We start from the raw sequence: 72,089 nt of genomic DNA on the forward strand, positions 1-72,089 counted from the left end.
CATTAGGCAGACTTGTTCTTTTGTCTAATGGTTCTTAACTCTTGCTTCTCTCATTCAAATCCATTCATGCTTAAGTGCAAATTCTTTTTTTAACTGGGGTAGGACTGGTGTCTGACTCCTGCCATGGCCATATGCAGGCTTTGGGCTGCTTTCTTCTTGATATCCCAAATCAGCTCAGGTAAAAACACTTTCACAATAGATAGATGCAGTCAAAAGTTATATCTGGAAAAGTTCTCGAATGCTCGAATTTTGTTATGCAAAATAGAATTCTGGTTTTTGTTTGTGTTTTTTTTCACCACAGGGGCAGGAGGTCCAGTTTAATAAAAGGATGAGTTTGGCTGCTGAACAGTCGCAGTTTCCAGCAATTTCAGGCTTTCCTGTTCAGCTGGCAGTCAATGCCTCAGCAGCAATCAACATGAAAATCAAAGGGAATGCAGATTTCAAACAACAGTCCAATTTCTTTCTAAATGGATATATCAAGCCAAGGTAATAAATGCTGCAAATGTGTCCCTTTCACATATTCCTGATGTAAAGTAGCAATTCCTGAAGTGAAAGTTTTGTGTGAATGCCTATTAATTAATTAGGAGATTTCTGAAGAACAAAAGCAGTCATCAGCCTTCTGCTGAATGGTTGCCATGGTGTAAGGGCAGCAGTGCTTTGCTGTCCTTCCTGTCTGATTTTGAACTCTCTTGCTGGGTTATTCCAGTACTGGTTTAAGCTGACTATTCCACTCTATCCCTAAATCAAACTCCTTTAGGAGTCTGCTTGCATGCAGATGCTTTACCTGTTACAAGTGGATTTTTCTCAGGATCAAACATGCTGTTACAGGTTATGGATGTACAAACCAGTGAATGATTTAACGCTGTTTCCTTTCCTGCCTATTGTAGCTTTTGTACGTGCTGAATACATTGCTAAACTTCACTAAGGGCTGTACAGACAGAGAGAAACTTGCCCTGTGATACTCAGTTCTCATCGCTTTCCCTTTCTTAGTATTTCATGCTGAAGTCTGGGTTCAAATCCCTTCCTTAGGAGATACAGTAAAACTTACTTTAATTCATGTTAGAGAGTGTGTGTTGGTGTATGTGCAATCTTTTCAGTTATTTCCTGAAACAAAATAGTTCAATTTATCAAAATATATTTTAATCATAGAATATACTGTGTTACAGCATCAAGAGCTGTGTATTTATTGAAATGGTTTAAATTAAGTGCTTTAAAAAGAAACTGCATTTCATAGAAGGATATGTACATAAATCTTTCAACAGTGCATTTGTCCAGCTTTCTGTCCAAATGGGAACTGTGGGGACTCTGGGACAAGCTGGTCTAAAGTGGTTAACAGGAATGAGGACATCTACTAGTCTTGATGGGGGAATCCAGGTGAAGAAAGGGAAAGAGTTCAAAGTTTTCTTGAACACTCCAGAAGAATCTATGGACATAATTAATTTCAGGTAAGATTAAGCAAGGGAATCTTCTAAACCAGTTACTGTTAACTTTCTTGAATCAGAGCTTAACTAAACGGTAGATTGATAGAGCAGAAATAGATTTTGTCAGAAAACCAGCTGTTTCAGTCTGACTCATAGTCCAAATCTGCCATTCAGAAGAAAAGGAAGGGGAGATTATTCTTTGAATTTTCTATTATTTTACCATTAAAACATACATTCATATCAAAGCCTTATAACAAAAGATGGAAATGAATTTTTTGTATTACCCTGTTTTTTCCTACTGAACATCAGTGCTGTTTCTGGAACTTTAGTATCCAAAGAATCTAGATCAGGATATTAAAATGGTCGAGGAAAAGCTTAGCTTTGCTTCCAGAGATGGTATTTATCAAAACACTGGAGTAATTTGGAATATAGTAATAATAAAGCATGCCCAAACATTTCTGCTTGGTTTTTAGTTAGGTTCCTTAATGTTAGGTAAAGGTTGCATTGTAACATACAACCTCAACAACTGTCAGGTGTTAAGCAGATTAATTGCTTGTATTAATACAATCTAGGCTTTTTAGTTCATTTTATTCTGCTGGTTTTCTCTTTCATTTGGACTTTTAGTTCTGATAGAAGTCCAAGAGAAGACACATTGTAAATGACATGTCAGCATGTCTTGGACATGACAGTGGATGAAGTATTTACAGTTTGTGGATTGCTGCTTCTTCGTGTTTCTCTTGATTTGGGACATCATGGTGCCATAGGATATGCAGTTCAGAAAAGCACTGAAGGTCTCAGGACTTCACATTTAAACCATTCATTCCCTTTGGGCTCTGGGAAACTTACAGATGTAGTTCTGGTTCAGTCAGCTAGGATGGATGACAGACCATACTGAAAGTCAAAATAGTCACAAACCTGTACTGTGCGCTGTTTGAACAAAAGCCTGACTGAAGAGTCTGTTAGATGTTGCATTAACTCTCTTGCTCCCATCAAGTGCAGAGACCATGATTTTTGTATCAGCAGTTTAATGAAGTCCTGGAAGAATGTCAAGACTGGAACAAAACTGATGTCCCTACATAGCCTAACGGGAGAAAAAGTATCTAGAAGCCAGGAAGTGAGTGGAGTTGCTATAAGCTAACTATACCAAATTGCTCAGAACAGAGAAATCTAATACTGACTGTAAGGAACGGCAGATGAATCTCAAGATAGTGACAGATTAAACATGAAAACTGTGGATAAAAGTCAGTGATAATTAGTAGAAATGTAGACTGACTGTTGCAGAACTTCATCTTGTTTTTCACATCTGGGAGAAGATGGCTTATAACTGAGAATTTTGTTTAAATATTACTATAACTTTAGCATAATTGATTTTAAGTTATTGTTCAAAATTTTTGTTTGTAGCTCTAAACTGTACTTCAGAGTGGTGAATGATACAGAAGATATAGATGTCTTCCAAGACCACACAGAAACCAGATCTTGCACTAGGGAGGACGGTGAGTTCAGCTATTATGTTTGTCTTAGAAATGCATTCTGAAATATCTGTGACAGATCATTTTTATTCAGTAGAGTTTCTTTTTTCACATATTATTTCTAAAACGTCTACGGTGCAATGTTAATTTTCATGTTTTCTTTGTTTGCTGTTCTAATTAAATGTTCAACTGTTGTCTTCCACCAGTGTCTGAGATTATTGGCTGGCAGCTGTGTTCTGAAATGTCCTATCCTGACCCAGACAGTGGTTTGGTTTTCCCCCTTAGTGCACCTTTGAGAGTGGCTGTGACATTAGCTAAACAAGACAGAGGCCTGCAGCAGTACGTGGTGGAAGCTGCCTATAACTACATTGCTCAGGTACCACTGGCACACTGGACTTTGGCTTTTTAGTTGGTTATTCTGGTGACAGAGTGCTGAATCTCAGTACTGCATATTCAACCCTCTGGATTCCAAGGTCTACGTTATTATTAATTTCATTCCCAATATAGGGGGAAGATATGTTGAACAAAAATTACTGATGCTGATAGTAGGTATATACTCTTTTTGACTATGAAACAGCACACACAATCTGTTGTCTCAGTGTGAGAGATTGTTTTGTAAATGGTGTGCCAATGAATAATGTGCTTATCTTTTCTTTCTTTCAGGAGAATTCATGGATCCCAAGTGAAGCTGTCTTTCACTTCTTCATTGGGACTCCAAAGTCAGCGTTGAAAAGAGATGTTGGTGTTGACCTAAGTTTTAGTGTCCCACAGAGGAAATTCAGAATCCAATTTATACAACCTAAGAAAAAAATTGAGATTGATGGTAGGTTTTTCAACTAAGAGCCTGATTGTCAGCCAATATCAGTTAGGAGAACTTTGTTACAATTAACTGAGAAGTATCAGTGTATTTCAGTCACTAATCTAATGCTGAAACTACATTATGATGTGATAGCTGTTCAGTTTACTACTTTAGGTAACACCCATTCCCAATGCGGTTTGCATCTTGGTTAAGACTATATTTTGCACAGTTAGAGGTTCGGTACCTGGTTCATAAAATCATGTTAGAGAAGAAAGCTGTTACCAGGATTGATGAAATGAAGCTAAAGGACATGGATTGTTCTGACAACTTTTACATATGCTGAACTTGCCTTGCTGTTTCAGTTTGCTGTGTTCTGTTAGTTATGATATGAAGTTATGTGTTGCTAAATCAATTAAGTACTGACTATGATATTGCCATGCATTATAATAAAAAATAACATTTTAATCACAGTTTAATATAGAACACAAAGTCTAGTTGAGAAAATACAAACTGATAAATTCATGGTAATAATATAGACAACATATTTCAGCTTCTTTGGCATGCTGGTCAAGTGATGTTTTGTGCTGATGTATTCTACCATATCACATATTTAGAATTTTCCACTCCATTTTTATTTTTTTTGATCCTGGTTATTTCCAAATGGATTGCAAGGAAGATTTACCTACACTGTGCAAAGCTTTGTGGGCACAGTGTTCTGAGCTCCTGAAATGTCTTCACAGCACAACCCAGTTTACAAATTTTAGCACAGGCCTAAAGGAAGTATATAAATCAGTTCCAGAACTAAGCTGTTTTTGTTGGAGACCGCTTCATTGCCTCTTCTCAATTGTTCTCCTTAGAGAATCCTTTCAAAGTTACTAGTTTATTCAGAGGACACTTTGCAATATACCTTTGCAAATTCTGATCCTAACTTTTTATCTTTGAGCTAATGTTTATTATATTTTTACTATCTCTATATCTATTGTTCATAACAAGAATGAGTATCATTTCAAGTACAGTTTTATGAAGCATCACTGAACAGTAAAGAAAAAGTAAAGAGTTTTCTTTTTTTCCAAGGGAAAATTGAGTTTTCTAAAAGTTCACGAGTTGGACACCTGGAGCTGATAGTGGATGATCAAGATGTGTATTACATTAAGGTATGTTTGTATTCAATGAGCTCTCATTCTAGGGCGAATAGTTACATAAAAGCACAGAAAAGAAAGGCAATGAAAATACAACTCTTGAAAAACAGTTTTGTGAGCAATCCTTCAGAGAAGTTACCAGTTCTCCTTATTACATATTTTTGAGATAGACTCAGTGCTAAATTTTAACCTAAATCTCTGTGAGACTGCCAATATTTTCAGTAACACCGTATTAATTTCTGGCCTGGTATTGCAATGTTTGTAGTGATTCCAGTCCTAAAACCAGCAGAAGCTGAAGGAAGTAGCATCTTGCACCAGTTAAGTGTAACTGGAAAAACAAATTCATCCTTCCTCCCCATTATTTATGAATGGGGTGTGGAAGGTTTGTTGTTACATGTATAGAAAAACATACATTTTCTTCTTCCTCTCATCTCGTTCCTGAAACACCCAAGTCTATACTACCGCTTTCTCAAAACTTAATCAACTTGTCTTGTTGAGGGTCTTGGAGTTGGCTTTTTGATTTATTTGTTTATTCTAGGGAATGACAGATTTTCAGATGCTGAATGGAGAGCAGAGATACATGACTCAGCTGGAGGTAAAGCTGATAAAGCAAAGCAGTCCTATCATTCTGTCAGGAAACATCACTAAACAGCTTGGCAAGAAGATAGCTTTTTCAGCATCTCTGAATAATTTGTTGAAGGATGCTGCATTTATTTCAGGTTAGAGGACAGTAAGTATTTGCCATATAAATGCAAGTTCTGGAGCACTTACTTGTTAGGATTGACTGGTTTTGGACACCTAGTCCTAAAACTCCTTTCAAATCCATAAAGACTGCATTTTAAAATTATTATTCTTCATAAATTAATATGAATATATACGTTTCAGAATAAAAGAAATTTTTTTAGAAGTCTGTTTTGAATTACTGAAAAGGATGGAGAAAATAAGATATAAGGAATTACTTAACAAAAACATACCAAAACAATAACAGCTGTTTTTCACTTTTGTTAGTACAAAACAATGCAGAGACACATATTTGTAGCTAAATGTCTCTTAAGACCTGTTGTTCTGAACATCTTGAAGACTTTTTTTCTCACAAATAAGCTAAGAGGAAAATACAAGAGAAAGTATCAGAAAGAGAGCCTTAATATTTGTATAACATCAATACATTAAAATTAATACAGTGGAATAAACCCGTAATTTATTTTATCTCATTTTTGACTGAAGTGTCATAGTGTTACACAGTACTTTCAAATAGAACTGACTTTTAAGGAATGCAGAAGATCAGTTTGTCTTTTGGAAGAGGATCTTTTGGTGAAATTTTCATCATTAGCTTTCACGTGGATTGCCAGTGCCTACATCAAAGCCAGTTCTGGTCTGATTTCAGACTCCTAGCACCTGAGAACTTGGCTGCACCAGTTTTACTGCTGCAAAGCCACAGCCTTGCTCTGACTTTATGTAGAGGTAACCACCCACGTGTTCACACATTAGGCCTTAATTAATTAAAAGGTCTGTATGTCAAATTTATTTCCTTTGAGAAGCAGCTTTGGCTGGATTCATTTCAGTAAGCTTGAAGCAGGTTGTGGGAAGTGTGGTCTGCAGGCTGTCTGTGGAGATGGAGAGAGTCTGAGCATCCAGCTCTGTGTCTTTTTATCTGTTCACTACACAGGGAGTTCATCATGGTGGGAGAGTATGTAGTATTCCTTTGACTAGCTGAAGTAACTTCAAGTTCTACCACTGCATAACCACTTCTATTCTTTCTGTAGCTTTTCTGGAGAAAAAGGTTGATGATAAGCTGAGACAATACTCGCTGGAAGGGGAGACTCACCTTCCAGGTGTTCTTGGAGTTCATGCTGTCGCTCTTCTCCAGCAGCGTGAGGGCTTGTGGGCTCATGGTCTGCAGATAAAATATGGACTCCTAGGTACACTGAAAAACAGGGAAAGTAAAAGTATTCTGTATTACTCATTTTTCCTACAAGATTTGCCTCTGTGTTTAGAACACAATAGAAAGATTTCAGTTCATTTTTAAACTGTGATCTGTAACCTGGGACAAGTTTCTCTTCTCAGTTGGATAAACTTTACTCTTTGAGTCTGCATATCAAAACAATTCGTTTTTAAAATGGGCTTTTCACAAGCATGTCCAACATTTGATTAAAAATCAGTTTTTCAGTGAGAATTGCCCCTCATTAATTTGTGTTTTCAGATGTTTGCATACATACACTTAATAACAATCAAAACACTTAAACAGTGTCTTATGATGCCTGGCTATAGCTATGTAATTGTGAAATAAGAGACTTAGAGCATAGTTACACTTTGGTATAAACCCAGTTTGACATCTATTCCACACGAAGTGGTCAGCAAATACTTCCTTGGAGAAGTACTGGATTTTTTGTTTTAAAAAGTTATCCTCCTCATTAGTTGGAACTTCAAATTCCTTGTTTTAATTTCCTTCTCAGTCTCCAGAAGGGCTGGAAGTTCATTATTATTTTTTGTTTCAAATGAAATACCGTGTAATGTCATGATGTTGGGAGTAGGCAGTAACAGAAAATCATCAAATATTGTGAGATATACCAAGAAAGCTGCAAAGGTTGATCAGGATTAGTTCGTAGTGCTTTTACTTCAACCAGGTAAAATTCTGTTTAAGTAATGAAGTTTGTGCTTTCCTTTGCATTTGTAGGATAAATCAACAAGTATATAGCTGTAAAAATAGACAAATCTAACTTTGATATTTTGCAAAACATTAGTCTTGAAGCCAGTGTCAGATTTATACTATTAACATTTTGGAAGATTACTTCTGATTTATTTGAATAGGTAACTTTGTGATTTAACTTGAACAGGAGAGGCAAAAACCCCTTGCCACAAGTGCACTACGCAGCAGAAGGTTCAGGTGGAGACGAGTGCACAGGGCTTGTACAGACTGGAGCTGGGGCATGAGTTGCACTGTGTGCAGGCTCCCACCTACAGCCACAAGGTGGGTATGGCCCCAGGCACTCCCTGTGCTGGGTGCCCATGCCACTTGTACTCGGGGCTGTCAACATAGAAAGCAGAGTTCACAGCAAAAAGGTGATGCTCTCTTCTTTAGGTTCACCTGGAACATGAAGCGAGTGCATCTTGGATTTCCTCCCAGATGGAAGTGAACTATGGGAAACACTGGGATGAAATAAACAACAAGAAGAAACTGCTGATCAGCCAAGCCTTTAAGAACAGTTCCAGTTCATCTGTAGTCAGCTATTTCATGGAGGTAATAGTGATGGTTGAAAAGTAAGACCTCCACTTCAAATATTTAACAGACAAACTAAGAAGAAATTTTGATTTTTTTTTTTATTATGGCCTTTTTTTTTGTAAATATGGTATGTACTAATAATATAAGGCAGGTACCCAGACTTAATAATTTTGAGTTAGGTGAGGTCTTAGCCCAGAGACACTGAGATTGTGGACATTTGCTAGAAGAAAAATTTTGCAAATACTGGAAAAGTTTGAGTGTAATTTGGTCTGAGGTTTTTGCGCTGCTAACTCATATAAAATGATTGTAGAGATTTACAAAAGCTGCTTTGCTTGACACAATATGGAAGGAGGTTGCAGATTATAATAACTCATATTACAACATATTACAGAATATTACAGCATTTTTCTTTTTGAATCTCCTGTTGTTGTAACAAATGCATCTTAAAGAAACCTCAGTCTGTAATTGGTGAGCACGCATGAAAATCTATACAGTGAATGGCAAATGTGCAAAAGCAGAAGCTGTGACCTTCCTGCTACTGTGTGTGTATTGACTTAGACACCCCTAAAAATGGAATCTTGTTTTTATTTAAATTTGCTTCACTTCTTTTCCAGTTTACCATGCAAGTCCTGGAAAAACAGGTGAATTATAGAACCCAGCTGCAGCACTTGCACACCTCTCAGGTGTATTTGCAGAGCAGCACCAACTTTGAGGTGCAGTATAATGACCATGTACCATTTGTGGCTGGGCTGCAGTGGAAGGATGCATCCAGAAATGGCCTGAAGAAGTGGGAAGGTGAAGTACCACAAACCATTTCCAGTCTGTGATTAGAAAAGCAGGTATTGGAAGCTGCTGCCAGGTTTTTCTGAGCAGTTTTGCTTGACTGCAACAGAATGATAAAAATTTTTGTTGGAAGAGAGAGACCCTGGAGGTTGTCCAGCCCAGCTTTCTGCTCCAATCAGGACTGTTTCTAGCAGTAGGTCACATCTGTTGTGGATTTATCTAGGTAAGTTTTTGAAATCTCCAAGCCTAGCTGGCTGGTCTCTTCCAGCAGTTCCATTTACACTAGTGAAGGACATTAATTTCATTATATACCTCCCAGAGATTTTAGCAATTGGAAGAGAAAAGGTTGATAGTAGCATTTTAGCTTCATTCTGAAACCCCAGGAACTCTGTTGTGGAGTTAGAATCCAGGTAGCTTGAAATCTCACGTTTCTGTCAGCTTTAATGTATGTCCTTTGCAGGTGGGTTGAATATAGACAGCCCATGGCTCTATCTGTACACAGCTCACAAACTGCATCAGCCTCAGCATTCTGCTTATTTATTGACATCTGAGCTGACAACTGGAAAAGCTCTCTCCATTAAAGACCTTGTACTGGAACTATTCTATAAAGATCAAGGCAATGAGAAGGAAGGAAAGGTTCACATTTACACACCAGCTACCACATACCTGCAGGTTGGTGACATGGTGCTTCACAGAGTGTATGGCTTTGGGGACAGGGCTCTGTGCCATCACTATGCCCTGAGTCTATGGTTTCTAAGCTTCCTTGTAATTTATTTTAGACTGTGTTATGCAGTAGAGGTTTAAAACTAATTTCATCGTGGTTGCTGTGCATTAAGCAATATGGTAGACTTCTGTCATTATGCAATTGTCTAAATCTTTGACTTATGTTTATGATTAAGGTGTTCTTTTATCAGCTTTTCCTCCTTAGGTCACTACTGCTTCAGGCACAGCATGGAGGAATGTGAGAAACATTCTTGAATGAGAAAAAAGGGGTCATCAACTATTTTCTTCTCAACTATTTAGGTCTTTGTCTCTCCTTGTTTAGAGGAGATAAAATGAACTTTGAGCTCTGTATGGCAATTTTGAATATTTTTATAATGGAAAAGGTGGCACACATTTCTAATAGTTCTTGTAAATGATCATTCTGTCACCTCTGTGCTGTGCTGCTGCACAATGGAATGCTGTCTGTCCTAGCTCAGCCTGACTAATGTCTTTGTTTTTCAGGCATCCACATATAATCATCTTGGGAGGAATGTTCTGCATAGCTATAGTGAAATGATATCTCTGTGGAATCAGCTTGTGAAGAATGAAATTCATTTGGAAAATAATGAACGAGCCAAACTTCTCTGCTTTAAGATTAAAAGTACAAAACAGGAATTTAACTTCACAGCCAGCTATCAGAGTCTGCCAATGGTGAGAAAAAAAAAAACAAAAGCAATTTTTTTGACTCAGCACTCTCTTCCTGAAAGATGTTATTGCTAGTGTTGAAACTTAAACCCTTCCAGTCCTGCATCTATTTCTGTCTGTTTTGACAGGCTGCAGTGTAAAACTAGGTTCAAAAAGAAAACAAAAACTTGTGTGGCATAGTTTGGAGTACTTCTCACCTATTTTGGAGGCCAACTACAGACAGTCAGGGAGGAGAGGGTGAACAGAGACTGTGTGACTAGAAAGGGAGGTGGAGATGTGATTACTCACAATTTGATGCAGATATATGACAGGTGTGGAAGATTCTGCTGTCTTGGAGAATCAGAATCTCTTGCCTGCTAGTGAGCATGGTAACAGCCCAGGTTTATATGCTGTTTTAATCTCTACATCCCTTCCAGTCTTAAAATAATTTTTCCTTTGCTTGATGTCTGCAGCAGAGGAAGGGTAATCAGCAGTTTCTCCTTGAAAGAGGTACTTTGATCAGTTACTTTGGTCCATTCATACCTTGCAGGAAGTCTTAAAAAGTGTTTTTCTAAACATAGCATTCCATACTTTGAAAATCCAGTTAGGTTTTTCACGTACCAGAGCTTGCTTATGTTGTAAATAGGCGACACTCAAGTGATACATTAGGGGACATTTGTCTTCTGCTGGAGTCAGTTTTCTACTGATGTCACTTTTAATCCCCTGAGAAATTAATGGAGATCTGGACTGAAACTGTAGCAGAAATGGTTTGATCTGTGAAATGACAGCCTTGCTGCATCCTGTTGAACAATATGGTTTCCATATTGATGTTCCTGAATATGAATGCAGTAAATCTGATGCAATTGTCCTTTCCTGTTCTGGTCTCATGATCTGAGTGCAGCCTAAGACGACAAACTTTTCTGTGGAGATTGTATGGAGAGATTATAAAAGTCTGCCTGTCATACTGCAGTGTGAAGGTCAGATAAAAGAGCTGAAGAAGGAGAAGATGCTCTATCAAAAACGTGCAACCCTCCGTTTCAGGTTTAGTATTCTTATTTCTATCTTTTAAGAATGTTTTGGCCTAATTTAATGAGCATCTTGATGCTCTTAGGAAATGTTCTGGGCTTTACAAAGTGAGAGTGCCACATGCACAAAGTCTGTGCTTTGTCTTGTCTGGCTCTCTGAACTTCCTCAAGCACAGCATCTTCCTGGGCTGGTTATTTGCATCCATTAGCTTTTGGTCTCTTTGTTGAAATGACAGTGAACAAAGTTGTCAAAGGCAACAAGCCATGTGTGCTGTGACATATTTGTTGGCAACTCAGTCATATAGCCTCCTTGCATGAAAACAGCAGGATTTATGGTGTATCCAAACTTGGAAGTGGTGAGAAGTTCCAAAATCCAGATCTGATCCTCTGTGCCATCCATGTGCCTTCTTCCTGGTCCTTAGGCATTAGATAGCCGTTCTAAAGCCAAAGGTATCCTCTTAAAACATTTAACAAATGGTCTTGTTTAGATTTTGGAATATGTTTCCATTTTCTGATGAGAAGGAGTGCACTGCTTCTACATATTGGCTGTCCCTGAAATTTCTCTCTTCATTAACCATTACTAAAAAAGGCCTGAAGGCCTTTTTAAAAATATATGCTCAGACTAGAGACATCTGGATCACCTCTGGGGAAATCTCAGCTTTCTTAATGCATAGCAGGATCAACAGGAGTGCACAGGCTGCCTTAGGAGCCACTGTGCAACTCAGAGAAAACTAAAACACTGTGAGGTGTCTTTTCTGTAAAAAATTATGTAAATGAAGAGCTGTATCAGATATTCTAACATGTATAAAGGCAGTCCAGTGTCTGAGTTTATAAAAGTTTGTGCATGTTTCCAAGAGGTCTAAGTAAATGTGCAGAAACATCTAATAAAGTCCATAAAACATTGCACTGAAGTAGTAAACCACTCTGAGAGCTGTGTAGTGCTGAACATCTGTTGCACTGGATCCTTGGTATGTAGATTTTTGTTTGTACAAAAAGCATAAAATGTGGATGGGTGAGATTTTCGAACCTGCCAGGTTTGGGCACTATCCGTATTTGAACTGAAGTCTTGGTCATGCAGGTATAGAAGGTGTATGTGCTGGTTATACATGTCAGAATTTTAGAGCAGCACCTCCCCTGCCCTTCCAGGCCTTTAGCAAATTAAGGATGGAAACTCTATCAAAAATTCTGGTAAGTGTGTGGAGTTTTTTTGAAGTTGTAATTATTCTTTGTAGTTTCTTAAACATCCTGGTCCTATGTGTTTTACTTCTGTACCTGACACCCTGGTCGTAAATGATACATTTGGAGTTCAAGCTGATCTTTGCATGATTTCTTTTTGTAGTTGTCTATTAAGATCTTTTACACTATGTTTCTTTCTTGTTTTTTTTCCAGGCATCCTTTTAAAGTGCCCTTTCTGCAGAGCTTCCTTCTGCAGGAGACATTTACTGTTGACAAAAAGCAAAAGCACTATTTCATGGAAACAAAAGTTTTGATAAATGGGGTGGAGGAAACAGTTCAGACTCTTATACTTGGTTACCAACCTGAAAACCCTTATGTGAGTTATCCAAGAACTTCCTTTAATCTGACATATCAAAACAGCCTGCAAATGAGTGATTTACTGCATATATCTTATGTTCCTTGCATTTCCTCTCAAACTTCTGTTTAGATTTGTGCTGGCTTAACTCATCCTTATAACTACAAGATGTTCCCCAAAGATGTTGAAATGTGCATTTTAACTCTAAGTCATCAAAATGTGAGTAAATTTCCCATTAAATTCAATTAGGAGATGTTAATTACCTGTTTATTTACACTTTACTGTCTTTTCAGACCTATCTTGCTATAGGTCTTTAGTTCCTCACCATGTAGCTGCTGCAACCAAAATGTTCAGAGGTTGATTATGTCCTTGGACCTCCTTAATTTTGTATAATAATATGTTGTGTAGTAATCTATGATAGGAATACTCTATCCATTATTTTTTTAGAATATTATTATGCATGAATGTTATTAATAATAACCAGTACTGGGATAGAATGGACTCAGGGTTCTCACCCTTATGTAGCTGTATCTATTCATCTTTCTTACCAAATGTAGCTATTTTTTCTGCTTTTCTTGTTTTTCATTCTGAGCCAAAACATAAAATCTTGCAACTCTTTCATTTCTCATGATGTGTAGGGATGACTTCTGTGATCTTTCATAACGCACAGGGTTAATACTCAATGCAGTTTGCTTACTCCCATTCTTAACACACAGGTGAAGCATGAGCTTGAGACTATCTTAAAGGTGAATAAGGAAGATGTTCTCAGTTTTCTAGGGAGGTATCAGGACAAATCCAGTGAGGCAGATTTTAGACATCTTTTACACATGGATGTGACACACTCATTCCAGGTATTGGTGGTTTTAATTTTTGGCATTTTATTTTTTATGTCTTGGTGACTGTTTTACTGTGTTGTCTTTAGAACTGTAATTGATGCTAGTAAGTGTCCTAATCCAATCGAGTCCTGGTCCTGACAAGGAACTGTAGGTATCTCAGCAGGTCCAATAATGGATCAATAACTTGTATCAATAATACCTTATAAGACATACATTGACCTTTTGTTTTCATGCTTTTTTTTACTGCATTTGATTTATTTTTCAGTATCTTGGGATAAAATTGGTAAAATTTTATACACATATTTGTTTATACTCATTCTCCACTTCATGCTAGAAGTTCAGACATTAAATCACATGAGGCAATTGGTGGGAATGCAATGTTCTGTTCTGATACTTTACTTTGTCAAATAGCTTGAATTTCCACAAGCAATGGGCCTAAGTGGGGAGCTGTTTTCCAGGCAGACTAAACTGGAACACTTTGACTGTGGTGTAAGTGTAAAAGCCATCATCAACAAGAACATGTCTTCACAGGTCAGTCCCCTGGTAATTACAGTCTTGTTGCTTGAACTTGAAGATTTTGCAATTCATACACTCAATGACTGTAGTGGAGAGGCATAAATTGTTAGGGAAACAGTTAACTCAGAGTTTGTTCTGGCTAGATAGCTGCGTGTGGTTGGTATAGTTGGCTTATGTTTTGGCTGAAATTCAGAAAACTCTCAAAATCGAGTTAAATTGTACTTAAAATTCAATGTAGCTCACATTTTTTTGTTGAAAGCTCTAGCATGGTGACAGGATAAAGACAGGGAGATCACTTACCCACTAACTTCGCAGACAAAACAGACTCAACTTGGGCAATATTAATTTAATTTATTGCCAAATCAAATTAGAGTTAGATGATGAGAAACAAAGATGAGAATTAAAAACTCCTTTCCCCCTTTACTCCCCTCTCTGCTTTTGTCCAGTCCCAGCTTGTTGTCTGCAGTCTCATTGCTCAAACTGATGTTTCAGAATTGTGTATTGTAATCTGAGGTCCTTAATGTTCTGCTCTCCTTTTTCTCTGTGTGCAGGCCCAGGCAGTCCTGAAGAGTTATGGTGAAAACAGTGTCAATGGCTCTCTTCACCTTCATTCCAATGGACGGGACATGCTGATGCTGGAGGTTGATGTGAACAATGAAAACAGGAGGAATGCCAGAATTGTTGAGCTGAGGGCTTTTCTCCATCAGACAGTCTTGACAAACCCAGAATCAGTACAGTTCCGGCTCATGGGCAAAATATTTCCATCAAGGTAGAGAAATCAGAATGTTGGTTAATTGAGGAACTGAGGAGTGTTCTGTGATACAAATTTAAATGTAACTGCTTTCATATGGCTGCAGCAAGGCCACTGAGTAAATGCCAGTTCATGTGTTATCCCTGTCATTGAAATACTACTTCTCCTTATGCTTTCTAAGTTGGTGTAAGTTGTGTTTATGTGTTCTAGTTGCTCTCCTAGGACTTTGTACAGAGAACTTTGAATGAACAGATGGTAGAAGCTATGCCAGTGGAAAAGGGCACTTCCCAGTGTTTATTATAAGGTTTTTAAAATATTGTAGAAAGCTTTGAGGTGGCAGAGGTGGGAAATAGAAATTTGGCCCTCCCAAGTTTCAGCTGATTTTTCAAATTTTACAAATAGGAAGTGTATAGGGAAGAATTTTGTGTCTGCAGAGGTCCTAGTGTTTACTAATTGGATGAGATAAGGAAAATGAGGAAATAAGAGTTAAAGAAATCAGAAGTTACTACAATTTAGATGAAGCACATTAGATTTACTAGTAACACTAAAAATAAGATAAAATATTCCAAGAAGGATATTTCATGTGGTTCTGCAGCTTGCTTACGGTTCTGGGCATCCAGTACTGCACTAATTTGTTTAAATACCAGGGTAAGCTGTTCAAGAGTAATTTATTGCAGTTCACTTCACAGGAAGGAAAACAGAACACTTAAAATTTTTGGAACGAATATTTGTTTAGGATTTGTTTTACAGGGAGAATACAGAATAAAATAAACTGTTGAATGTTTCTGGGGAACAGCTAAAAGGATGCACTCTGTACAGACTTCAGTTGCTGACTGATGGAATGAATCTTAATTCCCTGAACTATTAGTTTTGTTCTTCCCATGGAGTGGATTTTCACTCAGGTTTTACTCATCATCAGTGTTTCAGAGGGTTCCAGTTTCTAGGAGGGAAATCTAACACTATGAAAACTGGAGTAATTGCCTCACTTTTAGGTATTTTGTGTAGTATACTTGAGTCTAGAAAGTCAGATAGTTCAGTGGATAGTTTGTTGAAGGCAATATGAAAACTGTGTCTCAGTCTTAAAACACTGAAAATTGAGCTTTTTGTTGTTCCAGCAGGTTTCCCCAGAAAGCTGTGACGTGTTTCTCTAACACTGTTCAATTCAGGACCAAGATACAAAGAAATATTGTTGGTTCATTTACCAAACTCAAATGATGGTGGCACTTAGAATTATTTTTTTAAGCTGAATTCTTAATGTTGGTTTTAAATCAGCACCAAAGCGATATTTCATATTGTGACAGAGAGGGACTAATTTCCAACTCAAACTCTGTCCAACTCTTTCTTTTATTAGGAACCATAACAAAAGCATTTAAGAAATTTAAAGAAAAATTAGTCTGCCAGTCTTTGAAGCTTTACTGAGGAGTTTTAGAAACATCTTGTGAACAGCATGTGCTGACTGCAAGGCATCCGATTGCCTGACTCACAACACTGGAACAAGTGCCCAGAAAGTCTGTGGAGTCTCCATACTCGGAGATACTCCAAACTTGACCACACACACTCCTGAGCACCCTACTCTCATTGATCCTGCTTTGAGTAAGGAGGGGTGTCTTGACAATCCTGAATCAACCATAATAGTATCTTACTAGCAATTTTTGTCCGTCTTTTTAGACTTCTGTTGTCTTCTGAGTTGAATCTTAACGAAAATAAGCTTCACATGGATTTCATGGGAGCCAGGGAGCGAAAAGTTGGTTTTGTTTTGTCCCTAAATGGAAGAGTCCAACACACTTTTACTGGATTACAGGCCATACCTCATCTTCTTTCTCTGGATGGATTACTGAAGTGCAAAAACAACATTCATGATGGTACTCTGTTCCTTTGTGTTTTGTTCTAATCTGCAGCTACCTAAGGAAGCTCCTTAATTTTCGTGTAATCCTTCCTGAGCTGCAGAATGTATTCAGCTCTGGTGCCCCAACAGAAGAATAATGTGTGCCTGTTAGGGCAAGTCCAGAGCAGACCACAGAGCTGATCAGAGGGCTGGAGCACCTCTGCTCTGGAGCTGGGCTGGGAGGGCTGGGGTTGTCAGCCTGGAGAAGAGAAGGCTCCTGGGAGACCTTAGCGCCCCTTCCAGTGCCTAACGAGGCTCCAAGAGAGCTGGAGAGGGACCTTGGACAAGGGCCTGGAGTGAAAGGACAACAAGGAATGGCTTCAGACTGACAGAGGGCAGGGTGAGATAGGATACTAGGAAGAAATTCTTCATTATGAGGGTGATCGGAAAATGGAACAGGTTGCCCTGAGAAGCTGTGGCTGCTCCATCCCTGGAATTGTTCAAGGCCAGGTTGAATGGGGCTTTGAACAACCTGGTCTGGTGGAAGGTGTCCCTGTCCATAGCAGAGGGTCGGAACAAGATGGGCTTTAAGGCCTCTTCCAGCCCAAACTATTCTGTGATTCTGTATAATGCAGAGGAGAGTATTTAGCATGCAAAATGAACCTTGGGTCATAGGGTTGAGGGTACTTTTCAGTGAACAAACACAGTTTAGAATTTTTCATATTTTCATGGATTGAAGGAAATAGTGGGTGGCCTCCTTCCTCTTCTGAAATGTGGGAACTGACTTGAAACCCTTACTACTTTGAATGGCTCCATGGGTGCAGCAGGTCACTGCTGAGCTCTGGAGGGATTGTTTCGCCTGCAATTACACTAGTAATAGGTCACAGTCCCTCTGTAAATTTTCCTTCATAGGGAGTGCAGTATAGTCCATGGTCTAAGGGCACAAGCAGCTTAGTGAATAAAAAGGAACAGCTGCTAGAAATACTATTATGTAATTTGTTTTAAACACAGACACTCGCTAGTAGAGAAACCCTCAATGTGAAACTGATTTGCTCTCTTGATTAGGCAAAATTATCTATTATAACAAATGGAAATTCTTCTGCTTCCTCCCAATATTAAATTGATGGTTAATTTATATATTACTTCTAAAACTCTGGTTATTTTTGTCCCAAGAATCTCTCTCCACAGTAATAATTTCTGCCTGTTTCAGGTAACATCAATCTGATGGTCAACAAAAGACTGTATGGACTCCATGTCAGGAACAGGAACGTGTTTGGGAATACCACCGTACACAATATCACTGTTGCCATGTTTCAGAATGGCAGTCAGGCAATCCCAGTGGAGGCAAGACTGAAAGGACACCTGGAACTGAGTAAAGAGAAGAAAAGGGGGCTAGCTAGCTTCCAGGTGGATGAGAAGGCTCTTTCTGTAGATTTTTTCAATGTCTTGGATCGTGGGCACAGCAGAGTCAGAGGGACTTTCACACATAATATCAACTTTTTAAAAAATGCAGGTAGGAAGAAAACTCTGACTTGAAGGTGTGGTGTAACAAGGTGAATTTATCTAAATGACTGCTGAGCAGTGGAAATAGATGAGTTGTGTTTGCTCACACCAGAACAAAATGTGATCCAGTCTTAGCAGCATTCTTTTTAATGTTGTTGAGAAAATACAGTAAAATGGACACAAATAATTCAAAAGAGCTTTGAAATACTTCAGAGTAAATTGTTTCTCTTTTGTATATCTGTGCTCCTGCACAGGATCTAAATTGACCAGTTCCTCTAAGTATAGTTTTATGCCAAGTGTTGTTTCCTAAGCAAAGCAGTGGGTTTTCATGAACTGGAATTATTAGTAATTTTGCATGGGATCTTTTGGACAGAATAAATCTGTTCTGAATCTTTTGGACAGCTGATTTCTGGAGTTGGACACAATACCAATTGGTAGATATCCTTTATTAAGAAAAGGAAAATCCTTGATTTCCAAAGTGAATGCCACATTTTAATTTAGCAGTTCCATTTCAATACAATTTCCACCTGGTAGATCATGTCCTTCTATAAATATTAGTAAAGTGATCACATTTTTTTATAAAGGTGTGTCTTTTCTTACAAAAAACTACAGAAGGCTTCTTTTGATCTGTAATACATATTCTCTGTATTGGATAATGACAACCCGGAAGTGCTGTGTTGATTTTCCTTCCCTCCCTCCCTGTCAATAGGGTTGCCATTGGAAGGCACCCTTACTGCCACATGTGAGCATGGCACAGGAAATCACACCACTGCCATAGCCCTGCAGAGTGGCAGTGAAAGGATTGCTGCTGTGTTTGGACTGGCCACAGAACCTCCAAAATCCCAGCTATCTGTGAGCTTAGAGCACAACATCTCAAAGATAAAGAAACATGGGATTCCTTTTTTTGTAGAAGCTGCTGCCTATTATGAGGTAAGAAGAGTTCTGCCTGTGAAAATTTCATTTCTGGGATGACAATTTGTGTATATATAATAACTCTAGGCTTTTCCTGTGCACTGTGTGTATTTGTTTTAAAAGCTGCTCCGTTTTTGAGATGTACTAAATTACTGTGTGAAAGAAAGGTGTTGTCTGGCTCCTTGTCATACTGTTGACCTGTCATCTGAGCTCTTGGAGCTGAATCTAGACTAAATGAGATACTACATTCAGTTCTCATTTATCTTTCCCTTATAAATGGGATGTGGACCAGCAGGCCTAAGGTGTGCAGCCATCAGGTATCAGCCTCAGGACTGCGTTGCATCTGGTACTGGATTTAACTGGTCCTGATGTCATCCTTTGGATGGCTGCTAAAGAGGAGAAGGGTGGTTAGCACGGCTTTGCCTTTGAAACTTCCTACCCACTGAAGCACTATGGACCATGATTCCTGGTATGGTGTTGCTTTGCCAGTGCTCTCTCTATCTGCATTTCTGCTATAGATCTGTGAACAACATTACAGTTCTTTGGCATTGCAGATTATCTTTCCATGAAAGAATCCTTTGCTATCTCAGACATCAAGTCACTTGCTAATATTTGGCTGGGTTCAACCACTATGGTAGGGTGAGACACACAGTTGTGCAGAGAAAGAATTCTAAACTTCCTTTTAGAAAGAATTCTAAAATTCCTTTGCCTTGCTTTTTAGTAGTGTTACTGCTTTAACTGTTTGTGCCTGAGGGCTCAAATCCTTCAGGGTACTGAATGTTCTCAATCTGTTTTGGAGCCAGAAGAATTAGTGGTGCATTGCATTTAGAAGGTCTGGCATAACACTAAAATCTCTATTAGAAATGAGGCTGCCTTGATGAATTTGCACTTTTATTTTACCAGTGCTGGTGCCCTGACACAAGCTGTGATGTTTAAGCACAGTGAAACAGACTCTGCCTTTCCCATTTGTTGCTGGGATGTTGTTGTTTGTTTCTTTCCATGATTTGATTTCTTCTGTGCACAGAATTTCTCCAGAAAGATTGCTGCAGGGATAACAACCACTGTGGAGACAGAGCAGCTCAAAATTGAAATAGAGAAGAAAACCACTGGCATTGCTATGGAAATTTCTCTTTCACTTCACCATGATATGAGAGGACTGATGGACATTGTTCCACGTGTACTGGAGGTTTGCAGAAATCCTGCCGAATGTTGTAATATATTTAATGCACTAAACACTAAACTGTTTATCTTTTTGAAACTGAACTTTAACCTTTAATCTTAAATCTGTGTTTTGGAACCTTCATCCATTTGATCCTTAAAGCAGCCCTGTAACTTGCTCCTTTGAATTTTAGTCCTACCTGCTTTTCTTCATGCTCTGAATGTGTTTTGTTGACAACATCAACAGGTTGCTTGCAGTGGAGAATCTGCTAACAAACAACTTTCTGGCCTTTGCAATGGTGTAATTGCATTTCATCATTTTGAGGTACTGGCTTAATTTGTAAACTTTGCTCTCAATAACACAATGTCTTAGCTACCATGAAGGGAATCTAAGTATTAAAGTGTAGACATTTAGAAATGAACTTGAACTACCTGGAAGTTTTGTGTGCACTTTCAAATATTTTCACTCCCTTAATTGTTGGTTTGGGTTTTCTTCCTGTTATTTCTAATACGGAACTCTAAAGGCTTTAGGCCATTTCTCCATTTGCTTCTGCATTTATAATTATGTAGGATGAATACAAAATGGTGTAGGAGAACAGTTCTCTTCTATTAATATGAGCTTTTAAAAACAGTATGTGACCTGACAGGAAAGCAAACTTGACAACAGTTTTCTGTAATTTTTCAGACTCCAGCAAGAGTTTCACTGAATGGGTCAATATTTACCAGCAACTTTACTGTCATCTTCTTTGGACATGTTTCTTTTCATGACCTGTTTGCCTGCCTGCAACTCTGTGCCACCACTAACACCCAGCCTCATTTAGAAATCGACTTCCAGCATTCTTTGCCTTCACTTCATTCTTTGGGAATTGCCAGAGAGAACCAACTGAAGATGTCAGCCATGATAAGTGACAAGTACAGGGGCATCCTTGGTATTGTCCTTGGGCCTTGCACTTTGGAAGTTGATGGAGAAGTGAGCCTGGCAAGCAATGAGACAGGATGGATACTTGCTCTTAGAAACAAGTGCATCAGTCTAGAGGTAAGCCCAGTTTGTTTTCTGCATGCCCTTCCAGTCTGTGTATTTCACATCACTGACTCACAGAAAGCTGTCTCCTGACACATTTATGGACAGGCCAATTTTGGTCATTAAAATTGTTCTGGCAGAACAATGAGTCAGAGCACTTGCAGGGGGAAGTGTATTTGAAGATGATAATTTGGAGTAATACAATGGTAGATGTTACTGTTGCCATAAAAATGTTGCTTAATAATAGTTTTTTAATTTAAATAAACTTTTTTCTTAAAATCTAGTGAAAAGCATGTCCTTTTGTTTTGTAATTGTGGAGGTTAAGATTTGTTTCTTCTATATTATTTATGAAAAGGTTATTGTAGGATTTATTCTTCTTCCCCACCCCCTGCCCCTTCCTCCCCATTTTTTTTTTCCAGGTTTTTCACAGAGAAATTTCTGATTTCTCTATGAAACAAGCTGTCTTGTATGGTCCTTCCCAAAAGCAGATTGTTTCAGAAAGAAGAAATGCTTTCTCATGAATTAGAAACAAATTAGGAAGACAGTTGCTTTACCTTGTGTGTTTCAAACAGTGTAATCTTTTCTGTTGCAGAGGATGGGATTGCCTCGTGCTGCAGTCTTGGGGGGCTCATTTCGACAGAACATCTGCAACGTGGGTTTGTTAATGAACCTGCAGTGTGATGGCAGAGCAGTGGATGTGCAGATAGACACCTCCTGCAAGCATGAATATACACTCCAAGGGATGCTCAAGCATTCACTTCCCTGGCTCAGCCAGCTTGGGCTGCCTTTTGAAAACTCTGTCTTGTTCTCTGCAGCCACAGACTCCACCACAGAGGGCATTTTCCTGCTGCAGGCTGGCAGATGCACACTGAGGGCTAGAGGGGATTTCTCTATTCAGAATAAAGCTGACTGGACACTGGAAACAGAAACAGACTGTCAACTTCTGCAGGTAGTTCTGGGAAACTTTTAAAGAGAGTTTTGGGATCAAATGAAGGCCATGTGGCTTTTAGCTCAAATAACAGTGCTGGAGTGTTGGAAAGGCACTGTAAAGGCACACCTGTCTCAAAGCATTAGGCAGAGGCAGTGTGTCATGTCCTGCTCACAGGTGCTCTCTGGAGATTAGCTCAGCCTTTGCCTGTTGCCTTCACAGGCCAACACTGCCCTCTAAGGCTGAACAGCAATATTAGCCTGAACTCTGGCAAAAACAAATTCCCTGGTCTGTGTAGATTATATTAAGATAGAATTTCCTTGATTTTTCCAGTTAGCCCCACTGACTACATTAGAAAGAATTACTATGGGAAAATTAGGGTTTTTTTCTAGATGTTCATAGGCATTTATATTTTGCTTTCAAACATAAAAATAAAAATGACAGGAAAGTTGTAGTGAAGAGGGACTGAAAACCCCTTAAACTATTAAAAATAGTAGAATTTTCAGTGTTTTTAGAAATCCTTTGAAAGAATGAGAAGAAACATTTCATTTGGAATATTGCACAAGACAAGCTAGAAGTTTAATGATTAAAAAAACCAAACCTTGTACAACCAGATGCAAGAATGTCTATTAGGCCTATGATTTTTTTGTATGTTAATTTGTTTGAAAACTGAGATTGGTGTAGTCTGAATGAAGCATAGAATGTTCACTAAACTTTGCCAATCTGAAGAAACAGGTATTTTGTATTTTTGTAAATGTAAAACTTTGTAAAGATACAGAAGTTGTGAATTCTGCAGGACAGTCCTTAAATCTTCCATCAGGTCCTATTCAGGAAAAATCACCACCTTTCTTGTAGAGAGGGGGAAAAATGGCAGCATGGAGATTGTAGGTTTTGTCTCTGATATTGTATAATGCAATACACACTTGTCTTAAAGTGTTTGTTTACTTGTCAAGGATTTTTTGTTTAATTCTTGATAGGATCTCAGTTTCCCAACTCAGTCACGGCTCACAGGATCCATTCAGAAAGACAAGTGCCAGGCAGAGCTTCTCTCTGTCCTGGAAACAGAAGGCAAAAGTGCCCATCTTGAAGTGAGAGCCGAGTGCAAGCCAAGGATTACTCTGAAAGTTCAATTCAGGCATGATGTCCCCCAGCTGAAGGAAATCCCAAGGGAAAATGAGCTGTCCATCACTGCATGGAAACACTCAAAATATCTTATTGGAATTGGGATGAAATTGGGAGCCTGTGAGATTCAAATGAATGGGGACTTTGACCCTAAAAAGAACCTTCAGTGGAAAATACTTATAGAAAACCAGTGCCAAACAATTCAGGTATGAAAAAGAATTTCCTTCTTTAATGTTGAATTTATACATCTAAGCTAGGACCTTTGTACCTGCTAAAGTCAAAAGAGAATAATCTAAGGATTTCAAAGTTGTAGCAGAGAAGTAATAAAAACATTCTCTTTTGATGCTGCATCTTACTTTTGGAGCCAGTCATTCATATGTTTTTTCATATGGCATAAGCCAAATTTTCTGTTAATCAGTACCTGCAGATAATGCACTTGCTTGTACTAGCTCTGATGTGTTTTCTAAAACATGGTTGAGAATTCTGCAGGGTTTTTATATTCAATGTATTCAATTCTTCGAATAATTCAAGATTATTCAAAGTTGTCTTTGGCTGTATCAGCAGTTACAGTCTCTCAGCAGTCTGAGAAACAAACTTTGAAATAGTTTAAAAATATATGAAGTAAATAGATAATCTTCAGGGTCAGAAAATACAGTGTATGGAAAGTTTGAGAGACACGTTATCACAGTATGATCTGTGAATTCAATATGCAAGTCAAGGAAAATCTGACTATACAAAGATGTGATTCATCTGCCCTTCCCCAAAACCAGAACTGCCATAATAACCTTATGTATACTGTCTGGTTTCATTGAATTTATGGATGCATTGGGCCACTGGGACAATGCCAAATATAGAATATTAATTAACTTTTCATTTAGGCAGGAAGAGCTGCCACATTGCCCAGTGTTATATTTATGCTGACTCATTTATCAAAAATATTCAGACATTTTCAAAATAAAAAAGACAAAATTTATGAAATGTATTAAAAAGCTGTCAAGATTTGTGAAACATCCTGTGGCTATGCTGCCTGATATACTTGATTTTACAGCTAGGTGTTATTAAAGCTACTAGTAGGAATTAAAAGTTTCAGGGGTATGATATATTTGTGGTTAAGTGTAAAAGTGGTGAATTTTTAAAGTTTTTTCCTTCTTTTACAGGATCTTGGAGCACCAATGAAAATTGATGGTTCAGGCTACCTTTTGATGGATAAAATGAACCTAGATTCACAGACATTGATCACTGTTGATAAAAGTAAATTCCGAGGACTCCTTATACTAAAAGTCACTAATGTGAGTACCCTGCAGGCTGTTGGAGTTTGTGTACAAAGTACTGAGTAATGTACTCTAACCTATTTTATTTGGAACAAATAGTCAAGCTTTAGTAATAAATCCTGGAATAAAAATAAAATAACAAAATCTTTGAAAATTTGGCACCTTCAGTGTGCAGTAACAGATGTATAGGATAATAGGATACAGGCTCTGGCACTTCCTGAATCATTTCCTTGTCATGCTCTTTATGTGTAAATTTTTGTTGTTTGTATTGTACTGTTGGATGTTCCTTATATCACTGTGATTTACCCTGCAAAATAATAGGCAGTGATTAATCAGACACAGCTGTTTGTTTATTCAGTGAGACAGCAGCACAGGAAAGGCTGTGAATCTCTGGCTTCTCTGTTGACAGTTACAAGTTTGGCTTCTCTTGCCATCAGAGCAGGAGAGTAGAGAACACACACAAGTATGTTTCCTCATGATATTTCACTTTCCTGCCATAACTGGTAACTTTTGCATGTTTCTGTGCCATAGACAAACAACATAGCTAGTGGGAGTTTAATTAATATTAAATGTAGGACAGACAGATTTCTGGTTTGAGCTCTGTATTGCAGCAAGCTTTGGATTCTACACATGCTTTGCTATCTATGCTGTGAAATATTAACAGGAAAGGCAAGAGTTGGATGTGGTGCTAACCCATAACATTCAAGGAGCTGCTGACATTGGCATTCCCATGAGGGTGTTACTTGATGTGATATCAGAAAAAAACACTGACTTCTATAAAGGATTTATTCATTTCTGTGTGAACAGCAAGCAAGTAAGTGTCTCCTCCATGTCAGTAATATGTGAAATAGAGGTTGAAGTGAGCTAATTGACTTGCTAAATATTGTTTCTGCAAACAACCCAAAAGCAATACTCTGCTGGGGCTGGTTTGCTTCTAAAGACCTTAATTAAATGAAGGCAGTATCTTTCAGCCACTCCTTCTGTGCAACAAATTTGACATCAGCAATGATCCATGACTCCCATTTGTAAATTATATCAAACCTTCCTTGTCAGGTATCTTCACTTGGTGCAGCATATTCCCTCTTATAGTACAAAGTTGTGACTTCTAAAAAAATTAGACAATCCTTCACCATAAAGTTTTCACAGTTTTCATAATTTTATTCTAATGTGTAATTAGCCCAATAATTACATTATTCAGAGAAGTCTCCGTATCAGAGATGTGCCACAGTTAACTTTTGTCATATTTACTTGGACTGAGCAGATTACGGAAGAACTGAATTTTGTCCAGAAGTTGGATGTTGTGTCTCTTAACTACAAACTTGCTCATAACATAGAGACATTGAAGACTTTGCAAATAAAAGACAGGATTGAGTTTCAGGTAGGTTATCAATGGCTGGGGAGACAAGATTGTGGAGTCATGCCACGAGGGGAGCAGCAGCTGTGGAAGTGAGATGGTGAAGACCAGCGGCTGTAGATGTGACTTTACGCGCTTGGTGTTTTGGTGAAGGGGGAGTCCAGGTGCTCCCTTTGTTCTTGAGGGGAGTGCAGAAGCTCAGTTTGTTCTCATGGGAGAATAGCTTAGACCAGGACTTTCCCCAGGCCTGGGGTTGGAGCTTGGCTCCCAGTGTGAAGTGAGAGGAGGGCACTGCATTTGTGTGTCTGACAGAGCTGCAGTGTCCCCTGGACACACAGGGCAGAGGGGAGCACTGGTGGGATTTCACTGGATCCTTTCCAAATGGTATTTTCCTCCCAGACTACCTGGCACATTTTTTTATCTGAGAAACACAAGACTTCCAAAAAACCACTTACTGTTTATTAACCATGTAGCTGCTTCAATACCACTAAGGCATGGCCATACTAGAGAATATGTGTTAAATGGTTGAATTCTAAAATAAAAGGGACATTTGTAACTATGTTGTATTATAAAATGATAAAAGATGCATTTTTGACAAATCTTTGAGATGATACTGTCTCAACCAAAGAAGGAATCCTGACCAGCAGGAGCTTTAAGTTTTACAATTCTGTCTTTTCACAATCTACTTTTGTTGCACACAGACTGTCTTGAACCTCAAAGTGACCAGGAGCTTTAGTTTGAAAGTGCTTTATGGCACTCACTTAACAGCTCTTGAAGGACAAATCCAGGAGTTTGAAACAAGTACCAACATAACAGGGAGCTTCCATCACACTTTGCCATGGCTGCTACAAGCCAGAATCCCATCAACTTTACAGGTAGTTTGGTGGTTTTGTTGTTTTGTTTTGGTTTTTTAAAAAATTACAATTATTGTCCTGGATAATGTAATTCAAGCCCATGGCTTGAATGAAAACTACTATTTCATAAGGTACAGGATGGAAGCTGAGATTTTCTGATATTTAAAAACTGTGGATGGCTAAAACCTGAACTACTGAAATGGAAAATTTCTTCTTGACTGCTTTCTGAATGAGATTCTTCCATTCTGATTAGGGTTAGTAGACTGGGTATTGTTGATACAGTAATTCTACAGGAGAATAGCTTTAGCACATTGCACCAGGGACTAGAATAGTGCTCCTGTGCTCTTTAATGGGAATTTTATACTTAAAGAAGTATTTCCTTGGGTGCTATTTTCAGGGGAGTATTGGAGTACCTACTATCTGATAAATACTGTCAGTAGGTGTAGGTTAAGTATCTTTTATATAAAGGGAGTTGTGTTTGTAGGATAAAAGAGAACCTCATGAAAATTTGATATAGATCAGTGAGGCTGGCATGGCTTGACATTCATTCGGTTGAATGAGCTTCATACTGGAAAGTCAAGGATGATTAATGAAAGGCCAAGATACATTTTGTTAATGGACAGGTTTTGACATAAGTATAGACTAAAGAATTTTCTTTCACTTCCATTTTCTCCTGTCTTAAGATTAAATAGTATTTAAATATTGTTTTGAAAACTTATATCTACATGTCATTTTCTAGGTAGATGTGGTTTTTCAAGGGAGAACCACTACTCAAGAGAGATATGTGCACATTGCAGCTGGAGAAACATCAATAACATACGTAATAAACTCCTATTATGTTGGCCACCAAGTGGATATCTTCTGCCAGAGTGTGCACAGCAGTGAGGTTCTCCAAGCATCTGGCTACCCTAAGGCAATCAACTTGATTCTCAGTTTACAGAAATCAGGTGGGTACCTGCCATTCCTGGCAGGTTTTTTTATTTTATAATAGCTCTTTGAGGATGTTTTAGCTGTTCCTTCAACAGCTACAAACTAAGATTTCCTGGTGGTACCTAAAAAGAAGCTTTATCTTGTTTGTAAGTAAAATTTTCATTCTGAAACTGCATCTGTGATTAGCTGATGAAGCCAGTCTACCCTCAAAGCTTGCCCTGGCATAAATCCTACCTGCATATCCCTCTTACACTGTGATCAGGTACCTTAAATGCCCCCAGGGGAATACATTCATGTTTGAAGAAAACTCAACAACAGTGAGAGCACCAAAGGGCAGGAATTACTGAGGTTAGCAGGCACTGAATCAATACTAATGTGAGTGGCATCATCTCCTTGCACCCATTCAGAAAAAAAGCAGCAAGATGAGAGGTTGCTCTCAGGACAGCCACAGTCACCGTGTGATTACATTATTTTCTGTGGGTTTTGTCTTATCATAAAGAATTTGGGGGGTTTCACATCTCTCATCTCATTTTTATCTTTTTAGCAGTCTCATATTTTCCTTTTCAAAAATGAAAAGCTGGTAGGAAAGTGGGGGAAGGTCTTCAGGTCATGCTCTTTGGACATTGTTGAGCTGCTGTAGCTGGAACCAAAGGAGTCAGTGGAGGTCAGAACAGCTCAGAGCTCTTCCCTGGAAGAGGCTGCTACAGGCCAGGGATGCAATTGGCTGTATGGATTAGTCAGCTCTAGCTGCACAAACACATTCCTGACAGGAAATAACTTGCCACTTAACACTGGATGTGGGTACACAAGCTCTGTTACCACAAGACTTTGTAAGGACAAAATTCAAGGACATCCAGGAAAACTCTGCCCTTCTTCAACCATAGGCCAAAGTTTTTGTAATCCTGAATGATGACTGTCTTGATGAATGTATTAACCCAAAAGCTGGCTGATTTTTATGCAGGCAGTACTGAAATTTCTCAATAATTAGCTGCTCAAATTGGCACTGTTTTGTCCCTTCTATATAGAAAACAAAGCCAAGACTATCTGTGAAATCCAGTATGACGAGAAAGATATAGCTGTGACTGTGGATGTTGACACAGACTTTGAACTCTTTGGTATATTTGTGTTCATGGCAGAGGTAAAGCACTCAATATCACTTCTCCATCACCTGGGACTTCCCTTCTTTCTTAAGGTAACGCACCACAGAACTTTTGCTGTGCTTTGATTCAAGCTGTCACTTGAGGTACATTTGCATTAATCCAGAACACTTCCAGTGGCCTCAGTAAAATTACTCCAGGTTTATGCAAGTGCAGCTGAGAGCTGACCTGGCCCAATTTATCTGAATCATCATTTAACTTAAGTACAGAGCTAGTGGTCTGTTTCCAAGGAACCTGGTCAGGTACCTGAAATCCCTGGTTTCAGGGTTAATCTTTTCAGGAAGACACATATTTACTGTCACTTTGCAACCAATAGGGCTCACAAAAGTAGAAAGAACTTTTGGTAGAAAACAGCTGTCCTTCATACCTAGAGAGCTCCTTGGCTTGGTTAAACCACTCGTAGCACAAATACGTAAAATGCTTCAGTGTTGAATAAACAGAAGTAGATGTATATTCCAAACTACTTGATAGGATCAACAAAGGCTGTACCTGTTTATCCCTTGGGAGAAAGAAGTATTAACTGAAATGTTTCCTTCCCTTTTGAAGGGTAGTACACAGAAAAACACTTCTAAATGACCCACCACCTTCTCTCCAAATAACAGGACGTGTAGCTAAGGATGCAAGAGTAAAGGTCAACTTTCCTGAACATAAACATTAGATCAATATTAAACCTGAATATTAAGAATCAGTGTTTCAAAGGAATATTTAATGCTAGCATTTTATTGAAAGGTATAAGACACTTCCACTGCTTCTTTTCCATTAATATTTAGTGAAATGTCTTTTATCATCTAAATGTTTGAATGAAAAAAAAATAAAAGCAGAGATGGTAATTCTTGAGGTGCCTTATTCATGTATAAGGTATGAGTATAACCAGGGGACTTCAGAAATTACTGTTCCCACAGACAGTGTTGATATTGAAGTGTTGTAGACGGCCCTCATCTTTCCCAGGGGGATTCTTTAGCATTTTCGGGATAAAGCTGTAGATGATGCAGCAGCTGTGGGAGGAAGAAAATGCCCTGGAGAAAAAAAAAAAATGTGGAGTCCCATCTGTTTCTTTAAAAAGAAAAAAAAAAAAGAAGAAGAAAAGGCAATTTTTTTCTAGTATATGAAAAACGAGAGTGGGGGAGACATAAACAAGAACCAGTAGCTTTAGACTTAAACCAGATAAGGGTACATTGAAAGTAACACTAATATTTGTCACTAATGCAAATGAGTAGCTCTGGAAAAATACAAAAAAAAAAAAAAAAGGAAAACCTTTCTTGAGGCTTTTGGTTTACATCTAGGAAGCATCCAGAAGGCCTGTCTGGAAGATAAACTTCAGTCAAGATAATGGTTTTAAGTAAGTCAAGAGATTGTGCTCAATTGAGGTGAAATGATGGGTAGAAGTTATGGCATGTGATTTGTTTATTTTCCCCCTCCACAGATAACAATTCAAGAAGTCATGACTGAAAATGAAACTGAAGGAGCTCTGAGGCTGACCTATGAACAACATACAAACTTCTCCTTTTCCATCAGTAGAAAAAAAGACCAGCAAGGGTAAAAGGGTCATTCTGAGCACTATAAAAAAATGTCATTAGGCCACTTTGATTCTATGGAAAACAGTTACTGTATTAATCACCAAATCACTGGTGAAATGGATAACAAAACCTGGGTAAAGTGAGTAGTCACACCAAACAGTCTATAAACCTCAGGGAGTTTCTAAAGGGCTGCAGACAGATTCCTCCCCTCACAGCTTGGGACATGCCTGTCTCTCTGCCTGTCCACACTGCATCCAAGGAGCGGACAGTGAAAAAGAGTCCATACAACTCTAGGCCTGAGTCAGACAAGTACTTAAAAATGTAACTTAAGTTGACATAATTGATTAAATTGTTTTGGCACAGTTGAAACTTGTAAAATTATGGAGCCTTGGTTTTCTAAGTTGGTATCATTATGGCTGTATCTGCACAAAACTGTAGGCTTTTAAGGGTGTTTAATAGGTTGATGTTTTCAGCCTTGGGGTATTTCAGATATTTCTTAAGTTTCTAGCAAAAGACCTTTGCATTGAGAGGTCTTGTAAGTTCTGTTAGTTAAAATCTCTAAGAATTGTAAATTCTAAGTTTGTAAACCATGGCAGTGCTTCCAAAGTCAGATTCCAACATACCTTTCTCATTTTAAAAAGCTGAGGCATTTGCTATGGCAAAGTAATTTCTGCTCCAGTGGGCTACATTCTGTTCCTGGGAAGCATACACAGATTTTTTTATTGAGCTCAGAGGTGGTAATTTTGTGTGAATGCGTCAAAAACTGGGAGCTGGCTAAGTGTTCAATGGAAGGCACTGCCATTTGTAACTCTAAAAGCTGTGGCAGACTTGGAGCTAACTCAGATGAACTTGTGCTGCCAGCCAGAGTGGACCTTCTGATATAGTGTTGAACAAAAGTTCATTTCTTCCCTTTAGTGAAGAGTTGAATATAAAAGCACTCCAGACTCATCCCTTCTTTCTACCGTACTTCCCCTGTGCAGCAGAACTGTCTTCTAAGGTAACTATCTGCAAGTAATCCATTGCATACATCACTGCAAAGTATTTTAGGAATCAAGCTGCTTTATTTCTAGTACTAGGATCTCTAACATTTTTGTTATTGTTGAGGATGTTCCTGTATTTAAAGATGTTAACAATCCCAGTTTTTTCTTTTTTCTTTTTTTTTTTTTAATTTAATGGGAACATGAAAAGGTAAATTATGATATGAGTGAAGCAAAAGGCAAACTCCACCTCAGGATGGAAAAAAGGGATTTCAATATTTCAGCAAACCTAACTTTCACTGGAACCAGCTACACTAAAGCCATTGAAGTGGCACAGACCATGGACCAGGTTGGTACCACCCACTGATGGCAAAGGCAGGCTGTGACAGGAGGGCACTCGGGGTGGCTGCCAAGCAGTGAAGGGCCAACGCAGCTCCTGCTGTGTGAGGTGTTTAGCCCTTGATTTCTCCAGTAGCATGAGCAAACATTTGACTGTGGATTAGTTTGAGTTCATATTTGTTTGCTCCTATAGATGGAGCACACACTTAGGATTTATAGGGAATAAGAAAAACAATGTGTTACAAACTGAACAATTGCCAGTTTTTATTGTACAGGTACCACACATTTCTTTTTCTAAATAAGAAAAGATGTCACAATACCTATTGTTGTTTGTGCTGTCTGCTGGATTTATTCTGTAATAGTGGGACTCTTGATGTTGTAAGGATTGTTCTGTGAGATAAAAGAAAATCAAACTGTATAATAATCAAAGACTGTTGTAAAGGGAATACTCAGTTGTTTATGTACATTCCATCATTTGCAAAGATGACTTTCTGTAGAAATGAAGACAACTAGAAATGAATAGTTGGTTGTACGAGAATAGTGGGCTTAGAGTATCATTGTACTAGAACCTATAAAAACACATTCCTACAGACTCCACAGGACTTTGGGGTACCAAAATTACACTTAGGTTTTTAACTTCTCAGAGAACTTGGGGTTTAATGTTTTCCCTCTTTTATTTTTAGTTTAAAATTCTTCCAAGGCAACTTGTATTTATGACAATTTACCAAAAAGGCAACAGGACACGTCTACTGAGGCACATTGCCCTGTGGGATGGCAAAGAAATAAAGCTAACAGGCACTTACACTGGACTCTTCCCAAAGCTGCCTGGAGGTCATAGCATTCAGGGTAGGTTTCTCAATTCTTTTACAAGTATTCAAAGCAGACTATAAAATAAAATAAACTACATAAATCTGATTTCAAAATACATATTCAAAATGCACATTCAAAGGGTTTCAATCCTGGTTTCAATTTAGGGCTTCTAAGGTCTTATTTGCTTTAAATTCATGATAGGTCTGGCTGTTAGAAATGTCAGCTTCAGAACAGTCTTCCTGCTTTGTGAATATGGAACATAAAATTAAAGTACTGGGTACTGCAGGGAGCACTGGTCACACTGGCTGCTACCTTGAGGTTTTAAACCCTTATGTTGAGGCTTTATGATCTGAAAACAGAGAAGATAACTGCACTTACTGGTTTGAGTGTTGTAGGCTGTTCCCCTTCCAATGTGAGGCCATATCAGTTTTACACAAATTACTTCCCTGGCTGTTGTTGCTGAAGTTGCTCTGGGTGTAGCTGTCAATCTTTTGATTATTGCAGGTAACTCCTGTTTTGCTGGTAAATAGGGAGAGGGTTCCTGTTTTCACTTACATGTTGGGCAGATATCAGCACACTGAAGTCATTGTGGCTGCTGGGTTGGGGGGTGTGTGTGTATGAGCAGAGACCGTGTTTCCCTGGGAACCAAGGGATGTCCTGCTGCCTGTGGGAAAATGTCCTGGGAATGGTCATGATTCCTGGTGGGAAATCTTACTTGTTTGTTTTCCTTGTAGTGGAACTTCTCCATCCTCTCTCCATCCCTTTTCCATGGTATGCCAGGGTCAACTTATATGTGAAACATTCGGCACGCAGTCACCGGGATGATCTTACTGTTGTTTGGAATGAGAAGGACAAGGTACAGTGGCCCAGAGCAAATAAATGTCAGGAGAATGACAGGAATATCGAGAGTTTTGGGGTTTTCTTAATTAAAAAAGGCACTAAGCAAGTCAGGGAATTCAACTATAAGGCAAACTATCCCCCTTCTTGGATATATACAAAGTTCTGACTATGAAAGATGAGCAGCTGATATTCTTGTAGGAAGTATTTTCAGGCCATACTATTTTTTTTTTCAGTAACCCCACACCTTGCTGCTTAACCAAAGGTAATGAAATGCATAAACTTCAAAGCACTGGGTAAAGGCCTCTGAGAGTAGGTGGAAAGAACAGCACAAATGTCATGCTTAAAGCAGCTTAGGGACAAAGAAAATCTAAGACAAGTGAGCGAGTGTGAGCGTTAGTTGAGATCGAAAAGGATAAAGAACTCGTTGCATGGGTATAATACTTACCCCCGCAGAATATTTACCCCCACAGAATAATATTTACCCCCACAGAAGGGGGTACATACCATACACAGACCTTGCTTAGCATTTTCAACTTTACTGATTCAGTCAAAGCTCTTTTGTATTTCATTCTTTCACTCTCCTCTTTATTAGCAAGACTGACAAATATGGAACAGTTGAAACCAGTCTTTGTTTTCTTAAAGAAAGTCAGCAGTATTCTTTAAAAATATAAAAGACAGAACTAGAAGAACTTGGGGTAGGTTGATTTCCAGATGTTAAGTGGGGACAGTTTTCTGACTTGCTGCTAACAGCATCTTGGCTGAGTATTACATTATTTTCTGAATAGTGGAAAGATAGAAGACAATGTATAAAATATGCTACCATACATAAACATAAATGTGCCTGCAAAGAGCACAGAATTTCTTGATTTCTTTAAAAAGTGTTAAAATTCCAAAATTTACTTTAGCAGTAGTACAGAATGTTTTTTTTACTACTACTTAAATTACCACAACTATTTAAATGCCACCACTATCTAAATTACCACAAAAATATTTTGCTCTCAACAACATAACAGAATTTAGTTCCTAATGAACCAAATGGTTTTTTTCTTGTGCTTTAACTTTGTAAGCTGTGTTTAATGACTCTGTGGCAGTGCAGCCTGCAGTGCCTAAAGATAAGACCAAAATTAAGCCTCAACAGACTTAAGCATTGTTCGTGATTTTAGTAAAATACAGAGAATAGTTCTGCTTTGAGCTGTGCTATGCAGAGAATTCAAGTAGCAAGAATGGTTCTAGTTTGAACATTAACTTTCCTCACTACTTCAGAAAGGTCTTTATTGTGCACATAATTATTCTGAGGACAAGGTACAGGGAAATCTTACTGGCTGCATGTTTGAGGTCAGTATGTGAGAGGTGTTTTATTTCACAAGTTCCTTTTCCATCTGTTGATATTGATCAGATATCAGTGTCATCTTCTCTGAAGTTTGGAAGACACTGGACAAGCTACAGAGCCACTGCTGTGCACCCATTTAATTACACTCTGAAGCAACTGGAGGTGCATTCTCTGACAGAAAGAAGGGGCAGAAAGTACAACCAGCAGGTGAGATCATGAGACTGGGCTGCAAAATACACAGCTGTGATGCTGCCATTTACTGTGAGTGTGCCTTTCACCCCTGAGAACTGCAGAACCAGATATCATCCTGAAAAATGTAAAGATCACCAAGTGCTGTTATTGCCTTGTGTCCAAACCACCAGCACTGTTTCCTTTTTTAAGTATAACTGTTCCTTGCTGACAGTCTTGCACTTTTCAGCATTGACCCATTTTGGATGGGAGGAACCCAGAAGTGCACAGGAACCAGCCAAGCAATGAAAATGAGGCAAATTTGGTCCATAAAGAAATGAACAAACTCCTAGTTTGCACACACAAGAAAAACAACAACAACAAAAACCCCACAACAAAACCAAACCAGAAACCCTTTGATACCCCTGTGAAGAAAATGTAAATTTTTGGATTGTAGAGGAAATTGCAACACAAATGTGAAAATGTACAAGACTAGAAAGGCTTTAAAATATAGTTGTGAAGTGCACTTGCAAAGCACATATAGGGAAAAAGAGGAGGAGGAACTCCACAAACCATCCTTCAAGATCAAATACTACAGTATAATTTCCATCTGACTGCACTGTGTGGGTCAGGACATTGCAGCTGCTGAGGCTGAAGACTTTCAGCAATAAAGCTGTGCCAGCTGTGCAGTGTTTGTTCATCTGAAGCCCTTTGGTGCTCAGGGGTGTTTGCACAATACTCAGGATGGTTCCAGAATCATATTCAGAGGAATAAATTCTCTTGTAGGGTCATTATTGCAGTTGTGCCATTAATTGCTTTGCATGACAGACCCCAGGCAGCTTCCAGAGAGGGTAACAAAAGCCTTCCATGGCCTTGGTTGTGGAAGTGTAGCTTCCCTGTGTTCGTCTCAAGTTTGGAGCTTCCAGGCCACAGATTTCCACTGAGTTTTAACATGGATCTGCCACACAGCTTTCACTGTGGCTCTGTTTTCTTCCACTGGATGGGGGTCATTCTGCTGGTTCTAGTCTTGCTGCTGGACAAATCTTTCTCTGCTTTCAGCTGCAGGTCTCAGGAAATGCTGGGCAGCCTGCTCACCTCCGGCTGAGCCTGGAGGATAAATCCAGGATGGACATCACTGCCTGGGGTGGCTGTGTGACACTCACTGCAGGTCAGGTATGAGTCTTGCAGCCTTGGAACGGATGAGTGTAGCCAAATTCCTGTGTTCAATCCTCACAGAATGACTTTTTTTTCTGTACTTGTTACCATATGAAAGCCTTGAAGTCAACCATTTTGTGTCTCAGAGGAAGAAAAATAAACCCTGTGAAAAATTCTGTTTCATGTTGTCAGACATGGTTGTACTTGGGCAGCAGCTTTCCCTGAGGACAGAATTATCAGCCCCTTAGCTTTCTTGGGAGAGACTGAAGCAGTGTTTTATGGGTGTAGACCATCCAGGGGTTCTCACAGGGTGTGTTTTTGCCCAGGAAACCTACTGCCCTAGGATATACTGAATACTTCTTTTAAAAAATTACTTATATGTGTCAATTTTTTCCACTTTTCCAGCTTCAGAGAATAGTAAGCATGGAACACCTGCATGCATGTGGGTCTCTAGAGCAAAGAACTACATTGTTTAATGAATACCTAGATCTGAACTGGGATGACAAAAAATTCAAACACAATTTCACATATGAGGTAAGAGAAGGCAGTTATTTGTATCTGACAGATATTTGTATCTGTTGACTCACCATTTTCATGGAAGCTGTTCTCATTAGATGAGAAATTATTTTGATGTTAGAGGTAATGTTGAGTGGATTTTAAGAAAGCTTCTGTAGAGCACCATTTTCGGTGAGATACCATTATTTCACTTTACCTTTTGCATATCTCTCTACACAGGAAGAAAGCTAAATGGAGGATACTTAAGAAAGAAAGGGCTCTTACAAACTAGAGGCCTCACCTGTGCACTAAATTTGCAAAACTTGTAGGACAGGGACCGGTAACAAGGCTGATAAGCCAAAACATTGTCAAGTGGAAATGTTATGTTTTGGAAATGTTACATTAAAATCCTGAAGCTACTGGAATAACAAAAGCCAGCCTGGGGATGGGATGAGTGGGTTCCAAGGAGTGTCTTAGATCCTGCTGTCATCTTTTAACTTTGTTTTCTTGGTTCATTGCAGAGAAATCAACTCTTGTATCCTGGTAAGTTTCAGTTAGAAGCTGTTGTGGAAAATATTTTCCTGACCCCATGTACCAAACAGAAGATTCTGGGTAAAATAGAAACAAACTACTGCTCTTGCCTGGATTACTATACAAGCTTTGAGTTCTGTGACCTTCCAAATGTAAGTCTGACATAAACACATTGAACTTACTTCACTTTAAATGTAATTACTCATTTGGAGACTTAGTTTTCCTCAGCTGCAACTCTTCACAAGAATTACCATACTTCTGTAACTTAAACAAATAAATAAACAGTGTCTTTTGATGGACTGAGGCAGAAAGGCTCTGTTTGCCACTGTAGTGTATTCTATAGGTCCTTTTATGGTTGTAAACCTCACTTCCTCCATGTTCTTTCTTTCCTCTTCCTCTTTCAGAAGTCTTTTAATTTCATGTTTTGGAGAATACCAAAACAGGCTCATAAGTGATCAAAAAGAAAACTAGAGAGGAGTAAAAGTGCTTTCCTTCCCCTGTGGGTAAAAGTTTGCTGGTTTTTATGATTGCTCTGCTGGTAGTTGATGGATTTTTGAACTGTAACATAACCTTATTTTTCTATTACACACATAAACTGAAGGCCCATCTATGATCTTCCTTAGGTGCATGCTGGACCTCAGAGCTGCTTGTAGAGAGTCACAACAAACACAGAACTTGGAACTTGCAATAAATGTTTCTCTTGAGTTTCCAGTGGCTGAAACACATCTTGGTTTCCTTATTTACTGTCAGAGCAGGTCACACTTTGTTAGCAACAGGAAAACTTTTTCCCAGACCAAGGTGTGATAGGACCTGCCTATAATGCAAAGAATGTATATGCAAGTCACTCCAAAAGCAGGTGTCTCTGTATTTTTGGACCACCTCTTCAAAGGCATCATGGTTTAGGCCCAGCTGGAAATTAAGCACCACAGACACTCACTCAACCCCCTCTCTCTCTCCCCTCCCTGTGGAATGGGGAGGACAATCAAAAGTGAAACTTGTATGTTGAGATAAGAACAGTTTAATAATTGAAAACAAAGTAAAATGCAGTAATAATAGTTAATACTACTAGCAGTAGTAGTAGTAATAGTAATAACAAAAAGGAAAAACACTAAACAAAGTGATGCACAACACAATTGCTCATCACCTGCTGCCTGATGCCAGACCCCCCTTCTCAAACCCAGATTTGCCCCTTCTGGGTAACTCCCCCCAGTTTATGTACTGGACATGATATTCTGTGGTGTGGAATATACCTTTGGCCAGGTTGGGTCACCTGTCCCAGCTGTGCTTTTGTGCACCTCCTCACTGGCAGAGCAGGAGACAAATGCACATCAAAGTCTCCTTGACTTAGGATAAACACAACTGAGCAAAACACAAAATATCTGTGTATAACCAACCCCATTCCCATTCCAAATCCAAAACTCAGCACTGTACCAGCTATTGAGAAGAAATTAACACTATCCCAGTTGAAACCAGGACAATATTCACCTCACCTCCCATGCACCCCCAACTTTATCAAAATGTCTGGCTAGAGTAGCTGAGAAATGTAGAAGCAAAAACATTGGACATTTTAACAAAATACAGTTCTCTTGCAACTATTCCTCTGGTCTTCAGCTGTAATCACAGAACATGCTTTGTTGTAGCACAGAAACTGAAGCTGTAATGAAGACAGTGCTGTGAGGAGCAGGAGGATGTGCTGGTTTCTGAAACTACAAGTTTTGTTCGTGCTGTAATTTCATGAGAATGTTGTCACTGTACAACTTCTCAGTACTCAAAGTAGAGCCCATTTGTCTGGAAGAATTTGGAGTCTTTAACACCTTTTTTGTGCATACTTAGGTAATTGTTTTATCTGGAAAGCACCAGCTCAACAAAGATGACATCATTTTGCAGTCAGAGGGCAGATTCCACCTTGCTGGTCACGGGAGAGATGAGGGGTTGATTGGAGTATCCATAAAGAATCAGAGCACTGCTGAAGTGAAGAACTATTCTTTGGAAATTGAAGTGAGTTTCTATTTTATTTTACTTGCACTGGGGTTTGGTTTTTAAAGGCCTGCTGCCATCTATCTCCCAAACGGATCAGGTGCAGGCAGTGACTGTAAAACAGCAGGCAACACAAAACACTCCTGGTTTCTTTAGTGCTGTCTCTAAAGCAGCAGTTAGGCAGTGTCCATGTAGTGTGACCGACATACAAAGGAAAGCACCAACATTAGTTCTCTGCAGAGCTGTCACAAATATAGTAACCGTGTTTCTAGTGGACTGTATCAATTTTAAGAGGCTGTGTGCTGTTATAACTCCCCTTCAGCGTAACTGCTCTGTTGTGTGAGGTATGGGGTTTTCACCTTGTCAGAAGAAAGAGGGAAACAAAATATAATGCTTACACAAAGCATCATTTGCCAGAAAAAAGAACTGGCAAAAAAAGAACTAAAAAAGGCACAGAACAGCTCATATGATGCTCATTCCGAGAAAAATATCTTCCTTTTTCTCTACCCCCTTCCCCCCCATTTTGCATTTGTTTTTAATTTCCTGTGAAATCAATATGGTGGAGAGGCAGATGGAGACAACAGTGAGGCAGAAAACTAACGGGATCAGCACCATCCAAACTCTGCATTAGCAGGAATGTGGATAGTCAGGCACTGAGACAATAGACCATTACTTAACAAAATTATTATGATGATTTAATCAGTAACAAATACTAAATTATTTTTCCATCTCTCTCTCTTTAGAGAGGAGGGAGATGAAACAAGCATCAGCTGCTCTGCATGAGCTTGCTTTATTCTGTGTTTTGGAATAAACGGCACAAATTAGCAACCTCACAGAAAGCTGACTGGGACATTGTTTCTTTCATTGCTTTCATTAAAAATTTGTCCACAAGCCTCGTGCTATCCAGTCATTTAGCTCCTGGGCCAGTCACTCTGATGCTTGTGCCTCTCTTAGTGTAACTCCAGCATAGTGCACAAGCACTGGGAAACACTTCCCTCACCACTTACCCTTTTGTGGGAAGCACAGACATTTGAGCACCATCTCTGAACGATCATTAATTCTGTATAGTGGCTTTGAATAAATGTTTTTCCTTTATGGCTGCAGTTAAGAGCCTTTGAAGATATTTCGCTAGGCCTGACAGGAACTGCTGCTTCCTCATCTGTCCAGAGCCAAATCCTGGTGGAGGGGATTATTGATCAGAAAGAGAAAGTAAAAATAGCTGCTTCAAAAGGCAAGGAGTGTTTTCAGTACTACATGGGCTATCTGAAAGGTACGTATCTCACTGACAATGCTCTCAGCCACAGGATTTAGTTTCAGGTCATCCTGCAAAGAGCAGGGAGCTGGACATGATGATCCTTATGCATCCCTTCCAGCTGGAGCTATTCTGTGACTCCCAGCTATGTGTGTCATTGCTATGAAGAGACAGGAAGAACGGCCCTGTCTCTAGTGCTGAGCTAGCTCAGTTCATTCAAGCTATGGTCTTTCAGATAAAGAAAAGCTGAAGCTTAAAATTTGTTACAAAGGTCAGTTTGGGAGACATTTTCATATGATTACAATAGATGGTAACAAAAGATAGGATTAATTTCCTCTTGGTTTAACCATCTTAAATTTGTATGCCTTAAGACAATCATTACATTCCAAATTCAATAAAGGAAATGAGAGGAGGCACCTCCGAAGACTGTAGCACATGCTGGAACAGTGCTACAGGGGATGTGTGAAGTGGGATGTGTGCAACCACTGGCTGCAGTGGATGGTCTCACAGCAGTCAGCTCTGACTGACAACAGAGAGGTAAAACCGGCTGTTGGTTCAAGTTGTGCCTAATTAGTGTTAGTGAGTTAGGTGAAATGAGCTGCAAGAGGTGGGGCTCATCCACATTTCAGCTACATTACAGTTGACTGCAAACCAAGTAGATTTGGTGGCATCCCAGTTGTCTCAAACTCGTATTGCTGACAATCCCAGCCCTTGTTTCACTTACGGATTTTCCATCCCACATTTCTGCAGGGGAGTTTCTCTCATGTTCATGTCTTCACCTGCAAGTGCTATGATGTTTTTGAGATTAGGACCATTAGTCTGTGAATCACTGAAGTCAGAAGTTTGTAGAAATGACTCAACTCAGCTCTCTCAACCCAGATTCTATGTGCACTTTGCCAACCATTTGTTTATGCTCATCAGTGCTTCTGTAGAAATTACTTGTGTGTGTGCTGGGTGGAACTGACAGGCCTTCATTTAAGGGCTGAGCAATTTTGAAACATCTGCAACAAGGGACAGTGAAGACTAAAGTAGAAAAAAAGGCCTGTAAATCAGTGTGACTGAGAGATTTAGATTTACATTAATCCTGTGCTTCCTTTGCAATAGCGAATCTGTATTTGTAATTCATTCACAAGCCACACAGAAGAGGCAGATCAGATCCTGACACTGATCTAATTTTCTCCTGTTTATCTCTTGTGTTTTGGGTTTTTTTCCTCCACACCTAACACACTCCAATTCTGATTGATCACCTAAGTAATTAAAAGCTGGCTTTGAAACAATGCCTGTCAGCGTTGTTCCTGTAAATGAAGTGCTCTTTTCATTACCTAAGGGGATTTGGAAGAAGGAATGGAAGTCAGTGCTTGTTCTGATGGGCAACAAATGGCTGTCATTAACACCTATCTCAGCATCAATGGTGAAAGGCAGGAAAACGTGGGACAAGTGACTCTAGCAGCCGCTAATGGAAGCTTGAGTTTTCTAGCGCATGGATGTGGAGATCCAGTTCTTAAGGCTGAGGTGAGACCCTTGAGTGGCTGTTAACTGCAGCGTGATTTTCCCAGAATATTATTTGATTTTGTCATTTTGGTGGAGCACCTTCCATGTAGGCTTCAGGTGTGAATCTTGGTGAGTAACCAGGAAAAATTATGCAATTTTTAAATTATTTTCACCTTGATGGTGAGAACTAAGAAGTTCAGCCATGCCTAGAGGTAGAAAATACAGGACCCTCTTCTAAAGGGTGGCTCCTCTGAGGAGGGTAAGGAAATAAAGTGAGAGCAGCAGTAACTGCTCAGCGTGTTGGTTACAAAACTAATGATTAGAATCCTGAATGTGCTTTCACTTTTAATAGGGTTTCACATACTCTGTTTGAGGGTTGCTTTTTGCTTTTCATGGTTTGACTTTTCTGTTCCCATGTCTATCCACTGAATAATGCAGAAGTTGTTTCCCCTAAGATGAGGCTACCTACTGTGGCTGTTTACTGGCATTTAAACTAGTACAAACTTCGAATGATTTGGATCCAGCACAAGCAATTTTAAGTTAATGAATTCAAGGTTTTAATAATCTTCTCACAGAACAAGCTTAATGAAATTGGGAGCCTTTTGAAAGCCAAACTGATAGAGAAGATAAAGAAGTTTGATGGAAACCTGTGGAGATTCAGGAGATCAGTAAGTATCTGTACATGATCTGTGAAAACACCATGAAGTGCTCGTGCAGTGTTAATTAAACATCGTTATATTGCCTGCAGCTGTTTTGTTTTGCTCAAACATTTCAATGATTACTCCTGTGCTGACCTGTAACTCATACAGAGACAAAAACCATGTTTTATGGTGGAGATCCTGTATCTCTGCACCAACACTGTGGAGTCAGAATTGCCTTGCAATGAAGTCAAAGCTTTGCTTGAGATCACTGTGTTTTGAAATTGCTTCTTTTTTGGAACCACTGTAGGTGCAGCATGTTGGTTTCCTGTCTGAAGCAGCTGGCTGGCCTTCAGCGGCCTTGCAAAGGGCAGCAGCATTCCTGCACAGTGTGGGTAGAGCTGTCACCCAGGCGTGGAAGCAAAGTGGCATTGGGCACGTTCTGAGAAGAAAGATCCCACTTTATCTGGAGAAAATTCAAGACATTGTCCAGCAAATGCTGAATGAATTACAAAGTAAGCAAAACAGTGCAAAGCAAGAATAGGGGCAATGTCAGTGCAGGGCAAACCAAACTTGACTGTAAACCATGAAACATACTGAACAGCACAAGGTTTTCTATTTTGATCTAGGAAAAAGTGCTGACCTTGGCTCTCAGTGTACAGAGTGTGAGCCTTGATGCAATAAGCTCTAAAAAGGCTCTCTGTGAGCACCTTTCTAATGAAATCAGTGGTGAGGCTTTTTCTTGGTCATAGGAGGCCGAGTTCAACACGATGAGAACAGAGCCCTTAATTCCCAAGCTGAAGTATTTCTGCTAACAGTTCCCTGGCAAGCCTTTCCTCCCAAAGGGCTGTTCATATCCATCCTTGAGTTTTTAATGCTTGTACTAATCGGATTTCACTTGATCTGTTTTTTTCCAAGCCTATCCAGTAGCCACTAATTCACTGTTCAGTTGGACTGTGGCCCATATGGAAACCTTTGAGAAAGGTGGTCAGCTGGAATTTAGCTGCAAGAACCTTCATTTCTCACAAGGGTAAAAACTCACTTTGAGCCACTTAGCTTCAGGCACTTCCCACTCAAAGGCTGGATTTAGCTGATACACCACGCTTGAAATCAGTTGTGACCAAACTGTCCTGTTGCTCAGCAGGTGCAGTTTGTGCAGTACAGCTCTGATGGAGGCACATTGCAGAGCATCCCTTATGCTCCTTTTGGACAGCAGCAATGTATTTGTAAGGGGGTCAGGGTTAGAGCTAAATGCCTCTTTCAGTTCACAGCTGTGCAATGTGCCTGACTGCCATGGAAACACAGCTGCCTCTTCCATTTTTCTGTGCCCCTCCTGCACTTATGCTGGAAATTGGGTGGAAACAAACAAGCAAACAGCCACTTTGTACCAAACCAGGAAAGGTTTGTCTCATTAATGTGTTTGCTTCAGAGCCATTAGCAACTTTGAAGGACGCCTACTACGATGTAACCTTGAAGCCACTGGATGAAGTCTGGAAAGAGAAGACAGAAGAGCACGTGAAGAAAATCCAGGCTTTCTTGCCCAAGATTTTAAAAGATGTGTGGCTAATGGAATCAATCCAGGTGGCATTAAAGGTTGTGAAAGCAGGCTTGGATATGGTTGGTATAACTCAGTTCTCCATTTTTAATGGTTTGAAAGACAAGGCCCACAAATTTAAGTCTCAGATTTGAACTATGGCTACACAGAAAAGTTAACTATTTTTGTTTATGGAAGTAGTGTAGTTATCTTGCCACATAATAAGCCTGTGCACAGCTGATTTACTGTTCTTGCAATATTTGTCCCTGCTTTCAAAGAGTACTTTTCCAGCTAGAGGAGAGGTTGTTTCACTAGTTCTGGTTGAAATCACAGTAGCAGTAATCTGTCATCCATGTAGCTTTTACATTGCTTCAATAGAGAGGAGGAATTGTGATTCCAATAAACTGTACAAATAAATCTGGGCTCTTCTAGTTGAAAAGAAAAGCAAAAAAAATATATCATGAGGCCAACTGATATTAATAAAGATACCAGTCTTTTCTAAGCTACTGAAGCACATTAACTTAGTGAAGCATTGGTATACTTAAAGTAATGTTATTTGGGAAGAATATATTTCTGTCCATTATTTGTTGGTGTTGTGACTAGAGTCTGTCCTCTGGATATTAACCTCTACATGACAAGATGCTGGTCGGCAGGTGACAAATGCAAGAGAGACTAAAGTGGAATTTCACATTTATTTAAAACTCACCCGCAGGTACTGACCCTGCCCTGAAGCCATACTGAAATTTGTTTTATAATCTCTTGACTCTCCAACAGGCTACGCAGCAGGTGCTCAGGTGGGTAGAGGCCACGTTTTCCAGAGCTGTGAGCAAGATTCGGAAGCCCTTGCTGAACCTGTACAGTTTTTCACCCAGGTAACTGGTAACTGGTGTTTTTGCAGGATCCCTGCTCTGGGCAGTGTTCTAAATGGGTATGTGCACAGTTAGTCTTCCTGTCAGTCTGCAGCTGAGGGTTCTGGACAGCCACCCAACCACTCTTTGCTTTGGGCACATCACATCCTAATGTTTATTTCTGTTGGCTGCCAGGCCCTACTGGGCAGCAAACAGGCTATCAGTAACTGGTAAGTGGCCTGAGATGGCCTGGGGCAGTGCAGCTCTTGGCCAGAGTAGGGTTGTGTTTTGCTGTTCTAAGCAGACTACAGTTCTTATGAATATTTCACTTCCACATTTCTAATAATAAAGCAGTAGCATTTCATCAGTTCAGCAGGTAAGGGGTGTTCTCTTCATATTCTACAGGAACTGTTCCGTGGCAGGAAAACTGCCAGTACTGCCTAAAGCAGACCTGTCCCTGCAGCTGGCAAATGTTACTACTTACCTCATTGGAGAAAAACTAATGCGGCCTCTGCAAGACCTCTACAATCTCAACATCCTTGCAGAGTACTATAGATTCAAACGGAGGATGATGGAGAGCCCCTTTGAACGTAAGCCCTTTCAAAGTGCTGCTTTGTTTTGTACCTGGGTCTATTTCCACTTAATTCTTTATTTTAAAAATCATATTTGGAATAGTAGTTTACATAGAGATAGTTATTAATAATTTTCCTATAAACGTACATAGTCTTTCTTGTAAGACAGTGATGGTATGTGTAAGATCAACACTCTGGGCAAAGCTGACACGCAGTAACACTGCTCTACTTAATATTCATGCAAATTTTGCAACTTCTTACACTTCTACTCTTGAGACTAGAAATCAGCAGGTGTCATTTATCTGCCTTATCCATATGCTCCTGTGAGTTGATACTACGGTTCAGTGCCAGTCATACCTGTTGGCTCTGTGTCCTGGCAGAGAAGCTTGGAAACTGGTGCCTTGACCTCTGCTGCCTTTAGGATGAGCAAGCTCAGCCCTACCAAAACTTCAGAGACAGTATTGTCTGTAAAAGTATTGCTAAATGCTAAAGGAATGCACTAACAGTCCCAACTGTCCCTTAAAGAGAATGGCTTTTCCAGAAAACCCTTTTTAATGGTTTCCTCCCCATAGACAGAGACACAACAGCAGGCTGTGAGAGTAGGTCCTAGTGACCAAATCAGGGGAGTGATGATCAGCAGGGTTTCCTGGACTGCAGTTGTTTGATGCACTGGTTTGGAAGGGTCATTTTTGGAGACAATATTCTTGTGTTTTCTGCACAAGAATGTATAGTGTGTGTGTTTATAAATATGACTATCAAGTCGTATAATGATAAATCAAGATGAGCTTTGAATCCCAATTCAAGATTCTCGAAGTTTTATGGCACTCAGGTAAATCTATAACAAAAAATAAATAATGAAATTGTTTTGTTTCTGAGAAAGTTTTGTTGCAGAGCAACTACAGTGTAATGAATTAAAATGTAAGTGTAGTAATGTCAGTGTAATAATAAGTTGAGAAATTATTTTAAGAGTATGCCACCAAGAAGCTGTGTTGCAGTATGCACAGCATTTACTGCTCTGTGGAACACTCACTGATGTTTCTTCTGAAATGCCATTCTCTAGATCATGCTATGTTAGTGGGGACCAAGCATCTTGTGACTTTTGATGGAAAAATGTATGATTTGGCATCAAAGTGCAGTGTACTTCTTGCCAAGGATTTTGTTCACAATGCTTTCACTGTAATACTAAATGAGGAAACTAGGAACTCAAGATCACTGTATGTGGAGATGAACCAGACTGTGATGAGTATCTACCCACGACTAAAGGTAGGAAGAGCAAGTCAAACATTTTTAATTTTTGGCAGAAATTTTCTTCAACTGACAAAAATAAAGTTTTTAAAATATTAATTCTCAAAACATAGATCAGAAGCACTCTCAGACAAGGGCTTTAAAGTAACCACTTCTTAAAAAGAAAATATCTCTTCAAAGCAAAACCCTTAACTCAAGGGCTGCCTCTTTGCGCTCTGTGTGTGAAAGAAACTTTTCAACTTTCCTCTGACGTGGCCTAAAAGAATGGCAGTGAGGGAGGCTTTGCGCTTTCTGCTCTTTCAGAAGTTTAACACAACCCCATTCTTATTCCCGTAATTCTGGACTAAATTGGCCTCATCCCACATGCAAATCCAGACTGTGTTTGCCTGTGACTGAACTTACACTATGACAGATTTGAAATAGCATTTTCATTTTAAAACAGATATCCAAGATGTATAACTTCTCCTTTACGGAAGAGAACTGCCACGTACTGGATCAATCCCTTGAAAACAGTACCATGAATTCAAGGCGAGGAACCAACAAAATAGAAATATCTGATCACAGAGGCGTTTCTGTTTCTTGTGACTTTCAGTATGATCTCTGTACTGTCACTCTGGCTGGGTGGCACCACGGTGAGTATCAATCATACAGCTGTTCATAATTTTTGCTATCTCTGAATTATCTGTATGATCAGTAGTACCAGCATCTGTGCGTGCAGTCCTTCACTTGTTTTTCCCCTCTTCATCTATACACACCCTGGAAATGGCCCTAGGCATCGCCAGTAATTGCCATCTAGAGCATGGAATGCACCATTCCAGTAAGAACAACAAGTTCTATTTTACTGTTGATTCAATGCAATAAAGCAGACAGAAAGCAGAGGCAGAGGTACTGCAGTCAGCCCAGCCCCAAACCCCGGCTGAGAGATCTGCTCTAGAGCAGGCTTAGCTTGCCAGACCTGCAAGACAGCTACAGAGGGAGGCCCAAACCTCATAGGCTTTTTGGTATACTTGGAATGCATTCCTATCCATGTACCCCACACTATTCTAAAACTCACCCCCCAAAGATTACCAGAGAATGGATCTGATGTCTTGGTATGCTCAGGAGAAGCCCATGACCAGCTGAGACATGAGATGGCAATGCAGGCTGGGCAGCTTCCCCTCTTCCACACTAGAGCTGAGCCCTGCTGGACAGAATAATCAGAGCCCAGAGACAGCTGCTGTAATTTTCCTGCACCTACTCTGGACAACTCCTATTTTATTCCATTTTAATTTCCTCCCAGGTATTTCAGCTGGGCTTTTTGGTACCAATGATAATGAAGCTGGAAACGAATGGATGGTGCCTAATGGTTCCTTCACTGACAATGTGCAGGAGTTCACACACAGCTGGCAGGTAATGAACTGAGGGGCTTCTGTGTGCAGAGCTGCTGAGCACAGAGGGCAATGTCTGACACACTGGGTTGGCTTAGATGAACTAAAGCTCGATAGTGAAAACAGCAGCACACTGTATTGTTTTGTGTCTAACCAGGGAAGAGGTTGCACATATTTGCTAAAAGCTGTTCAAGAATTCCCCGTAAATAGGAATTGAATATTTTTGGCCTAGGTGGTAAGGTAAAACATAGAGGGGGCTCCTGCTGCTGCTTTTACAAGAAACTGAAGTTGGAGCCAAGTATCTTTGATGTTTTCCTCCTTAAAGCACCTCTTCCTGGAATGCAGGGACAGGTGCTGTCAGGTCTCGGCCAAATCTGTATGTTCATCACTCAGGCCACAATTTGAAGTTTTCTTTAGAGCTATTAGTTCTAGCTGGGTATGTTGAGCCTCTTAATTTTCTTTGTTCTTCCTGCTTTACATCTGATCAAAACCAAAACTTTAGAAACAAATAACTAGTAAATTTGCTCTCCATCCCCACATCACTAAGTATTCAGACTTTTTTGGAAGGTTAGCTGCTGCTGTCAATTACTGACTTGCATAAAAAGCCTTCCTCTAACTCCCATAAATAAATGTTTTGCTGTAACAATTTTATACCAGTAACATTATACCTCTGTTTACTTCATGTACTCTTATCATCAGCTGAAGATAATCTAAATACACAAATGTGCAGTTGTACAGAACCATTTGTGAATGCAACCAACCAAGAAAAGTAGCCTTAACGTGCTCTCAAGCCATGTTGACAGGATCCTCTAAATCCCTTATACAAATCTATTACCAAAAAGAAAAGGAAGCAGCATCTTATTACCACAAAGATTTTGTGACTGTTCCATTTATCCTGTTTCACAGAAGATGTCCGAGTTCTGGGAACAGAAATCTCATTTTCTGCTTTATGTCAGTACTTTACTGTAAAAGAGAGAATTGCTTCAAGTATCTTGTACTACTTCTTGCCGTTGCAGAGATACAGTTAATGAGCTTGCAGCCTATGTTTATGTTAATAATGAGGCAGGATCACAATGTGACTGACCACAGCCACAATTTTCGTAATTGCTAGAAATTTTAATTTCTAATATATTCCTAAAAATGAAAAACCCCCCAGAGACATTGAACAAAATAATCGATTAAAAGCAATACATAAGAAATTTAGTGTCATAAAGAAGCAGGGCAGTCCTGAGTGCCCTTTGTTAGGGGCAGAATGGCTGCACTTGCACTACTGATCGGAAGGGTTTACACTGAACTGTAAACTCTGACTGGCTCCTAGGAGCTTTATCCCAGCCTTTGTCACACAGTGACCTTGCAAAGGACATCAGCAGAGCTCCACCATCACAAGGCCAGGGCTGCACAACAGAAGGGGACTGAGTGTCTCACTTCTGCAGGATGAGGGTTAGCACAGATTAAACGGCCAGTTCATTTTCCTTAGTAACTAAAGTAACTACAATTTACACTTGCTTAAAACTTTTTGGTGGTGTAGTTTTGTTGGTTTTTTTTTTTAAAGCCACCTTTACCTTTGACCAACCCAACAAGGATCTGAAGTTTTTTTTCTCCATCAGAAAGAGCTGGTAAAAGCACAACTTTGAAAAGAGAACTAGCCAACTGCCTTCTATGTCAACAACTACACAGCAAAATCCTTCAGCGAGTAACAGAATCAATAGGAAAAGGAAACAATGTCTAATCTGCAAAGTGCCTCTCAACAGTAATGAACAATAAACATTAGAGCACGGTACTGAGCTGCCCATATCTTTCTTCAAACCAGCTCACACTGGATATCTGAAGAACTTGTCCTACCCTGATGTATGCAAAAAAAACCCCCAAATCCACCAACTTCAGTAATTCTGTTTTCTCAGGTGAACAAGTGCAGTCTTGCACCAAAGAGAGAGAAGCCATGTCCAATTACAGCGAAGCAAAACATCTGCAAAGTGTTTTTTGAAGAACCACATTCACTTCTTAGGAACTGCTTCAAAGTTGTAAGTAGAACTTCAGCTAGAAGCACTGTCTTAATTATGTGTCATTCTTCCAAGGAAGACACATAACCATTGCAAGGATATAGAAGTTTAGTTGCAGAGAACTTTAGAAGTAATCAAAACAGCAATCCAGATAGAAAAAAAGGTGGTTTAATCATCATAAATATAAAGGGAAGTTTTTGACATCCACAGACTAGTGGCATGACTGCACTACTCTTTAGGATATAGGTCTAGAATATGGAAACAGAAATAACCTCCTCACTTCTAGGAAGGGAATAAAGGTTTATGAATGGTCCTAAGCAGGCAGGAGCAAGGGGACACAACCCAAACCTCTGGATTTACCTGTAGGTCCCCCTGCTCCCCTAACTCATCCATTTTGCCCAGGTGGAGCCCGAGCCATTCTACACCATGTGTACACAGGACACCTGTGACTCTCCGGCCTTGGGGGCTGCCTGCACCATAGCAGCAGCTTTTGTTCATTTGTGCAACCGGAATTTTGTCCCTGTGGAAATCCCTCCACAGTGGTAAGTTTCATTTCTGACTGCATTGCTCCAGTACTTGCATGTCTGCAATTCAAGAACACATGAGAAAACAAAGCTAATGAATCTGACTGTGGGCATGAGCAAAACTGATCCTATTCCCAGAAATGTTCTTCTTGCTTCTTGGCTACCTCCCCTTCCTGCTGTTCACTCAGCAGCACACCAGAGCCCATCCACTGCACATTCTGTACTGCCTTTCTTACTTCATCCCAATCTGCTGTGTAAAAGAGGCAGAAGGACACCTGCAGAATACTGTGTGATGTCCCTAGGAGCTTCTCCTCTTGGATACTATTTCTGGTTCCATCTTTTTTTGGTCTGAATAATGCATTTGGGAGTCGCATTAACAACAATACCTATTATACAGACACAAAATACTCAGAGACATATTTTTGTACTTTTCAGCTTCTAATAATGAAATTTGTCTATGTTTTCAACCTTGAATACCCAGATTATCAATACTTGTGTTTTAATGCAGCTGTCAGCCAGACTGCAGTTTTAAGTGGATTCCCAGAACACAGCTAAGGAAGATGAAAAGCCTGATTGGAGCAGTAGCAGTTGCTTCAAATTTTTGTCATTACAATCCTTGCCCACATCTGTAGTTATTGTGCAAATTCATTACAGAGCCTCACGTTTCAGTGAAAGTGCACACACTGCTGCACTGCACATTGCTGCAGAACAGCACAGTTCCTGCTCCAAAAGTCACTGGAGCCATGTGTGCTGCTACCTGGAGTTGCATTATTGATACCCTTGCCCAAGTAGTAACTTACCATATTTTCCATACTTTTACAAGACTGCAGTGGGAACATTTACACCAAATAAATGGCAGGATCATTCAGAAGAGCCAATTATGCTTTTGCTTGAAATGAAGCACTTTTTACTCCTTTTATGCTCCATGCTTTGCTAAGACTTGGCAATGAAAAGACAATGGGATTTTTAATATATGTAACGAAGCATTATTTATTTGCATTTGTAAACTCACTACTATCTCAAAAGAGTGAGCTGGTGCCTACAAACCCATTTGTAGTATGCCTTAAAAATTTACAATTATTAGCTGATTTCTTACCCACTGAGGAAGGGAGTAGTATTTGTAGATGGGTTTGTTGGCCATAAAATAAAAGAACACTCACTGTAAGTGCATCACATCACACTCCCACATGCTGCAACAACGTCGTGTGTCAGTATCTGCCCGAGCTGTTCAGCTCACTCAGCTCCTAAGCAGTAGATGATCAGGACATTTCTGGGTAGCATCCTGTAGGCAGTGAGTGGTTTTAGCTCTCAACATATAAATATGAAATACAGAGACAAATTTTGTTAAATGTGAATCAACACAATATTCAGTATTCAGACAATAAGGTTTTGGAACAGCTTGGTAGCTGAATGATTGAAGTCAGCTAATGCTGCTAGTTTACATTATCTCATTTCTGAGGAAAAGGATTGGAATGAAGGTGGATCACAAGCTCAGTTAATGAGAACACACTATTAAAGAAGCAAAGTACATTGGGGATGTACATGTGAATAAACATATTTAAGATAAGAAATACTTCTTCTATATCTATCTTATTTTATGTATCCAGTTTTGGACATCATGTTTTACTTAAATTGTGAACGAGTTGAGAACAGTCCTGGGGAAAAAATGGAAGGGCTGAGGAAAGACATGAGTTAAGTCTCTAAATATGTAAACACTCTAAAGAGAAGGAAGTTGAACAGACCAAACTAAGGGAGAATTAGTTTTGACACAGGGAAAGAGTCTGCAATGGTTGGGTTACTCACATGCACAGTAACTGATAACCAGCTACGGTCATGAGAGCAAAACAGAAAGTGGCTGTCAGCAGAAATTTCCTTTGCACTATTTCTTAGAAATTCATGCTTATCAAGGATGTTCCACTGAATAGCTGAACTACCCAGACCTCATAAACTTTAGAAATAATGCTGCCCTTTTCCTCCTAAATGTGAATTTATCAAATATGAGAGAACCTTTATTTCAGTTTAGTGATCTAAGATAAAACCATATCTAAAAATGCTGGAGTACTTTCCCCACAGTTTTTTGATATCATAAATATATCTGATGCTATTTTCCCTTCATAGATTTTTTGCATTTCATTGTAATGAGAGGTTGCATTACACATGACTTGTACTTTATTTACCTGGACTTCATCTCTTCATTTCAGCTCGAGCCAGTTCTGAATAGCAGATACCAGCCCTGAAGATGGAAGAACCCTTTCAGCACCCAAAGCACAACAGTTATTTTAGGTAGACAAGCTAGAGGCAAGAATAGGGAGAGAACAGTGGAAGTGGGAATGCATTAGTGTTAACTGTAAATATAATAATGTATACATAGTATAAAAGGAAAGCCTTCCACCCAGAACCCCTGAGGGCAAGAGCAATTATTTCAGTATAGAAACTATAATCAACCAAAACAAACTGGACATGAAAGTATCAGTTACTCTAAAAGAATTCACCCATTCAGTGGCAAAACTGCCTCTCCACAAGCCTTGAACCATAGCACAAATACACTGAAAAGCTGAGACAAGCTCTCTTCCAGCTCAGATTAGTACAAGTGGACTACTTTGTAAAAGCAGCATTATCAGCTTTGAGTCAGCAGAGATGCTGACTTCTTTTTTCTCCAGAAATAAAACTCTACTGTTCAGTGGTTCTGGAGAAAGTTACATCTTTTTTTTTCCCAAGTGCTCCAGTGCTTAAGAAGGCTAAGATAGAAATAAGATGATTAAATAATGGAAAGCAGTTAATAATTTTCTCATTTTTATGCTGGTTGATTTTTCCCTTATTAATGTATACACTGTTAAATGAGAAACAGCCTTCTTGGTTTCTGTGCACCAGTTTCACACGTTCCCTTTGTGTCTTTTTTTTAGAACCCCCTCGTCAGCAGTCAGTTGATGTGCTGGGAAAAGGTGACCAATACCTACCCCACCCATAAAGTAACATTAAGGTGTTACAGCCATCTCATCTGTCAAATCACTTTCTGTACTGTAGGTCACTTGATCAAAAAATTGCATTACCTCTCTCCACACAGTGCCTGCAATGCAGCTATTCCTTGATAAAAGGTAACACTGCAAAATCCATCCAATGTCTTTGCATAATATGCAAACATTGAAATAATGGTGTTCTGAACTATGACATCATGCTAATAAACATTTGACTGCCTTATTTTTATGCTGGAGCACATTTTTATTGATTATTCGCAATAACAAAGTTGTACTGACCTGGAGAGTTGGAACTGGCTGGGTTTGAATGGCTCATAGACAAAATCAGCAGCTGCCTCTTGCCTCGTGTACACTGCTTGCAGCTGCACTCACTTTCTGAACACTTACTCTCTAGCTTGATACAAATTAAAACACGATTCCTACACTAGTCAGGAAAAAATCCTGCCATTTTTAGGATTCCCACACACATCAGATGGTGCTGTATAAAACAGAGTAGAAATCAAGTCTTCCTCTGTAATAATTTTATACCTGCGCCCTTGTAATGAAGCCAAAATTGTATGAAATATTCCTAAACTATTTCATATATTTCTATAATTTATAAAAGACTATTTATACCAGTTACTGATTAAAAAAACCACATCATTTTCTCCCCAGTCACTGAATGTCACTTCACTGCCCACCTAAGCACACCAAACACCTCTGAAAAGTCTTGAGGTGACAGCTTCAGGAACAAAGAAAAACATCAGCAAGTAGAGGAAAGGATTCAGAAGAGCTCAGTCAGCAATATAGAAATACAGGAATTAAAACTAAATACTGCAGACAGCAACACTGAGCTGGATGCAGATACCAGGTCTCCTACAAGCTGCATATAACTTATCACTGGTGATAAGGAAGCCATTTAACTACGAATAAACATTTTAAACTACAGCCACTTCACTCAGCCCAGTTGTTCCGTATCTCTGAGCTGTTCCCAGGTTCTGGATGTGCATAATTCCTCCAGAGAGGCAGGAACTTTAACAGGCCCCCAGACACACCTCAAGTCCTGAAGCTCTGCAGGGGCCAGACCTGGCCCCACTCCTACCTGGAGCCATGGGCCAGCTGGAGACCCTGCTGACCCTGTGGGCCAGCCCAGACACCCTGCTGACGCAGGGCACCTGCCTGCATACAGGGCATGCACAAGGCACCACTTACATGGAGCAGGGCTAACAGAGCCACCACTGGGGGCCAGGGAGAAAAAAAAACCCCACCCCCACAGTTAAATGAAGTGTTCCACATCATGTTCATAATTGGAATTTAGCACTGATTTATAGCTGCCATGAACAAGGTCGTATCTCCATGTTTCTGCACTGGCAGCTGTGCCTTTGCTCCCTGCCAGACTCCTGCTGTTAATGTAATGCTAGTGCTCTGTCACAGCTGTACACCCAATACCTGCCCACAACCACAGCAGTGTCACAGGCCACAGGGTTCTTCAACTGAACTGTGTAAAACCTTTAATGAACCAATGAAACGATCCAGCCAAACAATTTTTAAGTGCGTCTTATTTACTGCATGGTAATGTCTCATCTTGGGAATTAAAAACTGGAGCTAACACATCACCCTCCTGTGGGAGTGTGTCTTGTTTGGTTCAGTCCGGGTCTCCCCTTTGGGTTTCGTGTTACTGTACCATCCCAGCTTATACCCTCCTGGTTTCGTGTTCATAACCCGGCTTTCTCTATTTGTCTCCTCCCAGACCCCTGCCAATCGCTGCGGCACCCCTCCCAAGCTTCTAGAAAGTTCTGGCAGGGGCGTCGAGTGATTGGTCTTGGGGGGAGGATCCCTCCCTTCCTTTCCCAAGATAGGTTCCCTCGTGTGTCCCTCATCCCGGAGACCCGTCCTTCTCCTTCCCTGATTCGATGCCGTTGTCATCCCTCCCCTGTCACCACCCCCCCATAAAACCCGTGGCAGGTGCGCTCAGGTTTGGTTCATTGCTGGACACCTCCGGGGGGCGAGGTCCCGTGTTCGGAGACACAATAAACCTTCCGGATTTCATCCACAATTGAGCCTGCCTCCTTCTTCCACCACCTGCCTCTATTGCCGCGGTCCTGTGGAAGGACCCACGAGCCAGACCTCTGGTCTCCCGGATTCCGGAGGCTGGCCCCCGCAGCCTGCTGCGTCCAGAGCTGACCGGGCAAAGTGGGAACTGCTCCAAAAAGGACGCAGAGGCACCCTCCCACCTAACGGAGGAGAGATGGCAGCTCCATCCTAAGGCAGCTCCTATCAGCAAACACAACAGCCAAGTGACAGACGGGGATGTGGGGAAGCCCATTCCAGATGTACCTGGAGGGAGGGACAGCAGTCTCCCTGCAGGGCACTGTGCCAGCTCTACACAAAACATCTCTCAGGCTGACTGAGACCTTTGTGATTTCTCATGGATGTTGACCTCTGGAAAAGAAACACCCTGAAAGCATCTGACTGAAGCATTTATCAGGTCAGTCCATCAGCTTCTGTATTTCAAAACTGGCTTTTTCTCTGCACTAGCCCTGGCTTTATCAGGGCTAAACTTCTAGTACATAACTACTGACAATGCAGCACATTATTGAACACCTCGACTGAAGTAATCCAGCGTGTTTATGCCTCAGATACAGGTAATGCAGTATATAAACTATGCTGTCATATGGCAAATACATAATGTCCATTTCATATATCAGGATCTCCCATCACACAACACACAGGAATTTCTCCCTCTAACTCCTGCTGTAAGAGCACTTTGAACACACCAGCCCACATCAGCTGTCCTCGCAGAGCACAGATCAGTTCATTCTTCCCAGTGTAGTTTTAGTGCCTTCAACTCACCTCCAACATGTTCTTTATACAGAACCCCCAAGGTCTATAAAGTTCACAGAATTTCTGCATACTACACCAAACTAACCCCAAAACAGATGTAACAAGAGCCCAGCTTTGACTTCTTCCTCCTCAACACAGGGCTAGAGAAGCCCCTTTTCCTGTAACTTCTCAGATACATGCTCTGCTGTACAACAGCAACAAAAATCACAAACCCATGCTCTACTGCAGAAGTTGAGATACAAGGTGAGGAAAAGGGAGAATTCACAGTACGCAGCAGAGCCCTACAATGCCAAACTGTGGAAATCCAGAGACAAGGCCCTTCAGCCCAGCCTTAAACAGCCACCAACAGCCATAAGCAGCCTCTCATTAGGTGAAGCACAGCTGAGCTGTGAGTCAAAGCCATCTCCAGCAGTCTTTTGTTTAGAGCACAACACTCACCCCGGTTACAAGTGTCTTTTGCTTTGAATTCCTAGGAAAATAATTTTTAATATGAACCAGCTGCCAACCAATATGCTGAACACATGGATTATTTCTGAAAGGCTACAGCACTCCACAAGTGGATTTTTTCCAGAATACATTAACCCAGACTACCAAAATTCTTTATCTCTGTATGTTTTGGCATTTCATCAGCAGGATCTCAGAGCACAGGATTTCCACTACCCAGCTGTCTGTGATGTGGTCTGGTTTGGAATACCAAAGTCAAGACTGGAATTGTACTCTGAAATCCAGTCTTTAGTCTGCAATCTTTAAAGGACACTAGCTAGTTTCCACATGCTTTGAAAACCTAATCCCACAATTAAAAAATTTAATTACCACCATGTGATTCTCATCTTAATCTCTGACTGAATGGTCTACAATTTATCTCCCCTTCCAATATGCATTCCTAATTAACATAACGCTATTGCTGGACAATACAGTCCCCAATCACAAAGTCATTCCACAGAGACAATGCCAATGTATTCGTCAGGACCCAAATTGTCTTTAGACAAGATAGAAAATAAATAGTAGTAACCTTTCTACTTTTTATAGGTTTCTTGATGTGATTTCATAGTTTGTTTTTTCAGAGGAGAAGGAAAGAAAGATAAGAATAGAATATAATTTAGAATTATTTAAACCGTTAAAAATAGCATACATTGGAAGAAGAAAACCTTCAAAGAGAAAAATGCACTTAGGGACAGAATTCTTGCTTCTGGAGGTAAAAAGTATTTGCATCTTGCACCTGGAGAACCTGTTCCAAGGAATCCTGCATCACATCTTTCCATTAACTTCACTTCACTGGAACAAAGGGGTCATTACATACCACTTTCAGTATTTCAGAAACTAGAGAGATATTTTAAGTACAAGACACTGCTAACTGTTACCAAGAAACACCTGTCTTACAAGTAGTTTACAGACACAGTGATTACTGAAAGAAAATACAGGTGAAAACGGTTACTTCCAACCACAGTCCAAACAGATTGAAACACGTTTTGCCTTCATGCCACGTTACTGAGTTCACCCTGGTAACACGAGTCCTGTGCAGCCCTTGCTGCCATGAATACATTGCTGCAAAACAACTGCCTCAACACGTGCTCCCACAAACAGCAGCTACACACACAGAAACATACAGCATTTTTAATAGTGTGGACATCTTACTTAAAACATCATAGGTGTTTCTCAAATATGTTGGTATAAAAAGAGACTGTAAGACATGAACACTGTGATTATTATCAGATAAGCACTGGTCCCCACGCTTAACTGAGCCCAACTTCTCACTTTGGTTTACTCCAGGAGTGGTCACACAGAATAGTCCAATGTTCTGCACCAAAAAGCAAAAGAAAGCAAATTCTCAGTTCTTTTAGGCAGAAAGTAAAAGTATTAGGGGATTACTCTGTGCAAATCCTCCACTTCAAGGTCCCACATATTCTTATGGACGGGGTTTTCAGAGAGATCTGTCATCTTTACTGCTCGAAGAACGGGCTCAGGACTGCAGGACCGCACCACACCCATGACCATTACATACTTCCCTAAAAAACAAGTAAGCGTTAAATTTAATTAACCTTTGTATTGTCATTTAAATTCATAAACCAGATTACTAAAACCGAGTAAACAGTGTGAATTGAAGATACCAATACTTGTAAGACAACTCAAGGAATGAAACTTGCTTAGAACTAAATTTCAGAAAAAGACGTAATTATCTGTACAGCCACTTTCATGGCATATTTAACTACATTGTCACATACGGTAAAAGCCAAACAAATACAAGTTTGTCCTGCTGTTTAAGCGGATTGAGAATGGGTCAGAAGACTGAAAATTTAAGCAATGTGCTATTTTGTACCACAGTTTCTGCAATTCTGCAGACCAACACTTCTCCGTTTGAACTGGCAGCTGTGGTGAAGGGGAGAGAAGGAAAGAAAGAAGAAAACACAGAAAAGAGAAATAGGAGTAGAATCCGTCTCCTTGTTCCGGGCCTCCCGCGCGGGGCCCGGCACGGCCGCCGGGCCTGGCCGGACGGAGGGGATGTGCCGAACCACGTTAGAGCGGCCACGGGCAGGGACAGAGCCTGCTGCCCGCGGGGATCCCGCCGCCCCACGGTACCTGCGCTCAGGCACGGCCGGCCCTGCGGCACCTGCTCCACGCCCAGCACCGTGAAGGCGCCGCTGCCGTCCTGCAGCCGGGCCGAGCCGCCGCCGGCGCCGCGCTGTACCTCGAGCACGGTGCCCTGCATCCACACGGCCCGCAGGGACAGCGACGCCCGGCCCGCCGCGGTCCGCCGCAGCTCCCACGTCCCGCCCGCGCCTCGCTGCGCCCGCCGCAGTTGCGCCGCCAGCACCTTCACGGGCGGGCCCGGCGCCGGCCCGGCCATGCTGAGGCGCCCGCGGCTGAGGGCGCGCCGCCGCTGGGGGCGGGAAGCGCTCGCCCCGCCCCGCCCCGCCCCGCCCCGCCTCGGCGGCAGCGCTACAGCTGCGGAGCGGCCGACGGTGAACGGGATGTGCTGTGCGGGCGTGTGGCCCGTGCACGGCAGGGTTGTGTCGGTGCAGATCATAGGCAGTGCCCCCCAGCTGGTTCACCCACCCCATAGCGCTCGACTGCCCAGCGGCTGCACCGTGCACCGGCCCCCCGAGCCACCGCCCCTCACCTGGACAAGGGACCCACAGCCTGGCTGGCCCTCATTTTACCTGATTTCAGTTCAGGATCGGCCCCATGACGTGCAAAAGACAGTGTGAGATGTCACTGGTGATCTGTCACAGCGGAGGGTGCTGCTGGCAGTGGCTCGGCCCCACCCCGGCCGCCCGGCCTGCAGGGCCGCCGCTGCGCTCTGCCGCGCTCTGCCCCTGCCCCGCTCTGCCGCGCTCTGCCCCTGCCCCTGCCCCGCTCTGCCCCTTCCTCTGCCCCTGCACCGCTCTGCCCCTGCCCCTGCCCCGCTCTGCCCCTGCCCCTGCCCCGCTCTGCCCCTGCCTCTGCCCCGCTCTGCCCCTGCCCCGCTCTGCCCCTGCCTCTGCCCCGCTCTGCCCCTGCCCCGCTCTGCCCCTGCCCCGCTCTGCCTCTGCCCCGCTCTGCCCCTGCCCCTGCCTCTGCCCCGCTCTGCCCCTGCCCCGCTCTGCCCCGCTCTGCCCCTGCCCCGCTCTGCCTCTGCCCCGCTCTGCCTCTGCCCCTGCCTCTGCCCCGCTCTGCCTCTGTCCCGCTCTGCCCCGCTCTGCCCCTGCCCCGCGCCCCCGCTGCTGGAACCACCCCGGGCTCCCACCCTGCTTAGCGAGAAATGGTGCTTGGTGTTTACTTGGAGTTGATGATGCTCCTCCGGTTCCCTGACAAAACAGGGAAATGCACATGATGATTTTCCCAGGGATGCTCTTACGGGGAAATCCGGAGATTAATGCACTGAAAGCATGGGCAAATTTAAGATGGGAGGCTTTAATTCCAAGGGCTTTACGAATTTATTTGCTGTCTGTTTATAATACAGACAGGCTAGTTCACTTCGCTGCAGTCTGAAATTCTTGAAATGTTATGGTTTCTTTTGGGTGGGTGGGTTGACATTTCATTTAGAAAATAAGCCAAGAAATAAGCTAATGAAAAAATGGGAGGATGGAACAAACAAAAGAATCATGAAAACCAAGGGGATGGGTTCATTACTTTACAAATCCTATTACCAACAAAAGTGCAGAATGGGTAAAAATACACTGACTGCAATCATTCTTCTTTAGAAAAGCTTTTGTTCTCTGTTAAAATAAGCAGTCACTTTATTTTAAAAATCTGGTTTTGTCTTGAGTAGCAAAATACATCAAAAGACCTTTTTTTCTACTCACCCATCATGTTGTGAATTATTTATTCAGTATATCTTTTTTTTTTTTCCCAGAGATATTTTCTGTTTAGAGACATTCTGTAAATGGGACTGTATTCTTTTTATAGTGTAAGGAAGCAGTTAACTTTTTGTTACCACTTACAGTAAGAATAAAACATAATATTGGTAATAACAATAAAAACACTGACATCTAAGCACAATACAGAACCATGTAATCTGGCAATCAAATCATATGGCTTACAGGAATAGAAAGACATTAGATGGTTACTGTATATGAATGCAAGATCTGAGTGAGGCTCACAGGAGAATATTTGTAATTTATGCCCCTAAGCTGCAGTCACTTGACAGCATCAATATTTAGTTTCACATAAAAAAAATTAATTGTGCCAAATATTGATAAAAGTATTGTATTCCTTTTTGTTACTGCATAATAGGAGGGTCTAATGCTTATTAAGCCATTAAATCTACAGATCAAGGCAAGACCCCTACAAGAGTGTAATCTTTAGGAGAGACTAAAAGGTTCCTTGTAAAAGATTTGCCTTCAAGAAACTGTGTTGTAAGAAGGGCAGAAGCACTGGCAACCTGCATCAAGAAATGGATTTGTCTACCTAAACCAGAAAATCCTTGTCTTTCAGTAAAATGCAAAGTTATACTGAATTATCTGCAAAGCTCTTACCCAAGACCTGGTGCAGCTCAGCACAGAGACAGATTCTGCAGCTGCAGGACAAGTGTCTGATGCCTCAACAGACTGTTCTGGAGGTGACCCCACAGCAATCATCCTCTGATTTAAGAGTAGGAGAGGAAGCTCAGCACACAGTTGGAAAAGGCACTGAGTTGGTGGCTGCCAGGCTCTAAATTACACTGGATTAGACATGAGCAGATTTTTTGAGATCACACTGGATGAGAGAGTTTTGGGTTGCATGGACTAAAAAAGAAGGAATCAATCTTCTTCTGCCTGCCACTACAATATGCACCTCACTTCAAAGCAATCTTCAAGGACATTATTCGTCAAGCTGACGTGCATGTGAGAGGTCACACTGTGGGTAAAAAAATGTCAAGCCACACCTAGATAACACAGTCCAGATGATAGCAGGAGTCAGGGCTCCCTCCATTAGAAGGGCTCCCTCAATTGCACTGGGACTGTTTTCTTGGTATGATGCCAAGACAGCTTAGAAAAGAATTCGACCCCAGATCTCTGTGAAAAGAGATTTGCAAAGAAGCAGCAACTTGAAATTTTCTGTCCAGCTCGGACCTTTTCATGCTCCCACTGACAATACTACTTAAAATGGAAGCAATTTCCTGCTTCTCTCCCTAATTTTGGTAAAAGGCTGATAATACACAAGCAGAAAAATCCTTCTTTCCCTTGGTCAGGAAGTCTGATCTTTTACAGCCTTTCATCCTACCCAAAAGAGTTCTACAAAATATCTTCTTTCCAGTCCATTGCCAGTGTGTACAAAGCAGGTTCTTCAATTTTATTTCTATTTCTCTTTCCTAGTACTGAGAAGTTATGAACTGAATTTCAAACAAATTTTTAATTTTTTTTCCTAAGATTTGGAATCCAAGTAATCATGGGGGGTTTTTTAAAAATTTTATTTTTAGTATTTTTGCAAGCACTTGCTTTAGAAATAGGGCTACCTGGGAGCTTCACAGCTGACTGCAAGAGAAGTCACAAAGTGTGGAGCTGAAAAAAATACATGGATCATAATAGTTATGTCTGAATGGCCCACAAATGTCCATAAAACAGATACATAAAAAACCCCCTTGTCTCTGGCAGCCCAGAAACTCAGAGGATTCAACTGTGATGGGGACAGGCCAACATCTCTATTCTGGCATCTCCACCAACACTGGCTGCCCACAGTCACAGAGTAAAGGGATATGATTGAGCCTTTCATATTCTCCTTCAGCAGAAGGAAGCAGCACATGGGAGCTCAGCATCACAGAAGAAAGTTGTGAAAACAATCCTTTCCAATAATGCATTACTCTCTAAGTGAGGGGTCTGAGACGATTTTCCTTTCCCTGGTATTCATATGAAACTTTAATGGAGGACAGTTTTTAGCACAACCAGCATCAAGTTTGACCTTCAAGAGATCTGTCCTAATTTATTTTCTTACATTGCACACAGAAATATATGACACAAACAAAAAATTATAAAACTCAATTGTTCCTGGTGTTTGTTTTGTACTGCATAAAAGATGCAATGTGGACATGCATCTGAAGTCTGGAAAAACATCTTCATCCTTTGAGTTTTTTTTTTTTTAGACCACCTCATCATCACTGAATTTAATTAATGATTTGAAATTAATGGATCAATGAGTTGGAATTAATTGATTGGAAGTCAGTCATATTTACATCCCTAACATGAGCTTCAGCTGCTCATAATTTATGCTTTTGGACTGAGCAGTCTGCCAGAGTGATACTAAATTGTGTTTGACCAGGAATTTCTAAAGACCTGGAGCCAGCAAGTCATCTGCTGGAACCAGAAAACTCTAGGTGCAACCTGCCAAGGTTTTAATTAGGAGGTAGCTCTGAATAAGTGGTATTTTAGATGTGACTGGACAGGGCAGGTAAATGTAAGTGACAGACATCAGAATTCCACTACTTACAACAAGAAGAAGAATCTGGCCCCTCCCATAGTGTCATCCAGCTAAAACTGCACAGGAGTCACTCTAAGATACGGTGACCTAACTTCTGTGGTAAATACCATCAACTAAAGTGTTAGCAAGGCACCCCCCCAGTCCTCTTTTTCCTTGAGACCTAATACAGATGCTCTACATGGCAAGTGAGGTTATGCTTAGTGGAATCAGTAGAGGATTATGGCAAGAGCCTTCCTGCAGCTGCCAGGAGATGCCAGCTGGATCCAGCGTGTGGAAAAGAAAAACAGCATCTCCTCAGAGAGTGGGAAAACCTCAGCTTGGTACAGCCAGCGTTAGCATGAGAAATTATTTCACTGCTCCCACCAGCATGCAAGCTTACTCAGTTCCTGTCACTCACCACACATCCCTGCCACGGAGCCTGCAGGCTGTGAAAAGGGTGATGCTGTCCTGCTTAGCTGACTCATTTCACTTACAAAGAATACTTAGAGAACTCCAGTTGTGTTCTGCAGAAGTGGGTGTCACCTGTTTGTTTCTTTCCATGGTATAAATATGCTGGCATGTAAATCAAATAAATCAGTGTTCTATGGGATAGGACTATGACATGATTAAAGAAAAGAATTAATTAATCAGAGTCTTTACCAGTATTGCTTGCTGCTCTGGAAACAGTCTGCAGAGCTGGCTTCCCGGTGGGCTTATTCAAACTCCTGCACAAGAAAAAAAGAACTCTTTAAACAGGAAATATGAATGGCATCCAAAACATTAGATCTTCATCCTGACTGAAGTCAAGCCAGTAGCTAGGAGATTTCAGTCACTCAGCCTTTGTGACTGAGTTTCACTTTATAAAAGAATTACTCAATTTAGCAAAAGCTTAACAAGACTGGAGAGTCCCTACAACCAGTCCCTACAGATAACAGTGCCTTCCCTTGACAGCTGCTGCCTTTGCATAAATACACTCTGATTAGCATGGTCAGCATCCCGTTCAGTGATGTGACAGAAGAATAATTTTCCAAAAGAACAGTACGCAGAAGAGTGGAATTTTACTGCCAAAACCTTAAAATATCAGATATTGTCAAATATCAGACCACTACATAGAAACCAGTAAGGCTGAGAAGGTACAGCCATTCCAGGGCATACATTGGCAGGATTCTGCAATATTTAAGGCCTCTTCAAATTTTAATAAAATACATTTCTGGTGCTTAGTAGGGACAGGCTTTTACTAATAGTCCCATTTTCATGCACACAAGATCTTTCTCAGGTCCAATCAAAAAGACCATATCTCCTTATGACCCTTATATTGTTTTAACTAAAAACGTCACAGCTACAGCACCACCCAAGGTAATTTCAAATTAATAAAGTGTTAGAACAGAATTGAAAGGAATCCAGAATTTTAATATAACTCAAGAATTTTACACCAGTCTCACATTCAGCACACACATGCATTAATTTAGGAAACAGCTTTTGGAAGTTAGCATCAAGCTACTTGAAGAGGAAAGTTTGAAGTGAGTATCCAAGAGTTACAGGGAGCCACAGAGGAGAAAGCCCACACCCCTGTTACTGTGTGAGGTGCTACTCTGCAGTCTTCAGGAGACACACATTTAAGCAGGTTTGGTGGCAGCTGCAGGTTGCACAGCCAAGCAGACCAGACAGCTGTTTCTAATCACTGATAATTCATGCGAAAAGTGAATTGTCCTCACTACTCCCTGTGCTTTGGCCAATGTTTGTTACCTGTATTCCCATGTATTCCCACGTGTCGTGACTGTCCTTAACTAACCAAAGTTTGCTCTGAGATCAGAGGATCTTCACGTAAAATGGCTGCACTTAGTTCTCCATGAAGCTGTGACTAAAGCTTTGTCCATGTGATTGCCCAGGGATGCAGACAAAAAGGATCCTGGACTGGACACAGGGCACCAGCAGCACTGGCATCTTCTTCAGAAAGTGCTTGTGAGCAATGGTGTCCTGACTCACGTGGTGCTGGCAGTAACACAGGAGGGGAGAGGAATGGCCTTGGAGGGGAGGATGTTGCCAAGGGCTCAGTGGGAAGGCCCTGGAACTTGTACTTCAGAAAGCAAAAGCAAAAATCACAGCTGGAGGAACAGCTGGCCTTGTGCTGCTCTGCAGGGGGACACCGAGCATGGATTCACAACAGCTGAATGACTGAAAAAGCAACAACAATACAAAGAGGAAATCAACAGCAGTGAAACTTTGTTTAAAGCTTCTCAACAACAGCACTTACATGTTTTCGTGTACGCAGGTGAACTGGGACCTAAAGGAGCTTGAGTTGTCAGTTGCTTACATTATGGTGTGCATTCTGTTAAGCAAGGTTCAGACCTAGAAGTACTTACAAGCCTGGATCTAGAATGCATTTATTGCCATAGCCCCTACAAATAGCAGCCTGCTCCCCAACTACTGGCATGAGTGAATGAATGAATGGATGAACGAATGTTGGCGTATTAATAGCGGTAATTTTGGATGGAAGTCACATTCGTGTATGGATATACAAGGCCTACCTATCTGTTAGTAGGTCTAAGAGAAGATATGAAATGTCATGTTAAATCACAGAGTTCTTCCTAAATCAGAACATTCAATGTATAATTGAAGGTGTTTTCACATTCTTAGGTTTCTTCAATTTATTTAAAAATTCAAAAGACACAAGGTTGCATGAACCAATGGGGAGACATCTCATCAGTTCATTTTAGAAAGACCTCTACAACCCACATGGAAATGTCAAATTTTAAAATACAATTTGACATTAAAATGTCACAAACTGCCTCCACCTCTTCATTTAAGTAATTTTAATCACAGGTTTTAGTTTGTAGTTTGTACAGCACCTTATGCTAAGCACTATGTTGAAACTCTCTAATTTAGACCCATCTCTTTCCACTAAGCCCAGAATATGCAAGGTCCAATATGAATTTAATGGAATGAAGGTCAGAGTTTTATTGCTGGCATTATTGCTGGCATTCACTGTCTTGAACAGCCATCACTGACAACTGATCCATGAGCATCTCAGTACTCAGCTTTTGTTAAGGTAAATACACCTACTGGTGCTCCAAGATTTTAATCAGCTCATTCCAGTGAGACTTTAGAACCTCATGATGGTATGAACTAAACAGGAAAACAACACAAACCAGAGGAACATAGAAAGAAATTGCAAAAAGGATCTACTTCAAGGAAAAATAGTAAAATAACTAACTTTTTATGGACAGGTAAGCTGACCTTTCTACTGAACTAATGGTTGTATGAAGTCTGCAGTGAGGCAACTGTAAGAACATTTATTTACCTGAATATATTTAAATAGATACTAATGACTGATACAAAAATATTTGATTTTTATAGAAGGCTAGAAGATTGCACATAGCTGTGCAACACAATGGCTGTTTCTGAATGTAGCTCTATTTGGGGGCAGCCCTCCAAACTAAACAAAACTTGGGCTTGAAATTCAAATACAACCAAAAAAATGACTCATCAGGGATCCAAAAATATTGGACCCAAAAACTTAGTAAGCTTTCAGCTTGTCATGAAAAGCAGCAATAAATGATAAATGCAGACCCAGTAAACCTTATTTTCAAAACCTGACAAGCCCACAAAACCAGACTTGCAGTAGTGCACTCTATTGCAAAAGCCATCAGTGCTTGTTTGTTCAAAATAGAAACTGTCAATACTTTAAGAGCCAACCAGGAGACATCAGTTCAGTGCAGATGGTGCCTCAGATTCATGCAAATGTCACATAGCACAGAGTGGCTGTGCAGAGCTGGCAGGACACTCTGTGCACATTTTTGGTTGCACCTTTGGAGTTTTGACGTTCCAAACATCAAGCACTTACATGCAAGTAATTTCAAATCTTACACAGGAGCATTTGAAGAGCTGTAGCTCTGCTACAATTTGAACAAATACAAATTTCAGACAACAGACACTTGAGAACGGAAAAGGGCAGCACACGACCTTGAATTTGCAAGGCAAAGCTTGTCAGATCTTGGGCTCCGTTGCCGGTCACAGCTTCATTTATGAGAAATCATGTAGGATGAAAGTGAAAGGCACATACAAGTTTCTTTTTCTTACCTACAGATATCTCTAGTTTGCCAATACGTTATCTAGACTCCTATAAAGATAACACTGTGATTACTAATAACCATAACAGATGTGGGTTAGGTATTTTCATTTTTGTTGTTTTCATAGATTTTTAAGGCAGAGGGAGACTTAACAGTTGACCCCACTATTTGACACAGACCATTGGTTTATTTGCATTCTGGTACCTCTGGCTCTTCCTTTGCTGGGAACTCAGTGGTGTTTCAGTCCACCCCAGACCACAAGAGCTTCCAGCACTCACCAGTGGAGCTAAGGAGGCTGAAGGACACTCACTATTGCATTTATGCTGCCATTTAATGCAATTGGTTTTACATTCATTTCTGCCAAATGAAATACTTGAGTGAGTATCTGAGGATAGCAAAAATATTCTCCAGGTCCCTTTTTTCCCTCCATCCAGGGTTGTGAACAACAGTTAATCATATTGATGAAGGAATTAATACCTTTGGGCAGACATTTTTCAAATGCAACTGGGCTGGCTCCAATCACTCTCCAGTTCCAGTGCTCTTCCCTGCCCGGTAAAATTTAGCATTCAGGTATCTAGGTTAGATTCAGAATATATAATGTGGATAGTTCACAAAACACTGGCTGACCCAGTTAAGTAACAGTATATACTGCTCATAAAACCAGTGCTGCTCAGTATCAATCACTGATTCTTCTGTCTGAAGGCTGTATTCCTTGTTTTGAAGGGTACACAGTGCCTTCTGAAAAATGCTACACACCTCAGGCTTCTGTGGTATCAGCCCAAGTAATGGTCACTAGCAACTTACAAAATCAAGGCTGGGAGGAACAGTCCTTATTAAGAAAATCTTTGAAGTTTACAGTCACAGGAGTGTTCATTTAAATAGTGCCACATTTTACTCAAAGCTGGCAGTGTTTGGTGAATGCCCCTTTTGCTTGTGGCAACTTTCCCTTCTGTTTCTTAGAAATGTCATTGTACTACCCTGGGTTCTGGCTGGACACATGATTGTCTGGGGAAACAGAAATTCCAGCCAAAGGAAACAGAACTGAAAGTAACTGGAGAATCTTTCTCATTCATTATTTGATCTGTACAATAGATAGATGCATTTCCTTCTAAAGGCTGCATTTCCCAGATGTAAAACAGTAAAGCTCCCTCCACTGATACTTCCGCAATTTCCGTCACACAGCTGTGGAGTATTGCGAACTCATAACATTTGTAAAGAGTACTTGTCAAGTCAGAAAAGGAGCAGTGCCATGAAATTCTTACTCATAAACTGTGGGGAAAGTTTCTGTCCTTGAATTCCAAGCAATTTTCATGTTTTGCAATGTCCTCAAATTATAGTTTATGGTCTATAACCTTACACTAAACTTGGTAAATTCCTGGTACATGAGTGGGAAAGAGTGTGCTATTGTTTATTTTTTCATCAGAAAAGTCACAGATGGATGCCCTAGGAGCAATGCTTTCATCTTTCCTGGTAACTGTCTCTTGCAGGTTCACACTGAAGAACAAGTTTCCATTATGGTTTTCATTTTGCTGGTTTTCATTCACACATTTATATTATCTGTAAATGGCTGGATATATAATGCCTCAACTCAATAGCTCTAAAGTTGTATCTTCATATTGCAGCTCTGCCTAAATGGGCAGACTGTGCATTTCAGATGGTAAGAAATGAACAGGCTCTGCATGAAAAGGCCTCTGGAAAGAGACACATTGTGTCCTGGGTCAGTCCTTGTCCTACATCCCACTGAGTGGCAGGAGGGAACATCTGCTTGTTTTTCCAGCACTTTTACTAAGTGCTGCAGCTTGGTTGGGCAGAGTTTGGCCTCTGGAAGCAGGTTAGCTCTGATCATACAAGCACCAGAGCCCTGTGAAGGTGGGATGAGACCCCTAGACTGCAGACTTAGAAACTCTGAGGTGTACCTAAGCGTGTCTCAGCAGGATGGTGCTCCTCCTGTTGCAGAGCTGACTCTGGTTACTGACTGCTTGGGACTGAAGCACTTACTGATACCTTTCCCCCCCCTTCCTCTCTTCTTCCTTCAGTGTGCACAGATCCTGCAATAAAACCTTCTCATTCAGAAGGAAAGGCACCTCTTTATTGCATTGAAATGATAAAGCAACAGATGACTTACACCTGGGAGGTACTGCAGCTGCATTTCACCAGCCAGGAAATGTTGCACAGTCACAAAATGTTGCATACAGGAGAACTGAGACTACTTGTTTTTAACCCTCTGCCCCGTTGGGCATCAGTTTCCAAAGATGGGCTGGGTTCTCTAACTTCCCTAGAACTCAGGGCTAGTTAGATTTCTTTCTGGTCCAAACCTGTTGTTAACTTTAACATTTATTTGGCTACTGCAGCTAAGGCTCAGTACTCATTTAACCTCACATGTTGTGCTTACAATATATCCTAGGAAACTTTAATTAGTTCATGTTTTCATCTGAAATACAATCACATTTTTTAAAAAGATATTTTTTAACATAAACCACCAATTCAGTATGGTTTTCCTTACCTCAGTGTTGCTGGTTTCATGTTTGTGGAACAATTGTCACTATATTTTCAAACTGAATTAAATAATAGAGGTTTGAAGTACTTCTCATCCCTTCAGAGACTTCATTAGAAACACTTTCCTAAAGGGGTATTATTATCTTTTTAACCTCCTCAGTTTTATCCAGCAGTTTACTAGTGAGATCTTTTGTGGGAATCTGGGTGCTTCTGGCATAAATTTGGGAAATCAGGCTCAAACCCCTTCCTGGCATGGACTTGAGGACAGGCTTGTCAAGCTTATTTTGAAATTAGGACCTCAGACCACAAAGGACCTCAGACCATAGAAGGAAACATTCTCTGGTCTTCCTGTGAACTTGCTTAAGAGTTCACAGAAAGGCTTTCAAGAGCCATTGACCTACAGAAAGAATGGGCCTTGCCTTTAGGCCTGCAGGTTGAGGCACTGATTTGACAAGAGGTGAGCCACTAAATTCTGTCTCAGCTTAAGTAGCTTATCTAATAACTGATTAATGTGCAGTAAGTAACAGCACTCAGAAGACTCACCAGAATCCAGTGTTTCCCATCCCCGAGTGACTGCTCTAGCTGTTAAGTTCCCAAATACTTAACAAATACTCCTCATTCCCTCTCAATGACAGGAGACTGCTACTTACTTGTTAGGACAACTGCAAGAAAAGGGAGAAACTGAAGTTTGATTGCTCTCCTGCCAAGCAGGGACATAAGCCTCACTTTTCCACATTCTGAGGAGGTCTAAGTACTAATCAGCTGCCTCAGCAATGTTCTCTTGGCTTGCTCCATTTTTAAGACTGCCATTCTTCAGAGACTCATTTTTGAACAATCTTAAGAGGGGGAAAAGCTTCAGCTCTGTAGGCAATAGTTCCTTACTGGCTGCTTGCATGGCACACTGGCTGCTTTGGATCTCCTCTCGAAGAAACTCAGTGCTCTCAGTGTACACCACAGAGGACCATAAACAGGTCCAGCACTTTATCTCAAGACACTTCCAACTTTTGTTGGCAATGCTCGATGTTGTGACACACTTCTTTTCTGGCTTTTGGCCCAATTAACTAGAACAAGGCAGTGTGTTTCAGAGCAGGGCTGAAATCCATGTCTTCATTCACTGCTGAAGCTATTGGATTGTCTTTCCTTGCTGTGTCTATTTCCTAATCTGTAAATGTAAAGCTGGTCCTTCCAAAATGGTTTGTCATACGCAAATGACGAGTGTGGTTTAACCAGCACATTGTCTTGTCTTTCACCCAGTGGCTGCTCTTGTCACACTTGAGAGACAAGGAAAGCACACCTTTGCAGTTTGAATTGCCTTGGAAAAGCATGTGGCTTCTTGCAGTCAGATTTTTCCTGTTTGCTGTGAGTTCACTCTGTGTGTAATGATTGCTGACAAAGGATGTAAATAATACATACAAGATATAGCAGGAGGATGAAGAGGGTGGACACTACTGAAAATAACCTGGATGATAAAAGAACCAATTGAGAAGATGAATTTTCAACACACTGACTCATTCAGAAGGAAAAATTTGAGCCAATTTGCAGTGATCATCCAGACTATTCTCTAAAGCACAACTCATGACGGATAAGGATAGATAATTATAGAAAGATAGTAAAGATCTTGTGAACTCTGAGCCTTTAATTACTTGCACAGTAATAAGCTGGAATGCTTTTACTAGATGTCTTCAGCATGCAGGGATGAAAACATGGTTTTTCCCTCCAGCAGAGGGGGCTTGGCAGTAAGTTTTCTAAACACAAAACGGCATGATTTCTTTGGAAATTGAGTAATACCAAAATTAAACTGACTTTTGTAGGAACTTGCACAGTATTATAGGTAAAAAAAAGAACTTCCTCCAAACAAGAGATTCAAATATAAACAGACACAATTCTGTGTGTGTTGTTCTGGTTATCTTTGTTTCCCTTATTTCTCAGTGTGGTTTTCTATTTCAGCAGATAGCCCTTGCAGTTACACCTGGCAGGCATAGTATGCAAGTAAAGGTTTTGCTCCTAATCCCTTCGAAAAGCTGAGTCCAAGTTCCTGTTAAATCTGTCCCTGTAAACTACTTCAATGTATGTGCAAGAGAAAAAACAGAGAAGACACTGAGGTGAAGTCCTGGTGGAAAGTTTTCTAAGCCACAGCAAAGGTGTGTATTTGAAGGCAGACCACACCCTCTGAGTAGTCCAGGAGTTTACAGTACAGTTATTTGAGGTAATAAAGAATTGACATAAATCTGGAGGGCCAAAAGAGACACTGGCAACCTCACAGTATGGGTGAGACCAAAATGGTGGATGTAATCCAAGGTGGTACAAAAACCAACTTGAAGCTAATGCTTAGTGTTAAGTTGCACACAGTGT

General features: G+C 40.5%; 2 protein-coding genes and 2 long non-coding RNA genes across 4 annotated transcripts; 3 read left to right on the plus strand and 1 right to left on the minus strand.

Moving 5' to 3' along the window:
• Nucleotides 1–12,734: 12,734 nt before the first annotated feature.
• Nucleotides 12,735–13,624, plus strand: LOC309578957. Its single transcript, XR_014226856.1, has 3 exons — nucleotides 12,735–12,794; nucleotides 12,906–12,992; nucleotides 13,490–13,624. It is a non-coding gene; the product is annotated as an uncharacterized lncRNA (long non-coding RNA).
• A 9,698-nt stretch (nucleotides 13,625–23,322) lies between these two features.
• Nucleotides 23,323–25,354, plus strand: LOC309579284. Its single transcript, XR_014226887.1, has 3 exons — nucleotides 23,323–23,551; nucleotides 24,503–24,634; nucleotides 25,281–25,354. It is a non-coding gene; the product is annotated as an uncharacterized lncRNA (long non-coding RNA).
• Nucleotides 25,355–25,445: 91 nt separating this feature from the next.
• On the plus strand, nucleotides 25,446–50,543 carry LOC309579076 (uncharacterized protein; the record flags this gene model as incomplete). Its single annotated transcript, XM_082292109.1, has 25 exons — nucleotides 25,446–25,475; nucleotides 25,878–25,994; nucleotides 26,672–26,845; nucleotides 27,564–27,771; nucleotides 28,780–28,892; nucleotides 30,335–30,447; nucleotides 31,344–31,425; nucleotides 31,617–31,754; nucleotides 32,428–32,590; nucleotides 33,289–33,410; nucleotides 34,791–34,931; nucleotides 35,952–36,065; nucleotides 36,453–36,581; nucleotides 38,907–39,071; nucleotides 40,155–40,320; nucleotides 41,630–41,814; nucleotides 42,369–42,461; nucleotides 42,742–42,946; nucleotides 43,861–44,048; nucleotides 44,740–44,837; nucleotides 45,219–45,403; nucleotides 46,446–46,648; nucleotides 47,073–47,262; nucleotides 47,910–48,019; nucleotides 50,400–50,543. 25 exons carry the CDS (start codon nucleotides 25,446–25,448, stop codon nucleotides 50,541–50,543), a joined length of 3,576 nt encoding a protein of 1,191 aa, XP_082148235.1.
• A 7,455-nt stretch (nucleotides 50,544–57,998) lies between these two features.
• RMI2 (RecQ mediated genome instability 2) lies at nucleotides 57,999–59,164 on the minus strand (the record flags this gene model as incomplete). The annotated part of the gene is made up of 2 exons (XM_082291838.1): nucleotides 57,999–58,325; nucleotides 58,897–59,164. 2 exons carry the CDS (start codon nucleotides 59,162–59,164, stop codon nucleotides 58,177–58,179), a joined length of 417 nt encoding a protein of 138 aa, XP_082147964.1. The 3' UTR covers nucleotides 57,999–58,176.
• Nucleotides 59,165–72,089: the final 12,925 nt, after the last annotated feature.

This window comes from Coloeus monedula (assembly GCF_965178545.1).
Source record: "Coloeus monedula genome assembly, chromosome: 16".
Lineage (NCBI taxonomy): Eukaryota > Metazoa > Chordata > Aves > Passeriformes > Corvidae > Coloeus > Coloeus monedula.